Here is a 72,089-nt window from a genome sequence, read left to right on the forward strand (position 1 = left end):
ATCTACCACATCACCTAGACTCTAGTACAGCACAACTCAGCCTCTTCTATCAAATGTAACCTCCTTGAGGATAGGAGTTGTATTTTATTCATATTTTATTCATATTTATATTCATATTTGTACTTACAAAGTCTATCAATATGCCTGAAATCTAATAGTCATTTAATAAATGCTTGTTGGGGCGGCTAGGTGGCACAGTGGATAGAGCACCGGCCCTGGAGTCAGGAGTACCTGAGTTCAAATCCAGCCTCACACACATAATAATGACCTAGCTGTGTGGCCTTGGGCAAGCCACTTAACCCCCACTGCCTTGTAAAAACTAAAAAAACCCTAAAAATAAATGCTTGTCAATTGAATTAATTGATGTTAGCCAATAGCAACTGACAGAAATAAGGCATTTTTATAAAAATAAAATTTAAAAAACCATGTTGGGGGGGCAGCTAGGTGATACAGTGGATAGAGCACTGGCCCTGGAGTCAGGAGTACCTGAGTTCAAATCCAACCTCAGACACTTAATAATTACCTAGCTGTGTGGCCTTGGGCAAGCCACTTTAACTCCATTTGCCTTGCAAAAACCTAAAGAAAAAAAAACCCAAAAACAAAAACCATGTGGGGTTGTGGCTTTTTTGATCTAAGGTCTCTTGGGGTGGAGGTGGAAAGGGGGAGGGTTTTGAACAGCTGTGCAAAGAGGAACGGAAAGAACATTCTGTCCGTTAGAACAAAATGGCACCTTTGCTTCAGGAGTCAGGTTCATTTCCTCTAAATAAAACCAGGCAGGGACTAACCCAATGAGGCCCAGAACTTGGTTGCTCTTCCCGTTTTCATCTCTGGAGGAAGAAATGGAACCTTGGGGTGATTTTAACCAGAATTTCCCGACTTGGAGGAACAAAAAGTCAATTCACATTTGCTGCATTTTGGTGTCCAAAGGTTTTCCTTAAAACAGTACTATGAGTTAAGTAGTTGCTTGATGGAATAACTCAATTTTACAGGAGTGGAAGGAAAAGTTTTAGTGTAATGACACCTTGAGTCTTGTAATCCAAGTCAGATCTTCCTTCCAAACATAGAAATAAAGGGAACAATAAGCATAGGCTATGAGAAGGATCTGAGTCCATAATTAATATCTCTCCAGGCTGTTCTCTTCTCTGATTATTTAGATGGAGAAAGTCATAATCCCATTTTAATGCTCAAAGTTTTGGCTGACAGATGCAGAGTATTCAAAGAGAATGATTTCTGGTAAGGAGGTAGAAGAGAGTGGGAAATTTTCATGGCCTAGGGAAGTCAGTGCTAGTCCACCAGTAGAACCAGGTTGGCCATGCCTTATTCTTCAACTAAGGTAGAAAGAGAATGCTAAAATAAATTGTATAATTATTAGTGGGCAATGGGACACTGTCTTCTGGGTCAGAAAGTTATTGAGTGCAGATACTGTTCTGATGCAGAAACTCAACTGCCATTTAGAGTTGCCATCTTTCTTTATATCTGTATATTTTTTTCAGTTTCTGATTTCAGAATACGTACAGATTCAGATTTCAATACTTACCAGGCATTCTACAAAGTCAAGATTGATAACAAAGGGGTACTCAGGTGGAGCGGGACAATGAGGCATTGCAGTGGAGAGAACCCTGGACTGGGAATCAGGGAGATTTATCTTCAAATCTGACTTCAACACTTACTAGTTGGGTGACTCTGGGTAAGTCACTTTATCCTGACTGACTCAGTTTCCTCATCTGTAAAATGAGTTGGAGAAGGAAATGGCAAACCATTCTAGTATCTCTGCCAAGAAAAACCCAAAATGGGATCTTGGAGAATCAGACAAAACTGAACAACCACAAACTGTCGTTATTCTTAACCCATCACAAGAAGACCCATTACTGACTCAAAACCTACCCTCAGGGAGCCTACAATGAAATAGGGAAATAAAACTTATATATAAATCAAGACGTAGCCAGAACTCTCTCCCCCAAGTTGATCCTCTGAGAGTGCCATTCAGGCATGTGATTCCATAAGAATCCATCCTCTCTTCAGTTTCTCCACCCTGAGTTCAAATGAGTTCCTGCTAGATCTCACCACAGTGAAATTATATGAAATTATAGTAAACAGTACATTCAATCAAAACAAGCTTAAAAGATAAATCAAAAAAATTGAATTAAATTGCAATATTCTAGGCACTCATTCAAAATGTTTCCTGGGAGTTTTTTCTTGCTCTTCTTCAATTAATCCCTGCGGGGTGCCTAGCTAACAGAAGCAAGACCCACCTAGTCAAGGTCCTAGCTTGGGGACAGTTTACCAGGTACTTAAATTTCTCCTCCGGTGTTCAACTTCATTCCTCCTCTTTCCATCACTCATACCTCCAGTTTATAGATGTCTTTTCTTTCTACCTGCCTTTGTTATGATCATTGCCCCTTCTCTCTTGCTGTGGTTCTCAGCACTATAAACCAGGAATCTACTCTGTCAACTAGGGATTCTAGGGCATCTCTCCCCATCACTACCATATACCTCTCCCCAATCCCTGTCATTTTGCCCATTCACAAAACTTTCCTCAGAGTTTTTCAATACAGAGCCTATGTTCATAGGTTCATCCTTCAAACTTGGTTTTCTGTGACTGCATTTCCAAAAAGAATATGGGTTTCATATCGTTCCCTTACAAATAAAATAATATAAATTTAAATATGAGAGGCAAAGAAGGCTTTAAGAACTTAGAGGCGGAAAACATCACTTTCAGTTTCAGGAGAATAAAGGAAAGTGTCAGGAAGGAGAGGTGACATTTTACCAGGACTTAGAGGACCAAATAGAGGTTGGGAAAAGGGAGCAGGGAATGAGACTTTATTAAGTACATGTGATATGGCAGGAATTGATTCCTGATTGCTAGCTTCTTGAGAGCTTCTACCTCTTTTTGTAACCCCAGGGCTTAGCCAAGTGTCTGGAACATCATATGTGTACTTGGTAAATCCTTCTTGAAATAAATTAATTGGATAGGATTTCAAGAGGTAGAGATATGAGAAGGCATTCAAGGTTTGGAGAAAGCCTTAAGCAAAGACATACAGACTGTTCAGGTAGGTGAGTTGAAGTGGGATGAGACATGGCAAGAGAAGTATATTGGTCATGGAGAGATTGGAGGGGAAATTGAATGGAAGAGTTTGGAACACATGGGAAGGAATTTGAGTTGCTTTAAAAACACAATCATGGGCGGCTAGGTGGCATAGTAGATAAAGCACCAGCCTTGGAGTCAGGAGTACCTGGGTTCAAATCTGGTCTCAGACACTTAATAATTACCTAGCTGTGTGGCTTTGGGCAAGCCACAACCCCATTTGCCTTGCAAAAACCTAAAAACAACAACAACAAAAAACAATCAGAAGATTAGGAAGATTAATATGGCAGAAGGAAGGACTAGAAAGGAAAGACACTGGAATCTGGGAGGCTGGTTAGAAGTTTCAGTTTAGGTAAAAGCCAAAGTCAGAGAAAAATGGGAAGAAGTATATGAACTGATGCAGTTAAGAAAACAGAAGTCAGCCTTTAACTCCTAACTCCTAATAGAGGATCCTGTGATTTAGGAGAATAATATTCGCTGAGCCTTGAAGAATAGTGGCTAAGGTGAGATACTATTCTTATTCCCTTATCCACTAAGAGGTCACTCTGTTCTGGACCCATGCATGTGATCTGGATCAGGGTCAGTCTTGAGGAAATGAGAGTGTGACTGGGCTCCCTTTTCTCACAAACTTCAGGGCAAATTATCTAAGGTTCAGATTTAAACTTATTTCAAGGTTATCTCAAAAAGAGGAAGTTAAAAAGCTACTCAACATTTATAAAATGAATCAGATATGGGATAGGTAGTTTTCTCCTAAACACAAAAGGAGTGCTCAACACTGAACATTTATAAGCACACATTTGACAAAACCAATCTTAAAACAGAATTTGATAAATTAAGTTATAATTATTGCTACAATATGGCTGGGAGGTTATTGTTAGTTAAACCTCACCAGAACAAAATGGCAAAGCTCAAGTCAATCCTTTTCTTGGTGCAGGAGAGACCTTAGCCACCAGCTAGCATCACTCGTTGAACCCGGGATTTCTGGATCTCTTCAACTTACAAGGACTTGCCCAACCTGGATATATCCATCTCAGGAGAGGTACTCATTTACCCAAGATTGGGAAGAAATAAATAAAACAAAAATGGAAAAGCCATGGGCTCCAGGTATTGACTCATCAAGAGGAGACCCCCTTCACTGGCTGCCACATAGGCAGGGTTGCCATGATCTTGGGGAGAGATGAACCTACCCATCTCTCAACAGAAGTCTAATTATGTTATCACAAGGAAGAACTGATTGATCACTTGGGTGTTTCTTTGTCATACCAAAGCCACAGAGTGACAGTGAGGCATAAGGGGTAGAAAACTAACCTTGAAACCAAGAAAAAAATAGATTCAGGTCACATTTCTGGGACATGCAGGATATGTGACCCTAGGTGAAACACTGGCAACTAAGACTATAAGGCACAGAATAGCACCTAGGAAGTGCCAATCCTTATATTACTGAAATCATATGTCCTGTCTCTATCTCTACCAAAAGCAACTAGGGAGTTCACCATCTCCAAGAAATCCAGAGTCACCTTGTCTCTGGTGGGAAATTTCCAGGGGAAATCTGGACATATATTCCCTGGGATGGACCACTGGTTAATTCAACCTCTGCTACATATGCAGTCACTATACTAATATAAGCAAAAACAACACTGACTGGCAACTGATTTTTGATGAATTGTAAGACCAATTCTATTCCTGGAGACCAGATAATGAAATGTACTTGCCTTTTCTCATTGTGAAGGGAAAGAGAATACTTATGGGGGATGGTGCATATGTTGTTAGATGGAGTCACTGTGTGGGCTGGTTTTGTCTAACTGGTTTTTTCTCTGTTATAAGGAACCAATTCAGTGCTGGAGTATATAAAGACATAATTCAAGGTTGTTGTTTTTTTAAACAGCAAAAACAACTTTTTTTAAAGGTGAGATCTGGAAAGGATAAGGGGTAGCAATGGGAATAAAAAAGGAGAAATTTTTTTGAGACAAAAGCAGTAGGATTTATCAAGGAATTAGATAAGAAAGAGGGAAAATAGAAGGGGAAGGAGTGATTTCAAAGTTATGAACCTGAGTGACTGTCAATTAACAGAAATATAAAAGGCAGGAGGAATGGATTTTGGGGAAATAGGTAATAAGTTCAGATTTTGATACCTTGCCTTTGAGGCAGAACAGACAGGATATTCATCTTTGGCCTGCTTTGATCTTAAAATGGAAGAGAAAAGGTCATCTGCTGAGAATGAAAAGTGTGAAAATGTTGAAAAGAGTGGAAAAAGTTTTAATCAATGATGGGGAGATTGAAACAGGGAGTTAGAAATGCATGAAAGGATTATGAGGAGACATCAATTTCATTTATGTTTTATGAAATTGTAATGGAATCAATGAACTGCTTTGTGTCTTTCTTCAGGGAATACAGTGGAAAGTCAAGAGGGCAAGTAATTCTAGGGATGCCATTCATTTCGAAAATGTTTTTAAATGGCTGGTGAAGTCTCCGATGAATAGGGTAGCAATTGAATTTAGGAAAGAAAAGTTTAAGGCATTGGAAGTTCTGATAGAATCAACTTCAAGAAGAATGAGGGAGTGGTGTAAGTGAAGGAAATGGTTTGACAAATAAATGCTTTTCTATATCTGTTTCTTCCTTTTAGACATTTTCTTTTTTCCCCCTTATTTATGGTACATTGTAACCCTTACATTTCTTTTCAAAATTACTTTTCTATTTTCCACTTAGATTTTTTCCCTTTTCCTTTGTTTAGATCACTCTCAAGACATCTCTCTCCATTCTTTATCAGTAATCCACATTCTTCTCATTCAGCTTTCTTTGTTTTCTGAGTCCTGCACCCACTATCATGGTCTGCATTCGGTAGACCAAGGGTCCTTACACTGAGGTTAGTGGCTAGATTGAAGACTCCTGAAAGCATTGTTATTTTTATGAACCTCTAACTGAAGTTTAGTGTTTTTCTCAATGATTAATCATTTTAATTTCATATCTTATTCTGAGAAGAGATTCATAGATTTTCATCAGACTGCCACCAGTTTCTCCTGATAACAAAGAGATGAAAATGTCCTCAAGTAGATTCTTTGTTGTTATCCATGTAGACTGAATCGTACAGGTTCTTTTTTTTTTCAGGTTATTCCAGTTTCTAGGTGGTATTTGTCTGAACAGAGTTTCAGCAAGAAGTGATGTAAAGAATAATTGTTTTAATATTTGAAAGGATGAAACAAAAATTATGTTCAATTATGTTGCTTATAAATTAAATTGCTCATGGGAAATAAATGGACCTTTTATTTCTTTCCTTTTCTTTTTTGTACATCCAAACCCCTTTCAAAGGAGCAAGGGAGATGATGGAGGACAAGGACAGCCTTAGCTGCTGGCTCTTGACTCTCCCCTCCCCCAGTGGGCTTTGTTCACTAAGCCAGCCTTGGTTGTCTACTCAAGAGCTAAAGATACTGGAGAGCTAGTTCTAAAATTTTGTAATTAGATGAGGGAATGGCAAAGTTGCTCACTGCCTGAAGCCTATCTGTGTATAGACCCACAAATTCACATGTCCACTGGAATGTATGTAGTGTGTGTGTGTGTATATATATCCACATATTAAGCAAGATCAAAAAATTCATCAGAATATATAAGTGTATACACACACACACACACACACAGCAAAATATGTCCAGGAGAATATAAGTATGTGTATACATAGTGAGCAATTATCTGGTGGATATTCAGATAGACACTGGAATCTCTCTCTCTCTCTCTCTCTCTCTCTCTCTCTCTCTCCCTACCATCTATCTATATTTATATACCTATATCTATCTACCTTTCTATCCATCTATCTATATCTATGATAGATTGATAGACTGTATATACATACCCACAGATTTAGTAAAATATACATGCATATTTAGCACAATGTCAATAAGTCCAGTAGAACATATATATGTATATGTATACACACACACATATGGATGTATTTAGCAAAATATCTGGTGGATATTCAGAGATTCACTAGAACATAGATATAGATATAGATAGATATAATGTATGTATACATATTCACAGATATAGTAAGGTATAAAAATCCATCAGAATGTGTATATACACATATTTAGCAAAATGTAATCCTGCCAGAACATATATATTGACCATATTTAGCAAACTACCTGATGGATATTCAGATACCCACTAGAATATAGGTATGCATGTATATATACACATATTCATATATATATAAATTCCCTTGGGGTATATATGTATATACACACACATTTAGCAAAATGTAAGCAAAACACATATATAGAGATATCGTATATATATATATATATATATATATATATATATATATATATATATATATATATATATATATGTCCTCTGTTGATTATGTCATCAATGAGATGGTTAGAGTATCAAAGCATACAAAAACCGTCAAGTTACCAAAAATGTACAGGTGCAGAATGTATGTATTTGTGCCCATCTAGCAGAGTATCTGGTGGATATCCAGAGATCTGCCAACATGTAGATATGCAGGTATGTGCTAGAGAAATATAAAAGTCCACCAGAATGTATATCTACATCTACAAGGTTGTACACTGATAGCTAGCAAAATAATTCACCGGAACATTTGGATCTGTCAACTGTCTGGTAGAGATGGGAATATCCACACACCCACCAGGACGTGTGTGTCTAAGTATGCCGGCATGCATGCATGCACGTATCTATGTACCTATGTGTATAAACGCATGCACGCATCTATGTATCTGTGCATGTGTGCATGCATGCATCTGTGTCTGTGTGCATACATGCACCTATGTATCTGTGCATGTGTGCATGCATCTATGTGTCTGTGTATGTGTGCATGCATGCATCTGTGTGTCTGTGTGCGTGCCCATGTGTGTACGGATCTATGTGCATGTATAGGCTTCACACATTTGGCGCAGCATGCCTATCAGCAGACATGTACGTGTAGCTGTACACACAGGTCTCGAGGCGCGTGCGGGCAGACACGCCGCACAGGTAAAGGCCCCCGCGGATGCGCGCTTGGCGCCCCACCTTCAGCAGGGCGTCGCCGCCCGTGGCTGCTTCCCCGCGCGCACGGGCCTGCTCTGGCCTGGGGGGCTCTCGGTGGCCTCCGTCGGGAGCAAGGCTGTGGCTTGGCGTTTTGCTTCTCCTCGGGCCGGGCCGGGCCGGGCGGGGGCGGGGCAGCCCGGGCCAAGGGCCACGCGTGACGGAGGGACCCCGGGGCCTGGCGGGGAGGGGCGGCCCCGCCCGGTTGCTCGCGCTGCCGGAAGGAAAGAAAGCGGGATGGAATTCCCCCAGGAGGGGGGGAGGGGAGCATGGGGAACGCGAATGCTCGCGTCTGAGCATGCGTACTCAAACAAAAGAGTTGCTAAGGGCCGAAGGCAGACGAGAGAGGCCGGAGCACTCCGCTAGCGCAGAGAGCCAATCCGAGGGCCCGGACGCGTGTCTCCCCGCCAATCCGGGGTCAGGCCGCAGCAGGCAATCAGAGAGCCGTTTGCCCAGCTCTAGCCAATCGGCGAGCCTCCCACTTTGGGCGGACTTTTCAAAAACAGGGAAACAAAACAAATCTGGGCTCTTTAAAGGTCGTGATTCGTCAGGAAGCTCGTCTCCTTCCGCCGCCCCCCTTTTCCCTTCCCCGCCCCCGTCGGGCCTTGCGGCCCAGCGGCGAGAGAGTCCCGGGCTCCGAGGGTCCGGGCCGGCGCCCGCCCACCCCCCCGGAGGATGTTCTTCTCCGGGGCGGCTTCTGCGGAGCCGGTGCTCGAGGAGGGGCGAGAGAGTTCCGGGAGGGACTCTTTTTGCTGTCAGGCTGCCTGGATCCAGGCGCGGGTCACGTGCCCCTCCCCGGGGGCGTTGGGAGCTCAAAACAAAAACAAGGGGCGCGCTCGGGCTTCCTTCCGCGGCGGCGGAGGCCGGAGCTGGCGGGGCGGGCCCAGGGCGGCCGGCCGGCGGGGGGCGCGTCGGGACGGGCCGGGGCTGCGGCGATGCGGCTGGCGGCGTGAGGCCGGCGGCGGCGGCGGAGGAGGGGGCGCCGGGCCGCGGGTGGATGAGGGCCCCGGGGGGGCGCTGAGCCGCGGGGGCCCGCAGACGGAGCGGCCGGCCGCCGCGGGGACGCGGTGAGTGGGCGGCGGCCGGGGCCCCTTTGTCCCCCTGCCCCGGGCCCGGCGGGGGGCGGCAGCCCAGCCTCCCCCCCCCCCCCCCCCGGCTCACTTGCCCTTCTCCCGGCCGCAGATGAAGGACCCGGGGGCCGAGGAGGGGCTCCAGCTCTTCCGGCTGCTGAACCTCTACCTGGAGCGGGAGCAGCGGTGCCAGCCCCGGGAGCGGGGGCTCAGCCTCATCGAAGCCGCCGCCGAGGTGAGCGGGGAAGGGGCGGCGGGGACCGGGCTCGGGCCGGCACACAAAGGAGCCTCCGCTCCGGGGGCGGGGGCGGCCGCCGCAGCCCGCCCGGGCCCGCGGACACGACCCCGGGGCTCCCCGGCTCTGACCAGGGGGCCCGGCCCGGCCCGCGCTGCTTGTGAGCAAGCTCCCGGTGTGAACGGGCTCTCCCCCTCGTAGAGCGACAGCACCCTGTGTCCGAGGCTGAGGAACGGCAAGGCGGAAGACCTCAGGAGTTGGGCCAACTTCTTCGGGTCACGAACGGAAACCTTTGTCCTGGCTGTCAACATTCTGGATCGATTCTTGGCTCTTATGAAGGTACCGGGAGCGTCCCGTGTGTCTGCGCCTGTCCGCACGCCCTCCCTGAGCAGGAGTAGCTGCGTGTGTTTGTGAAGAGGATCGTGTGTGTGTGTGTGTGTGTGTGTGTGTGTGTGTGTGTGTGTGTGTTATTAAGAGGGTTTTATGTGTGTATTGGTTATCAATAGTTTTATGTGTGTATTTTTTTAGAAGATTTTGTCTATTTGTTATTAATTGGATTTTCTGCGTGTGTTATTGGTAATAGAATTTTATGTGTGTTGTATTTTTAAGAGGATTTTTATGTGTGTATTGGTTATTAATACGATTTTGTGTGTGTATTTGTTATTAATAGGATTTTATGTATGTACCGGTTATTAATAGGATTTTGTATGTGTGTGTTTGTTCTTAATACGATTTTATGTGTGTGTGTTGGTTAGTAATAGAATTTTATGTGCGTGTATTTTTAAGGGGATTTTTAATGTGTGTATTGGTTATTAATAGGATTTTGTGTGCGCATTTGTCAATAGGATTTTATGTGTGTGTTATTGGTTAGTAATAGAATTTTGTGTGTATTTTTAAGAGGATTTTTAATGTGTGTATTGGTTATTAATCGGATTTTGTGTGTGTATTTGTCATTAATAGGATTTTATGTGTGTGTTATTAGTAATAGAGTTTTGTGTGTATTTTTAAGAGGATTTTTAATGTGTGTATTGGTTATTAATAGGATTTTGTATGCGCATTTGTCATTAATAGGATTTTATGTGTGTTATTGGTTAGTAATAGAATTTTGTGTGTATTTTTAAGAGGATTTTTATGTGTGTATCGGTTATTAATACGATTTTGTGTGTGTATTTGTCATTAATAGGATTTTATGTATGTACTGGTTATTAATAGGATTTTGTATGTGTGTTCTTAATACGATTTTATGTGTGCGTGTTGGTTAGTAATAGAATTTTATGTGTGTATTTTTAAGGGGATTTTTAATGTGTGTATTGGTTATTAATAGGATTTTGTGTGCACATTTGTCATTAATAGGATTTTATGTGTGTGTTATTGGTTAGTAATAGAGTTTTGTGTGTATTTTTAAGAGGATTTTTAATGTGTGTATTGGTTATTAATAGGATTTTGTGTGCGTATTTGTCATTAATAGGATTTTATGTGTGTTATTAGTAATAGAATTTTGTGTGTATTTTTAAGAGGATTTTTAATGTGTGTATTGGTTATTAATACAATTTTTTGTGTGTATTGGTTATTAATAGGATTTTATGTATGTACTTGTTATTAATAGGATTTTGTATGTGTGTATTTGTTCTTAATACGATTTTATGTGTGTGTGTTGGTTAGTAATAGAATTTTATGTGTGTGTGTTTTTAAGAGGATTTTATGACTGTATGTGTGTATTGGTTATTGATAGCATTTTGTGGTGTTTTTTTAGCCAACACAAGTTGATTCAAACTTTTCTTCACACCATGAGGCACGCTAAGGTTGGCAACTTTATAGATAAATTGTTGAAGGTAATTTAGCAACTTGAGTGAGGGAGAGAGTAAGAAAAGAAAACTAAACAAGGCCACAGATTTTACTCATTTTGTAGCCATTGTAACTCTCCTTAGGGGGATGAAGAAAAGGAAAGACTACATAGATTAATTTTTTTAAATGTTTGGGGCTCATGGGGATCCTTTTCATTGCATTTTGTCCAATGATTAATTGGTATGATCTTCCTTCTCTGTTGATGATGTCACCAATGAGATGTACATTAAAAATGTACATGTGCAGAATTTTTTTAAAAAAAAATTCCTCTTTTTGAATTTAAAAAAATCTTTATATCCAGCACTTAGCATGCAAATACAATTAATAAAACAGTTCTGACAGTCAAACAGCTTTCATTCTGATGGGGAGACAGATACACATACAGGTAAATAGACCAGTTTTTATCCAAGGGTGTAGTTGGGGAGAAGGTTCTACTTAATTTAATCTTACATAAAAGGATTCTGTGTGACAGATGATGAGGAAGATGGACATGCTTGAGAAGCTGTGGAGCCAGTGCCGAGACACAGTTGTGTGTGAGGAATAGAGACAGGGTGGGTTTGACCGGATTACAGAGGGAGGATGAGAATAATGGTAGTGAATCTGGGAATAAGTTGGGAACAAACTGGGGCAGGCTGAACAAGAATTACTGTTTTTTTCCTAGAGGCCATCAGAGGTACTACAGTTTGAGTTGGAGAATGATATGGTCATATCTTTCAGATGATTACTTTGGTGCAGTGTGTAGGATTGCCTTAAGTAGGAAGAGACAGGAGAGCGGGTGGCCAATTAAGAGGCTGTTGCAACCATCTAGGCAAGAGGTAGCAAGGGCTTGAACTAGGTGGTGACTGAAATAATTCCTGTAATAATCCTGGGGTTTATCCTATGTAGGACAAGATCTGACAAATATAAATATAATAATGTCATATTGTAAGTTATGTAAAATTCGTGATGGTTTTTCAGTATATTCTGCTTCTGTAGGGATCATTCTTAAATCATTTGTGAATTTTGATTGAAGTGCGAGCTATTTCTCCAGTGATGAAAAAGTGGGACATAGAGCTGGGGGAGTTGAATTCCATCTGTATTACTATAAGGAGAAGAAGCAAGGCACTAAAGTTTATTGTTTGATTAAAATTGCAATTGAATCAAAGGATAGCTCCTTCACAATAGTATAGTAATAGCAAGGGAGAGAAGTGGCAGAAACCGTTTTATACATAGGAACAGAGGCTGCAGAAAATAGTTCATGGGACAGTTGATTGCTGTTATAATACTGGTGGTAAGTAATTACAAAAAGATCACCACAAAAAGAAAGGCAGCTTTTATATATACCAACAGTGGTTGCTGAGGACACAGTATAAGAACCTTTGTAAAGAACTTAATAAGATTTTCCAAATAAAATATCTGCATTCTTGAAACATGGAGACTTTGGTGTAGAAATGGAAAATGGTGGGGATGGCAAGAAATATTTGGGAGAATATGGTCCAGGAGGAAGACATGAAGAGGGCCAAAGATTCATGTCTTTGTGTTTTGAAGGACTTTCCTTAAAAAAGAGGGAGAGAATAGTAAGTTCAGGATGTGGAGAGCACCTAGTAATCACAAGTAATGAAACAAGCTATATTTTAAGAGAAAGAAAAAGGACACTATTGAAGTAGGAGTTATCCCTGAGGTAGCTGTTTGTGTGTAGTCAAACTGAATCCATTGGAGCTAAGATTTGGATTTCTTTTGAAAAAGAGAATAATGAGAAAAGGAGGGATGTGTGAATGTACACCAAACACACACATACATACAGATATACATATGTATATCCATCTATAAAATTTTAACTGACTTAATCTGAATGAGTTGTTGAAAACAAAAGGATAAAAGAAACAAATGACATGAACTGTTAAAACATGGAGACTAGAACATCTGAAAAAAACCAAACCACAAAATCTGACTCACCATGTATTTGCTATTACTTGCCAAAGGGAGAAAGAAGGCTGCTGAAAACAACATAGATTGATGAAGGGTGACAGACAGGAGCAGTATTATAAAGCAGGGAAACAGTAGAAGTAAAATCAGTTTAAAGAAAACTTGGTAAGACATCTAGCTAAGCAAAGTCATCTCAGTGGTTTTTAAGAATAAAATGATAGGACTCCAAACAAAAGACAAATGGAAAAGATTTGTAAAAATCATCTCAATAAACTTTCCTGTCAGGGATAAGTGACACAGCCACACCTGACTGTCTGTCATTGTCTCTGAGGTGGCTTATGAACAGTCAGGAAAGAAACACTGGATCTGAAGAACACTGAGTTCAAATCTCGACTCTACCATTTATCATATGTCTTTGGCAAGTCACAGTTAACCTCTCTAGGCCTCTGTTTTGTTTTTGTTTTGTTTTATTGCTAAAATAAGGATTCTGGATTAAAAGGTCTCTTCTATGGTCTTATAAAAATAGCACTTAAGAGAATAAAGATGGAGGGAGAATGGCAATAGGAGGAGGGGGGAAGAGGAGAGTTGTACTCCAGGTGTATAGTTCTGAAAGTCTGTGTATAGGGGGCAGGGAATTCAGGTCTTAACTAGTACTGGAAAAAAAAGATAAACAAGAGTATAGCACTACCTACCACTCTCCCATCTATGCAGTATCTTTGAGAGTAGTTTTCTTAGAAATTTGGAGCATTTTTGATAAGGGGCATTCATTAATATAAGGAAAGTGAACTTTTGTGAGCAATTATCAATAAAGGACCACATCTTTACCATTTGACAATTAACTGAAAAAAGATATAGGCATCCTTCAAGCTTATATTTCATTGCTTTTTAAAAAAATGACTTGATGGAGTAGAGAAAAATGCTTCTCTACAGGCTCCTTTACTCTAGCTATGTTTTAAGGTCATTGAGGATTCCTTAGAAGATGTAAAAGAAAATAACAGTGCCCTATGAATTGCTAATCATAAGCACCAGGAGTGGCATAAAACAATGAGATGTATATTTGTTAGGAGTATTTATCACTGTGGTGGAGGAGATGGAGCAAAAAGTCCAAGTTGGGATCTGCCTGTGGGGGCCTCTTAAGTATTCCTGTTTGTGGATGACATTATACTGCTTATAGCAAACCAGAGAATATTGTAGGCAGGGCTTCCTAATCCATCCCCACAAGAAAGAGTAACTGGTTGAAGAATTCTTAGTTCCTAAATTTCAACATGTATTTAGATAGGATATGACTTGACTACACTATAGCAAGAACCTATCCAACTACATGGGTCTTTTGGGAAAACCTAGAGTTAAAAGGGAAGAGAGCTAGAAGGCTGGCTTGCTTCCTAGAAATTGCCAACCTCTTTTACTGACCTCAAGCTTCCTATGAAATCAGAGGCCGTGTTGTTGTTGCTAATATTCTACTGGTGCAGCAGTATGGCAATGACATGTGGTGCACCACTGAAAGAAGAAGTCAAGGGTATTATTAGCACATATAGAGCCGCAGAGACCAGGGAGGGATGACAGAGAAGAACATGAGGAAGGGATGTTAATCCGTCTAGTAAGGCAGAAGATGGAGTGGTCCCATGGCAAAAGCAGGGGGCTCCAGGGGGACAGCCAAGGCTGCCTTCTGGTCTTGAGATGTCAGGAGATGTGGAGACAGGCCTCCCACAAGGAATGTTGGGTGAGCTCTTTGTGGCAAGCTCTTTGAGAAAATATAGACAAGAATCGAATGGACTGAGCGAGCAGGAAGGAATCACAGGACCATTGGAGTAACTAGAAAACTGAAGCTTGGACTTTGGCGAACTATTAAAGACCTTTTGATAGTTCTGACTTGAGATGTAAAGTGAGGAGCCTGCACGCTGTGTTCAGTGTTTGTTTGGAAAACATAGTGACCAAGTAGTCCAGGGTTGCCAAGGACTGAGAAGGAAAGGTCTCCCAAGTGTTCGATTCTCTCCTCTTCCTTCTGTCAGATATTTCCTTTGGGGTACAATGACTTAACCTGTGATTACATTGCTTCTCCTCCGTCCCCTGCATATGTACAGCTAGCTAAGCAGATAAAAACAGGGTAGTATTACTTTGAGCTCTGCAGTAATTGTGGTTTCAGTGTTGAAATACATGCTATATTGGGACATTGATATCAGTCTGATGCTACTGAAAGACTCATTTTTAGTGTCAGAAAAATGTTATCCAAGCAAGTTTTTTTTTTCAATTTTATCATTACTGACCATTGTTAAACAAAAAGTTAAAGTGGTACAACTATTTTTTAAAAATTTCATAATTTAATCTTATTGTTGCTAAAGGTGCTCATTCTCTGAGAGATTTAGAAGTTTTCTTTTTGGAAAAAAGTATGAGCAATAGGATCATTGTAACAAGTGTCTGTCTTTTGTATCTGGATCTTTTTATGGGTTTTCTTTTGTTTTGATTACTCTAGGTAAAAGTTTTTTTGGGGGGTAGGAATATCTAAATATGTTAAGTACAAAATCTGAGTTGGTAAGTGACCATCTATTCTTTATTTGATGCTTTTGAATGAAAAAGGAGCCCCAGTTTTTCCAGGAAGCCTTTTGGGGTCTCTCTGGTTAATAGTGTTCTGTGCATCAAGCTGAAACTTGCCTGTCTTAAGTGATAGAGTTGTGAAGGTTCTCTCTGGTGTTTGATCAGACTTCATATCAACTCTTAACACTTGACCTCTGTGACTTTCCATTTCATCCTCTGTAAAAATCTGCCTGCCTCTCCCTACTGAAAAACTCAAATTCAGTCATGTGTGTCGATTGCTTTATAAACCTTTAAAACATTTTGTCAGCTGTTAATCTTCTTGGAAAAATCTTTTGCCCTTTTGAGATTCTAAAGACATCTTTGTTCTTCAGGTGAAGCCTAAACATTTGTCTTGCATTGGAGTCTGTTGTTTTCTTCTGGCTGCTAGAATAATCGAAGAGGAATGCAATATTCCATCAACCCATGATGTCATCAGAATTAGTCAGTGTAAATGTACTGCTTCTGACATAAAACGGATGGAAAAAATTATCTCTGAAAAGTTGCACTATGAATTAGAAGCTACTACTGCCTTAAACTTTTTGCACTTATACTACACCATTGTACTTCGTCATACTTCAGAAAGGTGAGCACAAGTCAACGTCACATCCCATAGTTTGAGCATCCTTGGCTACTTGGGCGATAAAGCTCGATGCTTGCACTTGTAAAACTGGTTCCTTCTCTAAGTTCAGTTCTATTGCTTCACCTTATATAGCTCCACATTTTAAAATTAAGTCTTGAAAACATTTGAAATCTTAATCTGGGAAATTTTTATCGATCAGTGTAAAACTTTTTTCTTTGGATATGTTTTATAGGAAAGAAGTATTAAGCCTTGATAAATTGGAGGCTCAGCTAAAAGCTTGCAACTGCCGACTAACTTTTTCAAAAGCAAAAGTAAGTATCATTTATTTTTGTTGTGTAGTGACAGTATAATTATGAGCTTTTGACAAATATGTTGAGGAAATTTATACATACCTCTCTCCTTTCTTTCCCACAGCCGTCTGTATTAGCTTTGTGCCTTCTTAATCTAGAAGTGGAAACTTTGAAATCTATTGAATTATTGGAAATTCTTCTTCTTGTCCAGAAGCATTCCAAGGTAAATAGTTTTATATTTTAGGGAGTTTTACTTTTAAAAATCTCACATAGGAAACCAAACCTCGGGATGAGTGCTAATAGTTTTATATTTTAGGGAGTTTTACTTTTAAAAATCTCACATAGGAAACCAAACCTAGGGATGAGTGCTTGTAGAGTTCCCATGTTTACTGGGATGTTTTAGACTCTCCAGTGGCATCATGTCTGGAATAGGGAGACAAGGATCCTCTGCCCTACCTGGGTCAGACCTCATCTGGAATGTTGTTTGGTGTAGCTCTCGTATGGGAAGGAGGTGTAGATGGACTGGAGTGGGGCCAGACAGGTAGCCCGAGGGCTCCAGAACCGTGAGGGACAGATGGAGGAGCTTGGTAGGGGGCTGAGGCTGTCCTCCTGCGGGCTTTAAAAGCATTCTCATTGCCTCTCACCAACAACCTTAGGAGGTAGAGGGGCTATTATTATCCTCATTGTACAAATGAGGAAACTGAGGCAAACAGTGTGAGTGACTAGTGAGGCTGGGTTTGAATTCAGGCCTTCTGTTAGATGCTCTAGCTGTGTGACCCTGGGAAAGTCTCCTACTCTCTACCTGCCTGCTGGGCAAAGTGGAGATAATAAAAGCACCTCTCTCCTGGGGTAGTTATATGGTTCAAAAGAGATAAATAATTGTAAAGTACAAGCCCTGCTTCCAGTCTCAGTGAGCCCTGAGCAAATGTTGACTGTCATCATTATCATCATTATTGCTAAATGAGATAATATAAATGGGAACTATTATGATTCTTTTCTAGGTCTTTTTCTGATAACTGAAAGTCTTCATGTTAACTGAATCAAGAATTAAATTCTTCCTTAAAAGCAAGTGGTATTCCTTACTGTTTTGGGAAATAACTTCTTTCTGGAAAAAAACTCTTAAGTCCTTAAAGGAATTTAAGAAATATGTTCACCAAATTTTAAGCTTCTACCATATTTGAACCACATGCACACACATACTACTGTACACACTGTCAAATTCAGTGAACATTTACCCAGTTCCTACTACATACTAAGTACTGGGAATACAAAAAAGGCAAGAAACAGTGGAATGGGGAGCCCACATGCACACAAGCATATAGCTGAAAAAGCTGTATGGTGTGGTCTTGACTTGGATCTGCGCAGCCAGGCTAAGTATTGTTTGAAGACTGTCTGGCATCCTTTCTCATCTTCTGAAATGACTAAATTGTGTTTTAGATTAATGATGCCGATTTCTCTTACTGGAGGGACCTAGTCTCCAAATGCTTAGCAGAGTACTCTTCTCCGGAGTGCTGCAAGCCCGATCACAAGAAGCTTGTGTGGATCGTCTCCCGGCGCACAGCGCAGAATCTTCACAACAGCTACTACAGTGTCCCCGAGCTACCCACCATTCCAGAGGGGGGCTGCTTTGAGGAGAGTCAGAGGTGAGCTGCCAGCACCTCTTACCCTTGTCCTTGTGGTGTTCTAGCTGGCTGAAGAACACCGGACTGGGCTGGGGTCTTTTTTTTTTTTAATTTAAATTTATTTTTATTAAAGCTATTATTTGAGTTTTACATTTTCCCCCCATCTTGCTTCCCTCCCCCTCCCCCCCCACAGAAAGCACTCTGTCAGTCTTTACTTTGTTTCCATGTTGTACCTTGATCCAAATTGGGTGTGATGAGAGAGAAATCATATCCCCCAAAGAGAACAGAATTCTCAGAGGTAACAATATCAGACAATAAGCTGTTTTTTTTTTTTTCTAAATTAAAGGGAATAGTCCTTGCACTTTGTTCAAACTCCACAGCTCCTTATCTGGATACAGATGGCACTCTCCTTTACAGACAGCCCAAAATTGTTCCCGATTGTTGCACTGATGGAATGAGCAAATCCTTCAAGGTTGAACATCACTCCCATGTTGCTGTTAGGGTGTACAGTGCTTTTTCTGGTTCTGCTCATCTCACTCAGCATCAGTTCATGCAAATCCCTCCAGGTTTCCCTGAAATCCCGTCCCTCCTGGTTTCTAATAGAACAATAGTGTTCCATGACATACATATACCACAGTTTGCTAAACTATTCCCCAATTGAAGGACATTTACTGGATTTCCAATTCTTTGCCACACAAACAGGGCGGCTATAAATATTTTTGTACAAGTAATGTTTTTACCCTTTTTCCTCATCTCTTCAAGGGTATAGACCCAGTAGTGGCATTGCTGGGTCAAAGGGTATGCACATTTTTGTTGCCCTTTGGGCATAGTTCCAAATAGCTCTCCAGAAGGGTTAGATGAGTTCACAGCTCCACCAACAGTGTAATAGTGTCCCAGATTTCCCACATCCCTTCCAACAATGATCATTATCCTTCCTGGTCATACTGGCCAATCTGAGAGGTGTGAGGTGGTACCTCAGAGAAGCTTTAATTTGCATTTCTCTAATAATTAATGATTTAGAGCATTTTTTCATATGGCTATGGATTACTTTGATCTCCTCATCTATAAATTGCCTTTGCATATCCTTTGACTATTTGTCAATCGGGGAATGGCTTTTTGTTTTAAAAATATGACTCAGTTCTCTGTATATTTTAGAAATGAGTCCTTTGTCAGAATCATTAGTTGTAAAGATTGTTTCCCAATTTACTACATTTCTTTTGATCTTGGTTACATTGGTTTTATCTGTGCAAAAGCTTTTCAATTTAATGTAATCGAAATCATCTAATTGGTTTTTGGTGATGTTTTCCAACTCTTCCTTGGTCATAAACTGTTCCCCTTTCCATAGATCTGACAGGTAGACTAGTCCTTGATCTTCTAATTTGCTTATAGTATTGTTTTTTATGTCTATGTCCTGTAACCATTTGGATCTTATCTTGGTAAAGGGTGTGAGGTGTTGGTCTAATCTAAGTTTCTTCCATACTAACTTCCAATTTTCCCCTGGGCTGGGGTCTTGCGGGTTGAGTCTGGTTTCTTTATCTGACAGATGGGGAAACAGGCTCAGCCGCAGGAGGAGAAAGAGCTGAGCGTGTCATCTATTCGTGTTCGTGTTTTTTTCTTAGGAGTGCAGACAGGAAAGAAAAGTTAAATTATTCTGTCCAGGAAATTATGTTGTTTACACACCTTTGTAATAAACATTTTATTTGAAACAAATTTTTTGAGGCAGATTTAGAGGGAAAAGCAGGCATTTATGGTGGATGCACACTTGTGTGACTAGGCATTCTTCTCATGGACTTTCTAGCTTAATATTTTCCCCAGAACTTTTGATAGGATCACATTGTTGAGTGTTTGGAGAAATGCCAGGCCAGCTGATTGTCTGCTAAAAAACATAGATAGTAGAATTTATTCTGTTTGGAAGGGCTGGTTAACTGTAGTTTAACTGTGTGATAATTGGGTCTATGCTTTTTTTAAAATGTAAAGTTTTGATTATTTACTAAAACAACTACTGTATTTGTTGTGAAGACCCTCATCAGGGTAAACAAAAATTCACACATGCTTCAGAACCTAGGGACTCTGTAGCTAGACTTCCACATGTGTAGAATTTCTCTTAGCAAAATCAAAAAGAGAATAGCCATTTTTCTTTTAATTATTTTGTAGCAATACTTTAGAGATTTTTATCCTCAAAATATTTTATAGCTAATAGAAGCAATTTGAAATATACAGGAAGATTTTTTTTTAAAAGTGATTTACCAGGGGGCGGCTAGGTGGTGCAGTGGATAGAGCACTGGCCTTGGAGTCAGGAGTACCTGAGTTCAAATCTGGCCTCAGACACTTAATAATTACCTAGCTGTGTGGCCTTGGGCAAGTCACTTAACAACTTAGCCACTTAATTTCAAAAACTTTAAAAAAAAAGTGATTTACCAAACAGATATCTTATTGTCTGATCTTGTTACCTCTTAGACTTCTTGTCTCTTCCTTAAGGATATGATTTCTCTCTCATCACACTCAATTTGGATCGATGTACAACATGGAAACAAAGTAAAGACCCGACAAAATGCTTTCTTGGGGGGGGGAGTAAGATTGGGGGGAAAATTGTAAAACTCAAATAATACCTTTAATAAAAAAATTTTTTTAAAGCTTTTATTGAAACAATTAAAAAAAGTGATTTTCCATTAAGTATCTAGCTTAGCATTTTGTAGCTCTGAAGTATAGAGTCTTTTGTATGATGGCCAAAAATCCAAATTTGTGGACAGTATTTATTTTGCATATTTGAGTCTTTAGTTGCTATTTTTTGTGTAAAATGAGGGGGTTGATCTGAGATGAGATCCAGTTATAAGCATTTTATGAGACTAAATATTCATTTCAAGGATGATGTATTTCATATGTATATATATATATATATATATGTATATATATATATAAAAGAAATGAAATACATTGTATCAGAAAATGATCTTTTTACCTTGATTATAATTAATAATCCAGATGCCAAACCATATAGTTTCCTGTTTGTCCAGAGTTGTGAAAAGAGTACTAGCCTTAAAAGTTCAGAAGTCTTGAGTCTAGTGCTTGTCTTGGGTCCATCCCAGGTCTGTGACCTGAGCAAATGATTCAGACTGTCTTGGCCTCATTCTCCATCAATAAGATGGAGTCTTGTCATGCTCTAGAAAGCAATCTCTACTGGTTTTGTCTTTTGATTGTAGGGAAGGGGCTTGGGAGCGTCCTTGGTCTCCGCTATCTCAGGAGTTGGCAACATGTTCACCAGGGAAAGTGAAGAGGAACTCTACATTGGGAACTCGCAGGATTTCAAGAATACATTGAAATCGGTTTCCCAGAAGTTTTCAAGTGTATCGACAATAAGATCTGTTTTTTTTGTCCCTTTTCAGTGAGGACTCTTGTGAAGATATGAGTTGTGGAGAAGAAAGTCTGAGCAGCTCTCCTCCCAGTGATCGAGAATGCACCTTCTACTTTGATTTCAAGGTGGCACAAGCCCTGTGCTTCCAATCTTAGAAATCTCATCGTATGAAGTACAAGTTTGGAGTCTGCCTACAGGTTTCTAAGCAATAAATAGGGGATAATCTTCCCCTCCCCTTTATCTTTCAGGAAGGAGTTGCATGGACTGGATCCACCTACTTTCTGTTTATTATTCAGATCAGATCTGGTCTATTTTCATATTTAATTCTAAGCCATTTAATGGGTTTATGCTTCTTAGACAAGTAGTGAAAATTCTTAGGGTGGCACTTTTTTTCCTTCTGATAGTCATGCATTTTTAGCTGGGGGTTGGGTTGGGGGATTGGGGAGGGATAATTAAAACCTTGAATTTACTACTTTTCAGAGGGTTGTTGGTTTTTTTTTTTTAGATAAACGCAGTCTAAATATATATGGGTCTTTTACAACTTCACGTAAAGTCTTCAGGTATTGTCATTTAAACCTATTTGGGAGTGTGCCTATGCTCTCTTGGCAGGGACAGTGGATAGCCCTCTTAACAGTTTCATAAATGTGTCTTCATGATGGAGGATATATTTAAACATGTCAGGATATGCTTTTTAAAAATTGAATGTAATATCCGATACAGACCCAGCAAAACATAAAATGTAGTTGTCTTGCTTTTGTGCATTTTAATATTTGGTGTCTTAGTTGAAGTTGACACACTAGCTACAGAAAGAATTAACAAGCTAGTAAGCTGGCAATACTTGCATTTTTTTTAAGTCTAAGTGTTTTAGCCCTTTAGTTTATCTTAGTGTAATAAAACCCATAATCAAAACTAGTTTTGCATGCATATAGAAAAGCTCTTAGTGCTGGATAAGGTTATAATGTAGAACTGGGTTAACAGTGGGATTGCTAAATGTGGATGTGACAACAAACACCTGGTTTTGTTGCATTAAAAAAAATCACATGTTAGTAATAATTACATTGTACATTGAGGATACAGGAAGTCAATAGAATGTAATTCACATTTCAAGAATAACGGTGTTAGTTGGGGTGGGGGGATGAAGCTGAAATATGAAGTGAAAAGATGTCTGTGGTAGTGTGTGTCTCTCTGTGTGTGTGTGTGTGTGTGTGTGTGTGTGTAAGTCAGTGTCTGGCTGTGGTACAGATGTCAGAATGGTGATGTGCGAACCGATCAACTTTGTACTCTCTGGTTTGGTAAAATGAAATGTATTTTTAAAAGTTTACAAAATGTACATAAAAATGTAAATCTTAAAAAATGTACAGAAAAAAAGGACTGTATTTTTTTACATTGTGTAACTGTAGACATTGCGTGTAGATATAATTTATTGTGTATTCTGTATCATAGAAAATGTATATTGATGACTTGCTTTGTTTCTTTTCTACTTTAAGTCAGCATTTGATAGGTGTTTTTCCAAAGTAGAGTTAGAGGGGATCTGACAGATTACTGTTCAGAATAAAGGAAAAGTTAATGAAGCATTACCAATTGTCTTTGTCTCATTTATGAATCTCGTTACTAAATAAGGATCCATTCATTCCTCCTCCTATCCCCAGTTTTGAAAAGCTTATCATGAATTAGTTTATTGATTTAAAAATTTCTAACTTGAACTTCTCTTCACCATCTGATCTCATGTGTCTTTCTAGCTTGTCAGTATGCTTTTCTTGATTACATGGTTTTTGTTTTACTAACCCCTGTCTCCTACCTCCAAGCCTTTCCATGTGGGAGCACCACAGTGCAGAAGTGGGACCTGGAAGCCTCCCACTCCAAATCTAGCCTCAGAATCCCAACTGTTGATCCTGGGCAGGTCACTTGACCTCTGCCTTCGGTTCCTTAATTTTCAAGTGAGAATGGTAATTCCACCCACCTCCCTGAACGTGGATCCAACTGCAAGTTTGATGCATCGGGCTTCAGAAAGATGAGTTCCCTCAGAGAGCTGTTTCCCTGATCTGAGAAGGCACAACAGGATGATACCATTTTTTAAAGGGATGGGTTTGGTAGACAGATTTAGGGCCCCCTGACTCTCTCTGACCAGTCTGCTATGGCTCGAACTCCTCCAAGCCTGTGCTGGAGTCAGCTCTAACCACAGCTTTCAAGAGCTGATTCACATTTTAAGGTTGAGTGTTTACAACATAGAAATCAGCAATGGCTAAAAGTCTGGCTTGTTTTATTGTTTTGTTGATTGTGTGTGTCCAGATCAGCACCCCCTCTGTGTTGCTCAATCACTGCCTTGTAGAAGTCTGAGGGAGTAAGTCACCAGACTGGGGGCAGGTGACTGACTGCAGGCTAATGATGATGATGATGATGATGATGATGATGATGATGATGATGATGATGATGAGAGATGGCATTATTTAGCACTTTCAGGTTTGTAAAATTGTGCATTCATCATATTTGAGTCTTAAAACACCCCTAGCCACACATTTGGTTATTTCCTATAGATCTTTCTTGCCAGACCGTCACACGGGGGGTCTGGGAAAATTATCTGGTGAAATTGAAACAGAAATTGGGGTAATGCCAAGCAGCTCTCAGGATGGATTCATTCATTCAAAAATGCAGGGGGGATGAAGTGAGGAGACCCAGGATCCTCTTAGTGTTCAGTGTGGGGAAGAGGAAAATATTCTTTTTTCATGAAGCATGGAGTTGAGAGGAAGGTGACTGATGGTCAATCTGAGTACTGACATCTAAGACTAAGGCAAATAAACTTTGGGATATTTCTGAAATTCTCCACTTTGTCCCCCCCACCCCCATCTTTGTATTGGATTTGATGGACTAATGGGTGAGTCCCCCTAGAGCAGGGTCGGGACCTTTTTTTCTGCCGAGGCCCATCAGGATATTTATAATATCATTCACAAACTATAGTTAGTCAAACACTTCACCTCTAAAAAGTACCTAGATTGATTGAATTTGGAATTAAGCCTGTGATCAGATCAATAAGGCCTGCAAGCTGGAGGTCCCCCATCCCCCCACCCTAGGGATGGGCTGAAATTCCCTCAAGGCTCACAGGCTTTCCAAACTAGGAATGCAGGGGGACTGGAGTAGTTCTGTGAGTCACTATGGTTTGAAAAGTGAGGGAGGCACCAAATAGATAATGCACTGGAGTGCCAGATCTGGAGATGGGCAGATCTGAATTCAAATGTGGCCTCAGACATTTACTGTGTTACCCTGGGTAAGTCTATTTGCCCCTCAGTTCCCTCATCTGTAAAATGAATTGGAGAAGGAAATGGCAATCTTTGCCAAAAAAAAACCCAAATAGGTCACAAAGAGTTTGATATGACTAAACCACTAAGAAATATATCAGTAGTGGGGTTACTATTATGTTAATAGTTTTTATGTATGTATGAATGGTGATTTAGGCCATAATAATCTACTAACATCCAAAAGGGAACCTGAGAGGCTTATTGGACTTTTGATTTTCATGATTTTGCTCTATCTTGGTTTTCCTCCTATTTGTCAAATTACTCAGTTTTCTATGCTGGATCTTCATTTAAGCCCTACCTGCTAACAGTGGGTGTCAAACTTTAAGTCTCTGTCCTGAGCCCTTTATCCTATTTGACTTGATGATCTCATCAGCTCCCATGAATTCGATTATTTCTAGACTGATGATTCTCAGATCTACATGCCAGTCCTAACCTTTCTCCCAACTCCTGGACCTGCATCACCCGTTGCATAGTGTATATCTCAAAATCGTGTCCCAGAGCCATCTTAAACTTAACATAAACAAAACTGGACTTACTATCTTACCCTCTTTTTGGGGGTATTTTTTCCAATTGCATGTTAAGATAGTTTTCAGCATTCATTTTTTGTAAGATTTTGAGTTCTACTTATTTCTCCTTCCCTTCCTTCATCCCAAGCAAATAATCTGATATAGGTTATATATGTATAGTCATATTAATTGTATTTCTATATTATTTGTGTTGTGAAAGAAGAATCAGAACAAAAGGAAAAACCCTGAGAAAGAAAAAGCAAAAAACAAATTTAAAAAAGTGAAAATAGGGGGTGGCTAGGTGGCACAGTGAATAGAGCACAAGTCCTGTAGTCAGGAGGACCTGAGTTCAAATGTGGCCTCAGACACTTAATAATTACCTAGCTGTGTGGCCTTGGGCAAGCCACTCAACTCCATTGCCTTGAAAAAATCTAAAAAACAACAAAAAGTGAAAATAGAAAGTTTGGGTCTCCTTCAGACTCCATAATTCTTTCTCCGGATGTGGATGGCATTTTCCATCACAGGTCTTTTAGAATTGTCTTGGATCACTGTATTGCTGGGAAGAGTTAAATATCATAATTGATCATCACACAATGTTGCTGTTACTGTGTACTATGTCATCTTGGTTCTGCTTGGCATCATTTCAAAGGTACAAATTGTTCTCCAGAATGGTTGGATCAGTTCACAACTCTACCAACAATGCATTAGTGTATCAGATCTCCCACATTGTTTACAACATTTCCTTTTTTTGGCCAATCTGATAGATGGGAGGAGGTACCTCAGGGTTCCTTAATTTGTATGTTTCTAGTCAATAATGATTTTTTTTTAGGTTTTTTTGAAAGGCAAATGGGGTTAAGTGGCTTGCCCAAGGCCACACAGCTAGGTAATTATTAAGTGTCTGAGACTGGATTTGAACCCAGGTACTCCTGACTCCAGGGCTGGTGCTTTATCCACTACCCCACCTAGCCTCCCTGTGTCAATAATGATTTAAGGCATTTTTCTTATAACTATAGATAGCTTTAACTTTTTCATCTGAAAACTTTTCAAGGGGAAGATAGCCCAAGAAATTTTTTGGTCTTTTTATCTCCAGCACTTAAGAAAATCAATAGTCCCCCATTTGTGTCCCCCCCCCCCCCCATAACTTTCATTTTTACCAAGTAGGAGTGTCAATTTTTCCTTCTGGGTGGGTCAGGTTTTGTTTTGTTTTGTTTTGAAGTTTCTGTTCTTAGGACCAGGTAGCTTTTGGCAGGTGCCATTGGGGTGGTCTGACATGACTTCTGGAGCAGCACGCTCCCTAAGTGACCTCTTTCCATGAAACTTTTGAAAATCAAATGCTTCTCTGTTATCTTTCCTTAGTTGTTTCTAGAGGAAGGTGAAGGGGAGTTTTCAGGAAGAATTGCCCATTATTAGATGATACAAGATATAAGTTTCCATTGTGGAATGGAAATAGATACTCAGGATTCCACTCATGGATCCTCCTTGGGTGTTGGCATTCTTCAAGAACAGGTTGTGATTTGCTGGGGGCTGAGACTTAAGCTCTTTGTCTCCTCTGTGGGCCCAACAGATTCCTGCCTGCAAGGATCAGGGCTTGGGAACATTGTCTTGCTTAATTCACTGATAGCGTTTGGATTAGAAAAGAGGTATTTCAGCAGACAGTGGTCTACCCTCGGGGAGGGAGATCCTGGCAGGTTTCCCCAGTGAACTGAGCTGCATGGATGTTCAGGAAAGCCTTCAGGAAAACTAAGACAGGTGATTTATCTAGTGACCGGGTGTTGGCCACTGTTTGGTTGAGTAGTCTGGGGAGTGAGGACAACAGAAATGGACTTTCCACTTTGTGGTCAAGAGTAATAGAGGAATACTGCTGGTATCTCCCACCACATACAGTTTATGGAGCAGTGAGTACTCATCAGAGACTTCACACCCACTTGCATGAAGTTCATAAATCAGGTTGATGATTTAACAAGATCATCTGAGACTGGGGACTGGGTCAATCATCAACTAGGACATGAGAGTATCAGCTAGTATCTAAAGATAATACTGCTATCTCTATTCAACAATGCCCTTTTTAAAAGGATTTTTATTTTGTTTCCAATTACAAGCAAAAGTAGTTTTCAACAATCATTCATTTGCAAGTTAGAGTTCCACATTCTCCCTCAATGGTATTCTGGAACATTCTAACAGTATGCTAGAAATGTTAGGAAGGCATTCTTGACCAGCTTCTGACTGGCAAATCGATCATCCTTTCTCTAGCTCACGGCAAGAGATTTGAGACATAGTCAGCTACTTACGGTAGACATCTCCTTCCATTTTGGGGATGGGCCCATGCCCATTCATTCGGATCCTAGTTCTGCTTCTGACTCTCAGGACTTTGCCACCGACCCTGAGCCCCAGGGTGTTCAGAAGACCCTGAATACTGCCTCAACCCTCTCTCACTCCCTTCTTCCATTGGCAGAAGGCATCCCAAGGTCTTCATTTTGGGGAGGAACCCAACCTGTTCATCCTTCATTATTCTTTTCTATATTGTCACCTCCATTTTTTGCATGGTTTCTCCCATTTGAATGTAATCTCCTTGAGGGAAGGAATAGATTTTCTTTTTGCTTTTGTTTGTATTCCTAACACTTAAAACAGTAAATATTAAAAACATTTTTTTAGGATTTTGTTGGGGAGGCAATCAGGGTTAAGTGACTTGCCCAAAGTCACATTATTTTTCTTTGCTGAACTTGTTAATTTTTTTTAATTTAATATTCTCATTTTGTAAAAATGTTTTTTTACACATTAATAAAATATTCTTTAAGAGTAAATGAAATACCTCCTCCCTCCCATAAATACAGACTCTGTTGAGCGATAAAGTAAAGGGGAGAGAAAAAATTAAAATAAAAAAATAATAGTAATAATTGTAGGTATGGCCAGGTGGTACAATGGACAGAGTACCAGCCCTGGACCCATGAGCACTGGAGCCCACATCCGGCCCCGTATACCCAACAATCACCCAGCTGTGTGATATGCAAGCCACCCCAACCCCGCTGCCCTGCAAACCCCCCCCCCCAAAAAGGACCCAAAATAAAATAAAATAGTAATAATAGGGGTGGCTGGGTGGCAGACAGAGCATTGGCCCTTGAGCCTGGAGCACCCAGGTCCAAATCCGGCCTCAGACACCCAACAATCACCCTGCTATGCAGCCCCAGGCAGGCCACCGAGCCCCATTTGCCCTGAACCCCCCAAAATAATAATAAAAAATGTGCTTCGGTCTTTGTTCCAACACCAACAACTCTGTCATGGGTGGATCACATTCTTTAGGATAAGTCCATCACAAAAGTTACTTCCATGTTTTTCCACTGTTGCCATTGCTGATCACAACTCCCTCCTTTCGTATTTCTCCACTACCATGTACTATATTTTCTCTCTCCTTTCACTCTGACTCTGCTGTAGAGTAGCTGAGTGGCTCAGCAGACAGATCCCTGGTCCTGGGGCCAAGAGGTCCTGAGCCCCCATACCACCCCATAGGCCCAGCATCCACCTGGCCCTATGGTCCCGGACAGGCCTTCCAATCCCAGCCCCTTGCAAGAAGTAAAAAAGACAATGTGTTATATCTGACCACTCTCTCCCCATGGTCCATCCTCTCTTTTATTCACATTCCCACCCCTTCCCACTGCTCCCCCCTCCTTCTTACTCCAGATGTCTATACCCCATTGAGTATATATGCTGTTTCCTCTCCTAGCCACCTCTGATGAGAGCAAAGGTTCCCTCATTCCTCCCCACTTCCATATCATTGCAATAGCTCATTGTAATAAAGAAAAATCTTATTATATGAAATATCTTGGCCTATTCCCCCCTCCTTTTTCTTTCTCCCATTACATTTCCCTTTTTCTATTGACTCCATTTTTACACCATATTTTATCTTCGAATTCAGCTTTCTCCTGTGCTTCATCTATAAAAGCTCCTTCTACCTGCTCTATTAACTGAGAAGGTTCATATGAGTATTATCAGTGTCATTTTTCTATGCAGGAATACATGCAGTTCATCATCATTAAGTCCCTCATATTTCCCCCCTCTCCTCCAATCTCCATGCTTCACCTGAGTCCTGTATCTGAAGATCAAACCTTCTGTTCAGCTCTGGCCATTCCAATAGGAACGTTTGAAATTCCCCTGGTTCATTGAAAGTCCATCTTTTTCCCTGGAAGAGTACATTCATCCTTGCTGGGTAGTTGGTTCTTGGTTGCATTCTAAGCTCTTTTGCCTTCTGGCATATTATATTCCAAGCCCTATGAGCTTTTAATGTAGCTGCTGCTAAGTCCTATGAGATCCTGATTGCAGCTCCACGATATTTGAACTGTGTTCTTCTAGCTGCTTCTAATATTTTCTCTTTGACTTGGGAGTTCTTCAACTTGGCTATAACATTCCTGAGGGTTGGATTTTTGGGATCTCTTTCTCAGGGGGATCTGTGGATTCTCTCCATTTCTATTTTGCCCTCTGCTTCTAGGATATCAGGGCAATTTTCCTGTAGTAATTCTTTGAAAGTGATGTCAAGGCTTTTTTCCTGATCATGACTTTCAGGTATTCCAATAATTTTTAAAATTTTTAAATTATCTTTCCTAAGTCTGTTTTCCATATCAGTTGTTTTTTCAATGAGACGTTTCACATTTTCTTCTAATTTTTCATTTTTTTGGTTTTGAAGTATTGAGTCCTGATTTCTCATAAATTCAGCAATCTCCCTGCGTTCCGTTCTTTGTCTGAAGGATTTGTTCTCCTCAGAGAGCTTTCTTATCTCTTTTTCCATCTGGCCAATTCTGCTTTTTAAAGCATTCTTCTCCTCAATAACTTTTTGAACTGTTTTATCCATTTGACCTAAGCTTGTTTTTAGCATGCTATTTTCTTCAGCATTTTTTTGGATTCCCTTGACTAAGCTGCTGACTTCGTTTTCATGTTTTTCCTGTGTCTCTCTCATTTCTTTTCCCAGTTTTTCTTCTAACTCCCTCATTTGGTTTTCAAAGTCATAGTCTGAGCCCAATTTCTGTTTTCCTGGAGTCTTTAGATGCAGGAGCTTGTGCTTCCTCATCTTCAGACTGAGTATTTAAATCCTTCTTGGACTCATATGCAAATTATTTCTCAATGGCGTTCCTCTTGTTTCTCTGCTTGCTCATTTTCCCAGCCTGGGCCTGGTTTTGGGGTGCTTCCTGAGCTTTTGGGACACTCCCACAAGGGTCTCAGTGTGTGGGGCTCTGTCCTCCCTCCTGGTCTGTGAATGACCATATGTGCCCCACCCTGCCACAGGGCTGGGGGAGGTCCCTGCTGTTCTATGGGGGGGGGGGCCTAGACTGCAATCAGTGTCTGAATGTGGGCAGAGCCCCAGAGTCCTGTTCCAGGGGCAGAGGACAGAGCTCAGCAGTCTCTGTCTCTTCACTCCCCTCCCTCAGCTCAATGGGTTCATGCCCTGGGGGCTCCTGCTTACGGGCTCCACCTGCTTCTGTTCCTAGATCTGGGCAGCAGTGGCCACACTGCTGTGTGTGCCCTGAGGGCAGGGCTCCCCGTGCACGCTCAGGCAGAGGTCCCCTGCTGTTCCCCCAATTTGTGCCCGGTGCTCCCTGGGGCTTAGCTCAGGAAACTCCCCTGCTGTGAGCCCCGGCTCCCAGCGCCCTGGGGCTGCCTCCAGGAGCCTGAAGTTCTTTCCCTCTGGCGGGCCCCCCTCTGGCAGGCCTTCCCCCCGACCCCAGGCAGCAGAGCCTTCCTGCTCTTTTCCAGGTTACCTTGAGTAGGAGAACTGCCTCCCTGGGTCCCTCTGTGGGTTCTGTCTCTCCAAAATTTAGTTAAGAGTCCTTAGCTTATGAGTTTTATGAGAGAGCACCTAAGACAGGATCCATTCTTGTTGCCATCTTGGCTCCACCCCCAAAGTCACATTTCTATAAGGTCTGAGATTGGATTTGAACATGTCTTCCTGACTCCAGAGTCTATCCATTTCTCCACTTTGGTGCCCCACAGTAAACATTTTTATATTCTTGTTGCCTCTTCTTCCTTGCCTTACCATATGTGCCTCATTCCCATGCTCTTGACGTTGGTCAGACAACCTGTTTTACTCTGAAGGTGCAAGATCAGTCTTGTGTCTACATTTTCTGAGTCTTCCATCTTCCAAACATTTTCACATTTGTTTTTCCTATCAGCTTAGGCAGCTGATACTGCAAAACTTCAGAATATATATTTAAAACAATGGCTTTTTCATCATACCACCATATCAAGTTGGTTGTCCCATCTCCTAGAGGATTCATTTTTCAGAAATCAATACTGCCCCAAGAAGGGGCAGCTTCCCAGACTAGCACTTTTTTGGATCTTGTTTTCAGGAAGGCTCACCTGATGAGGAGCTAAATTTTAAATCTCTCTCTGTTGTTTCACTCCTGCTGAGTCTTCATGATCCTGTTTTCTTAGCAAGGATTCTAGCCTGGCTTACCATTTCCTCTTCTAACTCCTTCTATCAGTGAAGAAATGGAGGCAAATATAGGGCTTAAATGACTTACCCAGGGTCACACAGCTAAATTGAGGCAAAATTTGAACTTAAGAAGATGAGTTCTTGACTTCAGGCCTAGCTCTCTCTATCTCCTGTACCGCCTGTCTCCTTATTTTATTCTTTGGGCAAAGTACTTTTAGTCCCTGAGTTTTCCAACCCATTAGAAGTTTCTATAAAGCTAGAAGAAATGGTTCAGGTTTCCTTTAATGGGGCAGGTTTCTTTTCCTTTAGGGTGGTTTACCATTGGTATCCAACTCAAATAGAAATGAGAGCCATTAAATCAAACATTAGGATCTCCACTGGCAGCATATTGATTTGGAAAAACATTAAAATTGTTTTCTATTGTGTTTTAATTTGTATTGTTAAATATTTCCCAATTACATTTTAATCTACTTTCAGCAATACTAAAAATGCTACGAAATTCAGTAGGCCCTCTAGGATGGACAATTTCCAAAAAAGGGTGTGGATTTGGGGTAGGGACAACAAAGGATAGGGATTATTGGGAGGCATTTCAATTTTTAATGACAGAGGCTATAATTACATATAATTATGGTATAGGAATTCCTTGGAAGAAAGGGAATTCTTTTTTTTTTAGGTTTTTTTTTGCAAGGCAATGGGGTTAAGTGGCTTGCCCAAGGCCACACAGCTAGGTAATTGTTAAGTGTCTGAGGTTGGATTTGAACCCAGGTACTCCTGACTCCAAGGCCCGTGCTTTATCCACTACGCCACCTAGCTGCCCCTAAGAAAGGGAATTCTTTAGTTTATTTGGGAGTACTCTTAAATTCCTAGATTAAGGTAAAGGGGAGTCTTCATCCAACTCCCACAGAAAAAAGGCATTAGTTTCTTAGTTTTTGTTATTAATGATAATCAGTCCTGACTGATTCTTTGTAAGGGTCAATAGTTGGTATTATTCACCTGATAGGACTCCCAGAAAGTGGCAAGTTTTTGGATGGTGGAATAGAAAACATAGTGGCAGTATGGGGTGACCAAAGGCTTCAGGAAGGTTTATATACAAGAGTCCTATGGCCTATGACTATTTTGACATGGGTGACCCATGTCTATGTGGCAGACTTGATACCTGGTCTTTTTCTTTTTCTTTTTCTTTTTCTTTGTTTTGGTTTTGTTTTGTCTTTGAACTATCCCTAATATGACTTCCCTACTGTATGAACTTTATTTTCAAGAAGAGTAGTGAAGTGGATAGAGAGCTGGCTACAAAGCCAAAATGACCCACCCCTGAAACACTTTGACTGATTGACCTTGGATGGTTCTCCACAAACATGAGGTTATCCCATGTGTAGCAATTGGGAAATATTTAACAAAAGAAATAAAGCTATAATAAAACACAGATAATATTAATTTGTGACTTTCTAAGTCAATATAAAATCAGCAGGAATATATGGTTTAGTGGCCCCTGTTTCTGCATCTAGGCAATTAAGATGAATTAACTGGCCTTCTTTGGTAGGAATTCCCCACCCAGATGAGGAAGTTCCTTATATTAGTGAAATCATAGGTCACTATTATTTAATCCTTATTATTTGGAGTTACTTTTTCAGTACTATTCAAGTTAGAATTGTTTGGTGGAAGTTTCCTAGAAAATTTGGGGGGATTTATCACTGAGAATTAGGATGTGATAGCCATGGATCTTATTTTATATAGACTAGGCTATTTAGGGAACTGGATAGGTCATTATTGGTTATCAACCATAGTTTTGCTTCCTAGCTGCCTGAAGCAGAGAAATCGAAGTCTAGGGTCAGCTAGGTGGCAGAGTGGATAGAGCACCGGCCCTGGAGTCAGGAGGACCTGAGTTCAAATCCAGTCTCAGACACTTAATAATTGCCTAGCTGTGTGGCCTCGGACAATTCACTCAACCCCATTGCCTTAAATAAAATAAAAAAGAAATCCAAATCTTTGGGCTGTTATCAGAAGTCTTGGTAGAACCCCCACAGCCCTGTGTTTCTGACCAAGATGGATAGATGCTAGGGGTGAAGATAGGCAGAGGCACCGTTTTCTCTGAATCATTATCTTTGTTAAGCTTTAGGCGTTACATTATTTTTATCTTTTATCACCAACAAAGTTTTTATTGCATTTTATAGTCCACGAGTTTCTAAGATTGCGGTCTAACGCAGGTCTGAATCATGGGACAGATGTGAGTTTGTTCTGGCCCCAAGTGTGTGATGTAGGCAAGCTTTCAGAGGTGTTACCATTGGGAGGGGTATGGAATCCTCCAGGAGCAGAAAGTGAGTTTGTCCACACCCAGGGACCAGGAAGTTTCGTTCAGAGAGAAGACAGACTTGAAAAGGAGGGTACTCGTTGCTTGTTACTTATCTATAGTGTCTCTCCTCCCTGCTCCGCATTCTTTATTCTACAGAGTTTGGCATCCAATTGGAGACAAGCAGTATTTCTTAACCAAATATCATGAAAGAAAACTCTAGAAAAAACAACAATAACACACTTCCATACTATTTTTTTCTCTTGAAGATAAGGATTTCTACCTTTTTAAAAGAGTTCTTAAAAAAAAAACCTATGACTACTCTTTCCTTGATGAAGAGATGAGCCAAGAATTTCAACTGAGCCAGTGGTTGGAGGCAGGGAGAAAGGGAACAAGAATTTATTAAACATTTTTTTTTACAACTTTTACAACTTTCCTTTTACAGATGAGGATCCTGAGGCAGGCGAGGTTAGCTACACAGCTAGTGAGATCAGATTTGAATCTAGGGTCTTCTTAACTCTGGGCCCAATGTTCTGTCCCCTATGGTAGAAGGTCCCTAGAAAATTTGGGGGGGCAGTTAAGTGGCACAGTAGATAGAGCACTGGCCCTGGAGTCAGGAGGACTTGAGTTCAAATTTGGAATCAGACACTTAATAATTGTCTAGCTGTGTGACCTTGGGCAAGTCACTTAACCCCATTGCCTTGCAAAAAAAGGAAAAAAAGAAAATTTGGGGGGATTCATCACTGAGAAGTAGGATGTGGCGACAGTGGGCCTTATTTTATATAGCCTGAGCTAGTTTACCTTTAGGCAGCTGGGTAGGTCATTAGTGGCTATCAATAGTATTTGTTGGGGATTTTGTGCTCAGCAGATGAATATCAGACAAGAATAGAGTCTGGGAGACCAGTTTGACAGCATTCAGCTGAGCAGTGATGAATGGAGGCTCCAGATCCAGCTGGTTCCTAGCATGACTGTTTTCTGGGGGGGGGGGATCCCTCCCCTGAGTTGAGAGGTTGCCAGCTTGGCCTCAGGGAGAGATTCCTTTTCTGACTGCAGGAGCTCTCAAAGGTAATATATTAACTCATTAAAGTGTTTCTTTATGAGTTAGTAGGGAGAAATTACTTACACTGATAAAAATCAAGCGTTTTTGAAGTATTTGAATTTCATGTTATCACTGAATCTGATTCCTAAAGTGTCAGATATATGGAGTAGAAAGGGAGCTGGCCTCAAGGCATGGGTCCTGCCCCTGGCATGTGTGGATGGCATGACCCTGGGCATGTCCATCAACTTTTTAGCACCCCAGGCAACTTCTTAAGATGAAGTTGGAGAAAAGATACTGATGTGGAGGGAATTCAGTCATCAGCTGGAAGAATGATCCCCCTTTTCTCTATCCCCCAGAAGATTCCTAGAATTTGAAAAATCCTTCCTAGATCATCAAGTCCAAATTTTTTTGTCTAATGCAAGAATACTCTCTATAATAGCCTTGAGAAGAAATCACAGAGTCTCTGTTGGAACACCTGGGTTACCTCCTAAAGTAGGATAACAAACTTTGGGAGAACAACCTCCATCAGAACGGTACCAGCCAATGCTAGAGCAGAAGGGGCTGTGGGAAAAATTGGGATGAACCCTCTTTATTTTTTAGGCACCCATTTAGAAAACCATTTTTGTTTTCTTATGCTTTACTCTCCACCCAGGAAATTCAAAAAAATTCTTGCTCAAATGGTAGAACCCCAAATTCCAAAGTTCCAGTTCAGGGAGTTGACTGCAAGTAGGTTGATATGGCAGCCAAGAATACTTATGTCATCTTAAGCTGCATGAATTGGGTCCTAGCTTCCAGAAGCCAGGAGATGATGGTCCTGACTGTATTCTTCCCTTATCAGACCTCCCTTGGAAGATTGTATTAAGTTCTGGGTGACGTTCATCAATCGGAGAGGAAGCAACCAAGATGGTGGAGTCTTGAAACTGTGCCAGTTGAAGGAATTGGCCATGCTTTGATTGGAGAAGGGAAGAACACCATAGCTGTAGGTGGAGGGCTTGTTCCATTTGTCTCTACTCAGAGGAAAGAAGTAGGAGTTGAAAAGGGGCTGTGATAGAAGAAACTTTCTAACAATTAGAAGTGTTTGAAAGGGAGTTGGAGAGGGGGCTCCCCTTCCTTGGAAGTGTTCAAGAAGAGACTAGATGACCATTTGTTGAGTATCTTAGAAATGGAGAATTCCTGCTTTATATATTGAGTACACTGGATGATTCCTAATGCTTAAATTCTGTGATTCTCTGAGGACTTTTTCCTCATAGTACCCTGCCTCATTGAATATTGAATTTATGTGTACTCAGATCTCTTATTTCTACTTTCCCGATTTAATGGAGGACAGGCCAATGAGGTGCCATCCTTAGGGCATGTTCAGTTTTGATTTTTTTATTCTTATCCAGATAAGACTGGATTTGAGTCTTGAAGGAAAGACAGGAGGTGTATATGGTGAATCAGTCAGTTTTTTCATTTACTAGGTACTTTCTATATACCAATCACTGGGGAGAGAGAGAAAAGTGAAAACACCATCCCTACTCTCAAGTCTCAATCTAATGAGAACCTATTAATTTAATAGATCATATCAAAGCATAACATAACATCATCACAACTTAACATAGCATAATATGTGCAATATTTCTTTTTTTAAAGTTCATTGATGCCACCAGATTGATTGGCAATGATAAGAATACACTAGAGGTGATCGTAAATGATAGTATTGGAATTCTCAATCCTAACATCTGAGAATCCAACCCACCAGTGAGAGTCAGTTAGGCAAGAAACCCACATAGCCATTCTGTGATTTCCAATTCTACACTTAATTTCTATTTGTATGACCAACTTCAAAGTCAATAAGAGACATAAAACAGGAATTGTCATTTGCCCATTCTTTTAAATGTCATCATCTAGCCAAGAGGCAAATTCAGGAATGAGGAAATGGTCAGATTGACCTCTCAAGTGAATTGGACTTCCCAGATTGGGGGTGGAGAGGAGCTTGGATTCTGGACATTAAAAGTAACCTAAGCAAGTGTTTGCCATTTCAAACCTTTGAAGTCTAACCCCCTTCTACCATTTTGGTTTTCTTATGTTTTACTCCCCAGCCAGGCAGTCCCCTGTCAAAATGCCTCTGTGATATGAGAAAGACCTAACTCTAGATGGCCAAGGTCTCTTATTGATGGGAGTCCTGATCTTACCACATCAGGTCACTGGATTCACATTATTTTTAAAATGTCATGATATGCTTTAATATGCCAGGGGATCTGTGCTCACATTGATGAAGATATATCCTCCAGTGAAGCAACTCAAAACCCATCTACCCGAAGTCATCCATATTCTTCCATACATTCACCTTTGGGGAGATGGGACACCATGTCCTATGAGGTCTTGATATATACCCCCCCCAGAAGTTGTTTCTGATTTGTTGATCTTTCAAATAAAATAATTGAATATTTTTATACAGAAAGGCCCTATTTTTCCTTTTTTAATGATATTTTTAGGATAAAACCCTAGTGTTGGAATCACTGGGTCAAAGATAAGACCAGTTATGAGATTGTTTTTGTGAATTGTCAAATTGCTCTGAAAAAAGAGTAGCATTAGTTTCCAGTTTTCAGTGGTGACAAATAGATTATCTGTTTCCTAACAGATCTGCGATGTTGAATATTACCTTTTTTTTTTTAGTATTTTCGCCATTTCAATGAGTGTAAGGCAATATGCTGAAGTTTCTTTGATTTGCATTTCTCTGATCATCAGGAGTTTTGAGTATCTTTTCCTGTGGTTATTCATAATTTTAATTCTTCCTTTGAAAATTCATTTGATTTAATCCGGGAATTTGTATTAATATTAACCCATGTATCAGTTTCTAATAGATTCTGTTTGCCAGTCTTTTTCTAATCTTTCTACTTTGGGTATTTCCTTCTCAATCTACTTTTTTGTTATGATTTTGGAGATCCTGCTTTTTTTGTTGTATATTTTTAAATACATAAAAACATCCAGCTTTTATATTTATTTAGTTATATATGGTCATGCATAGATAACTTTTATTGTATATATATATATATATATATTTATATTTGTGTAGTTGTATAGAATTGTGTCACCAAGTTTATAGATTTTTATCTTCATGTTTGATAAAAATTCCCATTCTCTTTTTTTTGTTTTTTTAGATGTGAAAATAATTTTAATGAACTTTTTTCCATCAACAAACATGTTAGAATTTAGCATTCATTTTTTTCTTTTTTTTATAGTTTTTTAATTTATTTTTTATTCTCATTTTTGTACAAATGTTTTTCTTTACATTAATAAACTATACTTGTTTGCAAGTAAACAAAATACCCCTCCCCCCATGAATATAGATAGACTTGCTTGGGCAAAAAAGTAAAGGGGGGAGAAAAAAATTAAAATTAAAAAAATAATAGTAATAATTGTAGGTATGGCCAGGTGGTGCAATGGACGAAGCACCAGCCCTGGAGCCATGAGCACCCGAGTCCATATCCAGCCTCGTAAACCCAATAATCACCCAGCCATGTGACATGCAAGCCACCTGATCCCCACTGCCCTGCAAAAACCAAAAAGAAGAAAAAAAAAAGACCCAAAATAAAATAAAATAGTAATAGTAGTAGGGGTGGCTGGGTGGCAGACAGAGCATTGGCCCTTGAGCCAGGCACCCAAAGATCACCCTGCTATGTGGCCCCAGGCATGCCACCCGGCTCCACTTACCCTGCACCCTCCCCCAAATAATAATAACAAAAAATGTGCTTCAGTCTTTGTTCCAACACCATCAACTCTGTCGTGGGTGGATCACATTCTTTATGATAAGTTCATCACAAAAGTTACTTTTCCAACGTTGCCATTGCTGATCGCAACTCCCTCCTTTCTTATTTCTCCACTACCATGTACTATATTTTCTCTCTCCTTTCACTCTGACTCTGCTGTAGGGTCGCTGAGTGGCGCAGCAGACAGATCCCTGGTCCTGAGGCCAAGAAGCCCTGAGCCCCCATACCACCCCTTAGGCCCAGAATCCACCTGGCCCTATGGTCCTGGACAGGCCTTCCAATCCCAGCCCCTTGCAAGAAGTAAAAAAAGAAAATGTGTTCTATCTGACCACTGTCCCGCCATGGTCCATCCTCTCCTCCTTTATTCACATCTCCACCCCTTCCCCCTGCTCCCCCCTCCTTCTTACTCCAGTTGTCTATACCCCATTGAGTATATTTGCTGTTTCCTCTCCTAGACATCTCTGATGAGAGCAAAGGTTCCCTCATTCCCCCTTGCCTCCCCCCTTCCATATCATTGCAATAACTCATTGTAATAAAAAAAATCTTATTATATGAAATAGCTTGGACTATTCCCCCTCTCCTTTTTCTTTCTCCCATTCCATTTCCCTTTTTTTTCTTATTGACTCCATTTTTTACACCATATTTTATCTTCGAATTCAGCTTTCTCCTGTGCTTCAACTATAAAAGCTCCCTCTACCTGCTCTATTAACTGAGATGGTTCATATGAATATCATCAGTATCATTTTTCTATACATGCAGTTCATCCTCATTATGTCCCTCATATTTCCCCCCTCTCCTCCAATCTCCATGCTTCACCTGAGTCCTGTATCTGAAGATCAAACCTTCTGTTCAGCTCTGGCCATTCCAAAAGGAACCTTTGAAATTCCCCTGGTTCATTGAAAGTCCATCTTTTTTCCTGGAAGAGGACATTCAGCCTTGCTGGGTAGTTCATTCTTGGCTGCATTCTAAGCTCTTTTGCCTTCCGGTATATTGTATTCCAAGCCCTACGAGCTTCCAATGTAGCTGCTGCTAAGTCCTGTGTGATCCTGACTGCAGCTCCACGATATTTGAACTGTGTCCTTCTGGCTGCTTATAATATATTCTCTTTGACTTGGGAGTTCTGGAACTTGGCTATAATATTCCTGGGGGTTGGTTTTTTGGGATCTCTTTCTCGGGGGGATCAGTGGATTCTCTCCATTTCTATTTTGCCCTCTGCTTCTAGAATATCAGGGCAATTTTCCTGTAGTAATTCTTTGAAAATGATGTCAAGGCTCTTTTCCTGATCATGACTTTCAGGTATTCCAATAATTTTCAAATTATCTTTCCTAAGTCTGTTTTCCATATCAGTTGTTTTTTCAGTGAGATATTTCACATTTTCTTCTAATTTTTTCATTTTTTTGGTTTTGAAGTATTGATTCCTGATTTCTGGTAATTTCATCAATCTCCCTGAATTCTATTCTTTGTCTGAAGGATTTATTCTCCTCAGAGAGTTTTCTTATCTCTTTTTCCATCTGGCCAATTTTGCTTTTTAAAGCCTTCTTCTCCTCAATAACTTTTTGAACTGTTTTATCCATTTGACCTAAGCTGGTTTTTAGCATGCTATTTTCTTCAGCATTTTTTTGGATTTCCTTGACTAAGCTGCTGACTTCATTTTCATGTTTTTCCTGCATCTCTCTCCTTTCTTTTCCCAGTTTTTCTTCTAACTCCCTCATTTGATTTTCAAAGTCTTTTTTGAGCTCTATCATAGCCTGAGCCCAATTTCTGTTTTTCTTGGAGTCTTTAGATGCAGGAGCTTGTGCTTCCTCATCTTCAGACTGAGTATTTTGATCCTTCTTGGGCTCATTTGTAAAATATTTCTCAATGGTCTTCCTCTTGTTTCTTTGTTCATTTTCCCAGCCTAAGCCTGTTTTTTGGGGGTGCTTCCTGAGCTTTTGGGGCACTCCCTCAAGGGTCTCAGTGTGTGAGGTTCTGTCCTCCCTCCTGGTCTGTGAATGACCTTATATAAGCGCCCCCCTCTGCCACGGGGCTGAGGAGGGGGGGGGGGGCTGCTGTTCTATGGGGAGGCCTAGACTGCGATCAGGATCTCAATGTGGTCAGAGCTCCAGAGTCCTGTTCCAGGGGTAGAGGACAGAGCTCTGCAGTCTCTCTTCACTCCCCTCACTCAGCTCAATGGGCTCATGCCCTGGGGGCTCCTGCTTACCGGCTCCACCTGCTTCTGTTTCAGGGTCTAGGCTGCTGGCTGTGTGCCTTGAGGGCTGGGCTCCAGGTGCTCGCTCTGGCAGAGGTCCCCCCGCTGTTCCCCCACTTTGTGCCGGTGCTCCCCGGGGGATGCAGCTCAGGAAACTCCCCCGCTGCTGTGAGCTGAGGCTCCCAGCACCCTGGGGCTGCCTCCGGGAGGCTGAAGTTCTTTGGCTCTGGCATGCCATCCCTCTGGCGGCCGCCTCTCCGACCCCGGGGAGCAGAGCCTTTCTGCTCTTTTCCAGGTTACCTTGAATAGGAGAACTGCCTCACTGGGTCCCTTTATGGGTTCTGTCTCTCGAAAGTTTAGTTAGAGTCCTTAGTTTATGAGTTTTTAAGTCCTAAGACTTGATCCCTTCATGTCGCCATCTTGGCTTCACCTCCCCAGCATTCCCATTCTCTTTTTTAAAAATGATTTGTCAATTATAAATTTCTTCCTGTCGACAAAACCCTTTATTTCTAAGTATTTGATCTTAGGGTTCAGCATGAATAAACTTCATTTAAGATAGGGATGATGTCTTCTAATGAAAAAGGTAAAGGCAGATTTTGTTCTCCTCTGCCTCATTTGATAGTCAGGAATGTAATTACAAGTGTTAATGTGGTGCTAAAGCATATTAGCACCTGGTGATGCCTTTCTAGAAGAGTAAACATCTTGTCTCTGATTGAGTCAGAAGGGAGCAGTTTAACCAAGATGGGCCACTCCTCCAGGGCAGCCCTAGTAAATGGGAGAGGGAGACACTACTGGGGGCGGGGGGGGGGGGGGGGGGGGGGGGGGGAGGGGACCTTCTTGGTGGGAGAAGAGGATTGTCCCTCCTCTCCTCAACCTGCTCATGGGATCTAAAGTTGCTCATCAGGAGATCCTCCATCTATCCTGGTTCCAGAGTTAACAATGTCCAATATCTGTGATGATGCTGGGATGAATGGTCATCCAGGATCATCAAGATGAGGTATGATCCACAAGACATGTAAAGCGGCAGGGGGCTGACCTCCAGGGGGGTCTTTGCTTTTCCTAGCCATGTGGTCCTGGGAAAGTCTTTTAATCACTGCCCTTCAGTTTCCTTATGGAAAATGGGAATAATAATCGCTGAAGGTATTACTGCTTCACAGGGCTGTCACAAGGCTCGGAGAGGAGCATATGTCAGCATAGAAGGGTTATATGGGTTGGTAGCTTGCAGGGTCTGGAATCAGGAGATCTGAGTTCCAATCCTGCCATAGATGCATCCCAGCTGCCTGACCCTGGGCAAATCATAGAACTTCTGTCCCTTCCAAGGGTGGTTGGGAATGATCAAATGAAATATTTTTTAATAATTGTTTCTTCCCTCCCTTCCCTCTGCCTTGGGAGCAGAGTCTGGGGGAACAACATCCTCCCTTTGTTCTATAATTACTCATCAGCACAAATTTGTTAACTGCAACTTGGAAAGCAAAGAACGAGTTCTGAGAGAAGGGGTCATAGGGAGTCAGTTTTTTCATTTATTAGGCACTTTCTATGTACCAATCACTGGGGAGAGAAAGAAAAGTGACAATGCCATTCCTGCTCTCAAGGGTCTCAGTCTAATGAGAACCTATTAATTTATCATATCAAATCATAACATAATACCATCACAACATAACATAACAAATATATAACACAATACAATAATATAATAAACATAATATAACATTTTATCACAATGTATGATATAATATATTTCATTATTTATTATTAATAAAATAAATATGTTATATATAATAATATATCTTGATATATTATGATATATGTGATATGTTATTTTATATATGTTTATATTATATATCATTTATTTTATTAATATATTTATTATATTTATATAATATAAATTATATAGTATACAATGATACAGTATTTAATGTAATATATTTATAATATATTTATTAATATATTAATATCAACCAGTAATTGACCAATAAAATAAAATTATAATGTATGAATAATGTAACTTTTATATAGTTCTATTATGGATAATTATAATAAATAATACTAATATATTTTACACAATGAATTTATAAAATATTTAATAATAAAATAATATGTAAACTCATAAATAATAAATGTTCATCTGAGCCATATACAGAGATGGGAAATAATTCAGAGGGAAGGAAACAGCAATTGGGGAAATGGGAAAGATCTAAAGAAGGTAAGACTGGAATTGAGCCTTGAAGGAAAGACAGAAGGTGTATATGAGAAGGGATCGAATTCAAGGCTTGGGAGACAGGCTGTGAAAAGGCTTAGTCAGATAAATTTGGAAGGTGAGTAATGAGAAAAAATTGGGATATGGAATGCAGTTGGACATAACAAAAACCAACTGAATGACAGCGCAAGGACACTGAGTACCTGAGGAACGTGAAGGTGATAATTAAAAGCAGGGTGTGGGGTGGGGTGGGGTGAGTGTACGTACATTTTGGCAAAGATGCTAAAAGGAACAAAATGGACTGTTTGATTTTTTTTTAATTATCCTTTCATCTGCTAAGTTCCCAAAGGAATACTGAAATTACCAGATAAAGGAAGGAGAGAGAAGAGGACTCAGGGGTCTAGGTGGTCCACTAGTACTGTATTCTAAAGAATAGAGAAAGAGGGACTGAATGATAAGAGGAGGATGTTTGCTGGTGTTCTGGTCATTGTAAGGAAAAAAAAAACTGATGAAGGAAATGTCCCAGCATTTCTATTTGCCTCCTAGAATATGAGTACTTTGGTACAGGAAGAGACTGTTATTTTGAGAGATGGCAGGGTTGGAGGTGTATGAGGGGAATAGGGATACTTGTTCAATTATAGGCATGAGTGTTTCCAAAGGAGTCAGAGATACTGGAAGACCTGGGGGGTTCTTGGATCTCCTCCCCTGGCTGAGCCATTTCGGGGAGCAGAAAAAATTTTAAGGTGTTCCCATCAGACTTGGCCAATAGTTCTGTAACTGAGCTCTGAGACACCTTGAGAAGAGGACTGGTCCAGCCCTGCCTAACTGAACTAGACCCAAGGACCCACTCCTGGTCGCTGTCCCCCAAGCCTGATGTCACTGGCAGCAGGAGCTTGGGACTGCAGTGATGTGGGCAGTTGATAAATTATAATAGGTAATTATAAATCAGTTGATACCTAAATAATGGAGAGTTAGTTGTTTTCCAAGACTCCACTTACAGAGGATACAAATGACCTCCTTCTTTCCAATAAGACTTGAGTTGCGTGAGATCACTGGGAATTCTTTTTCTTTGGAAGGTGCTGAGGTGGTTACTGGACCATACTCATAGAATGATGGATCTGTGACTGGAAAGGACCAGTTGCCTCATTTCCAGCTGAATAGACCGAGGTCTGGAGAGTAAGGCATGGAAGTAGGATTTGAATCCAGGACCTCTGATTTCAGAGCCAGAGCTCTTTCTATCGTTTAACACTAATAATGATCACTAGCATTTGTGCGGTGCTTTAAGGTTTGCACAGATATTATTTTAATTGCTCCTTGTAACAATCCTGAGATGTATTATTTTTAAAAATTGTATTTATTCAAGGCAAAGGGGTTAAATAACTTGCCCAAGGTCACACAGCTAGGCAATTATTAAATGTCTGAGGCCAGATTTGAATTCAGGTTCTCCTGATTCCTGGGCAGGTGCTCTATCCACCTAGCTGCCCCAACCCTGAGATGTATTACCACCTCCATTTTACAGATGAAAAAATGGAGGCAGATGATGATTAGGTGACTTGCCCAGGGTCACACAGCTGAAAAGTGTCTCAACTAAGGTCAGGTCCAGAGCTCTATCCGCTGAGCCACCTAGCAATGTCCCTGTCATCTTTTTTTTGTCTTTTGTTTTTTTTTACAAGGCAATGGGGTTAAGCGGCTTGTCCAAGGCCACACAGCTAGGTCATCATTAAGTGTGTGAGGTCAGATTTGAATTCAGGTACTCCTGACTCCAGGGCCAGTGCTCTATCCACTGTGCCACCTAGCCACCCCTGTCCCTGTCATCTTAACAAAAAAGGGAACTGACTTAGAAATGGAAGAATTGGCTCCCATTCTGCTAGATACCATGAGCTACTGAGCAAGAAAATGACAGATCAGACCTGCAGAGGGACAGGAGATAATCAGCCTATTTGGTGCTCAATTTCTTTATCAAGGGACACAATGGACTAAGTAACTTCTTTCTCAAGCTCTTAGGAATCTTGGTGGCATGATAGGATAATTTATTTAATATTTATTCTTCCATTCAAGTTGGTTATTTTTTTTTTCAGAAAAGAAGTATGGGAGTGGCTAGGTGGCGCAGTGGATAGAGCACCGGCCTTGGAGTCAGGAGTACCTGAACTCAAATCTGGCCTCAGACACTTAATAATGACCTAGCTGTGTGGCCTTGGGCAAGCCACTGAACCCCATTGCCTTGCAAAAACAAAAAAAAGGAAAAAAAAGTATAGTAGCCAAATGAGGTATAATAGCAATGTGTGTAAATACACATGTATGTGTAAATGTGAATATACTCAGATATACAAATGTATGTGTTTATATACTAAACACAAAAATCTTTGGCTATATGTTTGTGCATGGAATTTAAAGGAAAATTCATTGAGAAATGACTGTAATTGAAAGTAAATCTTGAGACATTTCTGAACTCTTCCTAATGAGCTTTTGATATTATTCTTCAAGGTTTACAGTTCATTAGTCACTGAATTCTTTCTGTCTTCTAGTCACTTTGGAGGACATGACAAGACATATATAATGGAATTTATAATTTACTCAGGAAATGAAGATGTCCAAATGCAAAAGGATCATTTATAGAAGACAAGGCAGCCTGAGGATGCTGCCCATGCAGGCTAGGGACTTGGTCTAGGCAGGCATCAGATGGGGAAGAGCTAGGAAGAGTAATCCAGGCAGAGGAAACAGTGAGCAAAGGTGGGAATGTTGAGGGAATAGTTGGAGGATGGTGGGAAGACCAGACTAGTTGGTTTTTAGGAACTGTGGAAAAAAATATTCTTGTGCTTGGAACCGGGGAGGCTTGAGGTTCAAAAGAGATGTGGAGAGCGTTTGTAAAAAGTCTGGACTTGATCCTATAGATCAGTATCCATTCACCAAAGTTTGGCATTTGGCATTCCAGAGAGTTCTGCATCTGGAAGACTTCCTAAGTTCAGTTCTGACTTCAGATCCTTACTAGTTGTGACTCTATTTGCCTCAGTTTCCTCATTTGTAAAATGAACTGGTGAAGGAAATAACAAACCACTCCAGTATGTCTGCAAAAGAAACCCCCAAATGAGAGCATGGAGTCAGGAACTAAAAAGTCTAATGTTTATTTTTTAATGTAAAAGAAAAAAAGCTAAATTTTACTGATATTGAATATATGGACTAACCTCAATGCTCTCACTTGATCTGATTGTAAGGTGGCCATGCCATGTCTCACATGGTAGGTAAGGCTTGCTATGGCCACAACATGAAGGGACCAACAAGGGCACCTTTGCTTGGTTATTCACTTTCAGTATATTTTGATGTATTGTAGGTTATATTTTTCTGATTAAATGAACTCATGGTTTATATCAAGTTAACCAAACTTACTCTCACAAAAGGACATTTAGCTTAAAGATTCCTGTAGAGACCTCAGATCAAAGATAATGCTAGTAATGAAGGTCCAAAGGAATGAGAATATGGCAGAGCTCTTGTTTGTCCTCCTCTTCATCAGCCACGTGACAAGCTAAAGACAAGGTAAATCCCATGAGGTCTGACAAAGAGACATCCAAAAAAATTAGATGATTTAAAAAAATGAAGTTATGTTCATTCTCATTCATGATGAAACTTATCCTATGTATTTGTCAGACCTTGAGATATTTTTAACTAATGAGAGGATGAAGTCATCTCAATTAATAAGACATTGCTAATGTTTTGTTTTTTAAAAAAGTCAAAAGCAAAAAGCTAATATTGTCCAAAATAGTGTAAATGTGTGCTAGAAGAAAATGTCAAATGCTAGCACACATTTCCACTATTTTAGACAATATTACACTGTTATGTCCCAAATACTATAAATGTGTCATCTATATAAGAGAGGATGCATGAGTGAATTAGGGAATCCTCCCAGAATCAGAGAGACCCAAGCTCAAGGTTGTTCTCTGACATTTTTGACTGTGGTTGTGAGCAAATCCCTTAACTTCTCAGTATTCTAGGTAATTCTCTAAGATTATATAATGTAGATAATAACCACAACCTTTTTTATTAAAGATTTTATTTATTTTGTGTTTTACAATTTTTCCCCTAATCACTTCCCTCCCTCCCCCCCACCTCTCACAGAAGGCAATTTGCCGGTCTATACATTGTTTCCATGTATACATTGATCCAAATTGAATGTGATGAGAGAGAAATCATATCCTTAAGGAAGAAACATAAAGTATAAGAGATAACAAGATCAGACAATAAGATATCAGGTTCCCCCCCCCTAAATTTAAGGTAATAGTCCTTGGTCTTTGTTCAAACTCCACAGTTCTTTCTCTGGATACAGATGATATTCTCCATCACAGAGAGCCCCAAATTGTCCTTGATTGTTGCACTGATGGAATGAGTGAGTCCATCAAGGTTGAACATCACTCCCATGTTACTGTTAGGGTGTACAGTGTTGTTCTGGTTCTGCTCATCTCACTCAGCATCAGTTCATGCAAATCCCTCCAGACTTCCCTGAATCCCCATCCCTCCTGGTTTCTCATAGAACAATAGTGTTCTGTGACATACATATACCACAGTTTGTTAAGCTATTCCCCAATTGAAGGACATTCACTTAATTTCCAATTCTTTGTCACCATAAACAGGGCTGCTATGAATATTTTCATACAAGTGATGTTTTTACCCTTTTTCTTCATTTCTTTAGGGTATAGACCCAGTAGTGGTATTATTGCTGGATCAAAGGGTATGCACATTTTTGTTGCCCTTTGGGTGTAGTTCCAAATTTCTCTCCAGAAAGGTTGGGTGAGTTTACAGCTCCACCAACAATGTAATAGTGTCTCAGATTTCCCACAACCCTTTCAACAATGATCATATTGTCCAGTCTGAGAGGTGTGAGGTGGTACCTCAGAGAAGCTTTAATTTGCATTTCTCTAATAAGTAATGATTTAGAGCAATTTTTCATATGACTCTGAATCGCTTTGATCTCCTCATCTGCAAATTGCCTTTGCATATCCTTTGACCATTTAATCACAACTTTCTTGAAGAGAAGTTGGTTAGGTGACACAGTGATTAGAGAACTAACTAGACCTGGAGTGACTTGAGTTCAAATCTAGTGTCAGACACTTAGTATTTGAATGATCCTGGACAAGTCATTTAAAACTGTCTACCTCAGTTTCCTCATTTGTAAAAAGAAAATAATAATAATACCACCGACCTCTAGGGATTGTTGTGAGGATCAAATGAGATAATATTTGTAAAGGATTTTGCAAACTTTAAAGCACTATATAAATGCTAGCTATTATTATTATTATTATTATTATTGTTATTGGGATGTTTCATTATATCAATGAAATCACAGATCTAGTCTTTATTCACCTATTAAAAACTTTTATGTCTGTACTTTAAAAAAATTAACTCATTTAAAAAAAATTTAAAATTTGTTTTAAGGCAATGGGGTTAAATGACTTGCCCAAAGTCACACAGCTAGGTAATTGTTAAGTGTCTGAGGTCAGATTTGAACTCAAGTCCTCTTGACTCTGGAGCCGGTGCTCTATCCACTGCACCACCTTACTCACTGCTCCTCATGCCTGGACTTTTAAAACAATTTGGAAATGGGATTTTCTAACCTAAGTTTTCCAAATAAAGAACTTCAATGTGTTTTTAACTCTGTAAATTTATAAAAAAAAATGTCATCAGAAAAGATAGAAATTTACTAGCCACACTTGAACAAAAACCTTTGCATTTTGGTCAGTGTGTTTAGAAAAAAGAATTTTCGTGATTTAGTGAGCATAGATAATAACATCTTTATGAGATTTATGAATTTTTCAGCTATGTTGTTCAGTTAGTTGTTTCAGTTGTAACTGACTCTTCATGACCCTGTTTGGGGTTTTCTTGTTGGATATACTAGTGGTTTGTCATTTCCTTCTCCAGCATTTTACAGAAAGAGAAACTGAGGTAAACAGGACTAAGTGACTTGCTCAGGGTCACTCAACTAATAAGTGTCTGAGGACACTTAGGAAGATGAATCTTCCTGACTCCAGGATCTTGTTGGTTCTGTCCACTGATCCACCAAGATGGTTCAGCTTCTTTGAGTTGACAGCCTTAAAACCTAGTTACAGAACTTTAAACCAGACCTTTGAATCACTTTATCACAAAGTATTAAACATTTAAAAAGCAAATTCAGTCATATTTCTCTCATTAAAATAACTATTAATAATTTCAATGAGACCAAGAGGTTTTTTGTATTACTAATAAATAATTTTGAAAGTAATTATTTCATCTTTATGTTATTACTATAAAATATCCATTTTAGTGGGTTTTGATATAATGTAGAAATGGACTAGTGCATGCTTACAATTTATAAATAAATAAAAGAAATAACTGAATGAACATAAATCTATAGTTGCGACTGTCCCATGGAGCATTCAGGAAGAGAGGGGAAAGGGCCCTGGTCCCTTCCCTCTGCATGCTCCTATTTCATTCATACTGGGGTGAATGAGCAAACATTTTCCTCTAGTAGAGTGGTATGATCAGAAAAGTTTGTAGTCCATTTCTACGGATGATCAGGGAGAAAGGCAAGGAATGTCCCCAGGTAATTAGAGAATTGCATCTGGAATCCTAATTCCTGGGTCTTGGTTCCTGTTTTTGCTTTCACTCTTAGATAAGTAATTTTCTTTCTTCCTTATACATTTTATTTTTATCTTTAAATTGCATAAATTAGTTAATGCTTGTCTTTTCTCATAATAATGTGAAAATCAATGATTATAATAACACATCCTTTAAAACCTGTGAATAAATTAAGCATAAGAAAAAGCATAGATGCCATTACTATTTTCATAGCCTTTCAGTTCCCCAAATTAAGACATGTTTAGGGGTTCCATGAAGTTAAAACTATTTTCATAATAATATTAAAACATTATTTGCCTATTAAGACTCACCACTTTTTAAATTGTGTGTGTTGCCAGATTTTCTTCATAGCTTCAACCAAAAAAGTATCAAAATCTTTTGTGATACTGAAGCAAATATGAGACTCCAATTGTCTTCAGTTAAGTCAGACATTTTAAAAGATTTGTAAAAATATGTGAAATAATACCATCCTTTTCACTAAATTATTTTTGTTCTGGAAAATGGTGATTTTTTTTAAATAAAAGGGCTATTTATGTTATCAGTAGTGGATTTATTATTTTTATGAATTAATAAATATTTAAATATAAATTTTAATTTCTATTATAGATAGGTAAAATTCACATTAAAAATCATTTTGAGTGGTATTTAATTTTTAAGAGTGTCAAGAGATCTTATGACTAAAAAAAAAGGTTGAGAATTATAGGGATAAATCACAGGCTTCAACAAAAGCACCTAGGACAGAGAGAACAAGATCCTCCCAAAATGGCAATAATGTGAGAAAACCCAGTGAGGACAAAACAATTCAAAATCCATTCTCAGTGACTGAAGACCTTCTTGTTAAGAAAAATGTCTCTAGAGAAAAAAAAATATTTTTCTCCCTCTCATTTAAGAATCATTTTTCTTTTGTGAGACTTCTGGATTGGAAAGCCCCACCTGCAGAGAGATTGAGTCAATATGACCTACTGCCAGCCGAGCAGCATGGAACCTGATTACACATATGGGCTACTCAGGAAGGGCTGCAGGTTTTCAAAACTGTTCCTCTGGCTGTCATTCAGAGGAGAAAATGTAAAAAAAAATAGATTTATAGAGAGATCGAGACAGTTCAGAATGGCGGTTAAAATTCAGAGATTGTAAGGATTTTAGAATATGAGAAACATGACATTTTATTGATGATAAAATCAAAACTAATGAATTATAGAGTGACTTGGTATGGAGGAAAAAGAGAACAGAATTTGGGTTTTTGAATAATGAAGATAATACCATTTATAAGGTATTATAAAGTTTATTAATTGATTGTCTCATTTCATCTCACAATAACCCAGAATTGTGCTTTATAACTCTCATTTTACAGATAAAGAAACTGAAGGAGAGTGGTTAAGTGACTTGTCCAGGGTCACCCAAATCATGACTCCAAATCCAGGACTTTATCCACCATACCACTTACCTGTCTGAAAAATGAAGTTTATATTTGTGTCCTGTTCAAAATACCATAACTTCAAAAAAGTCATGATATTGGAGATTTCTGAGGTAACAAGGGGTATTAGCCTGGGCTCTGTGAACTTGTCTTTTAAAATATTTGCTACAAGTATTTCAATATAATTGGTTTCCTTTGTAATTCTATTTTATTATATATGTTTCTATATTTTATATATAGTTAATGTATTAATATTTTATATTTAGTTATATGTATAATATAATTATATGTCATATATTTTTATTGTATTCTTTCTATATTTTAAAATAGTTATATAGTATATGTGTTCTATTTTATCGTGTATTCTACATTATATTTATTTATATTTTGTTATATGTGTATATATTTATATATGTTGCTACAATTATTTATAGTATATATTACGTGCATTTTGTATATATTCTATTTTATCGTATTTTTTAAAAAAACTTTCTGAGATCCATACTCTAGATTACCAAAGGGATTCATGACACAAAAAGTTTAAGAAATCGTAGTTTTTTGTTTTCCAGGATAGTCATTGTTAATGGATGTGACATTGTCACCAAAGGAGACAAAAGAAGGGTCTGACAGGTGGGAGGAGGATTCAAGGAGAGCAGAGTCATCTAAACACAAAAGAAAAACTGAGAAAATGGCTTTCAGAGAAGTTGATGGATTATGTGTCCAATGCTGAATAGAAGTCAGGAAAGACAGCAAAAAGACCATTTAGAACTCCCAATTCAGAAATCATTGGGAGCTTTGGAGACATCAGTTTCAACTGAATGGTGAGGTCCCAAACTGATTTCAGGAAGTTTAGTAGAGAGTGAGAAGAGGGAAAGCAGAGGCATAGACTTTTTTTTTTTGGTAAGGCAACAGGGTTAAGTGACTTGCTCAAGGTCACACAGCTAGACAATTATTAAGTGTCTGAGGCTGGATTTGAACTAATATCCTCCTGACTCCAGGGCTGGTTCTCTATCCACTGCACCACCTAGCTGCTCCTGGCAGTGACTTTTTAAAGTTTACCTGATGGTTATAGAATAGTAGCTCATGAACATTATAGGTTCTAAGGAGGGTTTATTTTGGGGGCAGAGAGATAAAGGGAGAACCTTGGGCATATTTGTAGGTAGGAGGGAAGGAGCCAGGAGAAAGAGAAAGACTGAAGATTAGATAGTGGGAAGGATATTGATGACAATCTACTGGGAGAGGACAGGAGGGGATGGGATAAGGTTGCACCCTTTGGCAAGAAGGGTGACCTCGGGGTTGCTAGGTGGCATAGTGGATAAAGCACTGGCCTTGGAGTCAGGAGTACCTGGGTTCAAATCCGGTGTCAGACACTTAATAATTACCTAGCTGTGTGGCCTTGGGCAAGCCACTTAACCCCATTTGCCTTGCACAAACCAAAAAAAAAAAAAAAAAAGAAGGGTGACTTCTACTACCTCATACCTATTGGATTTGCCAATAGGCATGACAAATGTCAGAGGGAATGTGGGGAAAATGAGTCATAAATCCATTGTTGGTGGAGTTGTGAACTGATGCCACCATTCTGAAGAACAGTATGGAAGTATGCCCAAAAGGCTGTGAAACATGTATAATGCCCTAAGCCCGAGCAATACCATTAGATCTGTATCCCAAAAGAGATTTAAAAAATATAGAAAAGGGAAAGGGACCTATATCCACCAAGCTGTTTATAGCATCTCTTTTCTGGTGGTAGAAAATTGGAAATTGAGAGAATTTCCATCAGTTGAACAAACTGTGATATGTGATTATAGTGGAATGCTATTGTGCTATAGGAAATAATGAACAGCAAGCACATTTCCAGGGCAGAGGGGAGTGCTTGTGGGTCACCCACACACCAGAGCATAGTAGTCATAACCTCCTCATAAGATCTTGGAAGAATTGAAAACATGTAGGTCCCTAGAAGCATCTCTGAAAACAGCTGCAAAAGCTCTCAAAAGCTTAGGACAGTGTGCCCTCCATCCTGGAAGCAGAGCCCCAAAGAGTTAAAAATGAAGTCATAGACTGTCAAAAGGAACAAACAACAGAAACAAAAAAATCTGAGTATGGTCACATGGAAAAACAAAATACACACTCAGAAGTTAACAAAAATCAGAACTTCTAGATCCAAAACCTTCAAGAAAAATATGAATTGGGCCCAGACTATGGAAGAGCTCAAAAAGGAAATGATGAGCAATGATGAACTGATGAACTGATGCACCGTGAAATGTGCTGTGCACAAAATAATAGCAGTTTGTAAAATGGTCAGCTGTGAATGCCTTAGCCAACTCTAAAGGGCTTATGATGAAGAATGCTGTCCTTTCCCAGAGAAAGAGCCTATGGTGTCTGAAGACAGATTGAAGTATACATATTTTTAAACTTACTGAATTTTTCCTGAGAGTCTTTTTTTTAAGTCTCTATTTTCTTTCACAACATGACTGTTATGGAAATGTTTTGCATGCCTGAACATTTATAACCTATATCAAACTGTTTGCCTTCTCAATGGAATAGGGATTAGGGGAGGTGGGGAAGAGAGAGAATTTGGAACTCAAAGTTTTAAAAATGAAAGTTAAAATTGTTTTACATTATATGGGGAAAAATAACTAAATAAACTGAAAAGAAAAGACCCATCTCTTCATCAGAAATTAGAGAAAAGGAGCTAGAGAGCAATGATGACAGAGGGAAATGAGATGAGAAAAAGGGGGGAAAGAGGGAGTTCTTGGCCATTAATAATGATAATAATAATAATAATAATAATAATAACAATAATAATGATAAGTTTGCAAAGTGCTTTGCCTATTTCATCTCTCACAAACACTCTGTGAGATGGATGCAATTGTCAGTATTCCTGCTTTACAGATCAGGAAAGGGAGCCTGAGAGAGAGATTAGGTTATTTGTTAGTAAATATACAAGATAGCGAATCTTCCTAGCTTTTAAGGTCCATCACCCTATCTACTGATCTGCCTAACTGTCTCAACATCTTTTTTTTTAATGAAGTAAACCAAGTTTCTCAACTGACAGGGGAGAGGAGAAGGTGGGATGGGGAGAGTGCCAGGGGAGGCTTCAGAAAAGGATAGTTTTGGATTTGTTGAGGAGGTAAAATGGCAGAGGTAAACTGATTGAGGAGGGATGGAAGGCTTAGCATGGCGCAGCATGGACCCACTTGAGGCATGATAGCACCAATCTTTAGTGGACTCAGCACAGTTTAGTGATGTTTCTCCTATTTTGTTTAGCAGCATTTGAAATAGTTTAAAATGAACTAATAAACTAATAAAAATTCAATACATAGTTACTGACAAATATGGTTTTGGGGAAGGTTTTGTTTTTATGGTGTTTCATCTGTAGCATATGCCCATGTTGAGAGAGACAAATATTTAGTAGTTGCCTCAGCCTTCCTGTGAATTTTGCTGATTCCTGATACAATGGAAAAAACCTGGATTCCCATTTCAGATCTGCTAGGCTTTGCCTCCTATCTGGGCTTCTCTTCTTCTAAACGTTGAAATAGTTGGCTCCAAACTGTCTTACATTGCTAAATCAAATTGGGCTGACTTTCCCAAGCTTTTGACTGTGATCAAAACAAGCCTCCTCTGACTTCAGCACAGCCCTTGGATATAGGATTAACCCTGAAAGTCTGCTTTGACTCCTGGGGCTCCTATTCTCTCAAACAGGAGCAGAGAGAATATCACAAGGACCTGCTAATTGATTCCCAATCACCCAAAAGCCCCCGAAACTTCCTGGGAATGAGACTTTGACATTTTCCTTCATTGATATTATAAAGGTTAACTCCAGGGGACATAAGAATAAAGTATAAAGCCACCATTTGGGAGATCTGTCTGCCTGGTTATGTTTTTTTTTAGTTGCCACTTTTATATTTCTTTTCATTTTCTCAAAAAAAAAAAACCAGTGCAGAAATTAAAAATTCCACACTTGGTTGGGATGTTGAAGGCCCTACTCATCAGTATATATATATATATATATACATATATATATATATATATATATATATATGTATATATATATATATATTTTTTTTTAGTTTTTTTTCCCAAGGCAAATGGGGTTAAGTGGCTTGCCCAAGGCCACACTGCTAGGTAATTATGAAGTGTCTGAGACTGGATTTGAACCCAGGTACTCCTGACTCCAGGGCCGGTGCTTTATCCACTGCGTCACCTAGCCGCCCTTCATCAGTATATTTTAAATAATACTTTTTTTTAAGGTTTTTGCAAGGCAATGGGGTTAAGTGACTTGCCCAAGGCCACACAGCTAGGTCATTATTAAGTGTCTGAGGCTGGATTTGAACTCAGGTACTCCTGACTCCAGGGCCAGTGTTCTATCCACTACACCACCTGGCTGCCCCTATTTTAAATAATTCTTGTGAGTCATTAAGACTACTATCATAAGATGTATTTTGAAACAAATGAAATAAAGTCACTAATATGAATTTGTGTTGAAATATTAATCAACTAGGGCAGCTAGGTGACTCAATGGATAGAGCATTGACTTTGGAGACAGGAGGATGGGAGTTTGAATTTGGGCCATTTCCAGTCATCCTGATTCATATCAGACCACTGGACCCACATGGCTTCAGAGGAAGCAGCACCTCCTCACTCAAATCCAGTTCTCGTGCTTGTCATGGCATCACTTCCCTGATGTCATGGTCTTCGAGAATGAAGGACAAATATCCTCATTAGTCAACTAGTGCCTACTATGTGCTAGAAAATGTTGCCATAGTACATAGAATGTTAGACCCAGAGTCAGGAAGACTCATCTTTATGATGACACTTATGAACTGTATGACCCTGGTCAAGTCATTTAACTCTCTGTAAAATGAGTTGGAGAAGGAAATGGCTAAACCACTTCACTAAACCATTTGCCAAGAAAACCCTGAACTGGGGTCATGAAAGTCATATGTGACTGAAAAACAATTGAACAACAACACTCTGGGCTAGGCTTTGTGCCAAATCCTGGGTCTAAGTGCTGGGCAGAGTTCACATTGCCTTTCTTATCATTACATATTTGCAATGATATAGGAATATGTATGAGACTAATTCAAATATATATTGTAATAGTAGCAGCATCCAAGCTCTGGGAGCCACCCACCAACTCAGAGCAATTCGTTGGATTTGTTAGGTTACCAGATGATTTTCACCATCTGTTCTTCTAGTTAATGTTGTATTTTTAAACTCTGGTAGTCTCAGGGAATTCTACCAATGGAAATATCAAGCAGGGAAAGAATAATTATTCTTTTGAATTTGTCTGAGGTGGGGCTTGAGTTGGGGGAAAGAGGAATGGTCCAGGTTCTTATCAATTCTGGTAATATCCTACCTTATTTTCTCTAACCCACAATTTGAGAGGAGGGAAAGGGAAGGGGAGGTCAAAAGAAGAAAGAAGAGTGAGCCCTAGGGTGAAGCTCTTTTCTTTGAGAGAAGAATTGAAGCTATAGAAGTGTCTTCCTGACTCTGGACCCAATGTCTGTCCACCATTCCTTCTTTGCTCCTTATTAGGGATCTGGTCACTGAGAGCAACTGGAGGAAAAACTAGGGACAGTAGACAAATCATCAAGTCAGTGAATGAGCCTAGTACAAACTCTTACAGCCTCTATTGCCTAACCATTACATTATTGTTTACCTCCTTGATCCTTATACTTAGCCCCAAGAGGTAGGCATTACAGGCTCTATTATCCCTTATGAGTTGAGGAAATAGACTTCTGCAGAAGTAAAATAACTTGCCCATGGGCGAGCAAATGACTGGAATGGATACTTGGTCACACCACCAATAAATGACAGGTGGGGTTTTTTGGTATTGCTTTTGGGTCCTTGCACAACCTTTCAGTCTACTTCAGCTTTAATGTTCTTATCTTGACAATGGTTGTTGACAAAAGATCAGAAGAGATATTTGAAAGTAGCTATGATGACATCCATTTCTAGTTTACAGTTGAACAAATCACAGCAAAATATTCCCAAATTTACACTGTTCAGAATTAAAAACAAATCTCCCCAGTGTATGTTTCTTTGTTAGGGAATCAATACTGAAGAATGATGGCAAGCTTCCTTCTGTGGGGCTCACTCATGCCTCTGTATGGTGACTCTTCCCTTGGTTTGCCTGGATAGTCCTTGTTCTGGAAGAAGTTTCTTCAGGTCAACACAATCCACTTTCTAAGAAGCCTAAGTGATAATGCTGCCTCTGATGAAATGACAAATGGTTGAACCTGCTACAGTCCTTGGCTTCTCCAAATGAAAGAATTTAATAAGCTATTTTTCCTCTGCCCGATTGTTTGACATGTTTCCCTAGGAGTTTGGCAAGTTAGACGTCCTAGAAGGATTTGGTGTCTTTTGAGGATTCATGCCTCTGGAATTGGGAAGTTTGTAACCCACATCAAGTAAATATGGCTATGTGGGATCCACTACAAAAAATTACCAAACTGACCCCAAACATGAGTAGATAGACACTTGCATATTAAAACTTCAATATTAGAACTAGAATTAACCTTAAAGGTATTATAGTCTAATCACACCCCATATTTTATAGATGAGAAAACAAACCCCACCCCCAAATATTAAGGGATTTTTATAAGGTCTTAGATCACTCTCAAAAGTCACTTAAAAAAACTTGTGTTTTTCATCACTTTCATTTCTAAAAATAGTCTTTACTCTCCCACCTCCCCAAAGTTTCCCTTGTAACAATTATCTTTAAAACATGGGGGGGGGAAGCAATTCATATTCTAAATCAATCAACATATCACCCTTGTCTGATAAGTGAATGCTATCTTTCATACCCAGAGTTCTTCACATCTGCTAGAAGCAGAAATAGATTTTCTTTATCCAGTCCAACCATGGGCACAGGGTAACACTTTGTACATAATTAATGCTCATGGGTTGATTGAGCATTTTAACTGCACAGTGTTCAGTTTGGGTTTTGTTGCTGTTGCTAACCTTTATGTTGTTGTTATCTCTGCCTTATCGATTTTTTTCTCATTCTGCTTACTTCCTTTTGGATCACTCTATGTGGAGAATTTTCTGGATTCTTCATGTTCATTATTTCCTTTTTTTAAAAATATAAATATTTTATTTGTTTACCAATTATATACAATTGTAGTTTCCATATCTATCATTTTTGTCATGTTTTCTCCAACCTTCCTTCCTTCCCCCTCCCCCATACAGAAGACAGTCTGATAATTTTTATATTGTTTCCATGCTATACATTGATCAAAATTGAATGTATTGAGAGAAAAATCATCTCCTTGAGGAAAAAATAAAATATAAGAGATAACAAAATTACGTAGTTCGTAAGATAACTTTTTTTTTTTTTAAATTGAAGGTAATAGTCTTTGGTCTTTGTTTAAACTCCATAGTTCTTTGAATACATATGGTATTCTCCATCATAGATAGGCTAAAATTTTCCCTGATTATCATGCTGCTGGAACGCATGCTCATTATTTCTTACAGGGAAGTAATAATTCCATTATATTCATGTACCATCATTCAATTAGATATTTCCTAATTAATTTAAAAATAAAAATGTTAAGGCAAAGAGTAGACCCCCATTTTGGGGACTTGGAAACTTTCCCTTTTCTGCATCTTTTTAGACTTCTCAACAACAACAAAGATGACGACAACAACAACTATGACAACAGTAGCAACATAAGAAGATCATAACTGTTGATATGGAGGGGACCATCTACTCCAGTCTCTTCATTTTATAGGTGAGGAAACTGAGGACTGTGGAGATTACATGGTTTTTCCCAAGGTATTAGTAATAATATAGTAAGCCTCAAAGGCAGAATTTGAACCCAGATTCTCCTAGATTTATTTCTCTCTTTCCATTGTATCATCCTATGTCAAAAGATGGATTGAAATTTCCTATGGTAGGATTCAAACTGGGGCCACTCAGGTGAAAACTAGGAATCTTAACCCCTAGACTACATGAGACACTTGACCCATGTTCTTTTTAGAGTCATGTGCACATCCCCAGACCTGCGTGTGGAGCACAAAGGATTTGACAGAGCCCAGAAGACAGAGCCAAGGTCAGTGTTGAAGGGAATGAGAGAGCAGTGCATGCAACCCTTAGCTAGGGCTAGCATTCAATCCAGCAGCCCTCTACCATGATAACTATGGTCCGACTAAGCTAAGGTTGCTAAAAAGGCAATCAAAACTGGTGATATACCCCAGCCTGAACTGAGATTGCCTGGATCCAGGGGTCTGCTGAAGGCAGTTTGAATTTCTTCTAAGAGCTGATTGTTAAATTTTTAGTGTGAACACATACTACAAACCAAGGCTTGATTTTTTTTTTAAATTTTGTTGATTGTTGAGACTTAAAGGAAGCAATGGAGAAAATACTAATGATACAAATTTAACCTGAAAGTGCACAGTACATATAATTACCCCCCACCCTGATCAGAGAACAGGTTGTTAAACATTTACCAGTATACCCACTCCCTGGATCCCAAGTCCAAATTCCTTTGTCATGAGTTCCTGTTCTAGAATTCTGTCTGTTTGTCTGGGTAGTCAAGATTTACTCCTTTGTTTGCTGAATTTGGCAATCTGGGATTTCATGATGAGTAATTCAAGACTCAGAGAAGTTAGGTGATATAGCCAAGGTCACACAGCCAGTAAACATCTGAGGCTGAATTTGAATTCATGGGTTCTTTGACTTTCTGAGTCTGTTTTAGCAGCCAGAACTACTGAAGACCCAGAAAATTGTTGAATGATTGAGCATCAGAAATAGATATGATATTATCATTGAAAATTCACTGACATCTTCTTGGGCCCCAAAGCTGAGGTCCCCTACAGGTGTTATAAGGGAATTCCCAAGAGAATGTGAACGCTTTGAGAGCCTAGATTATCACTGTTCTGCCATGCTTGGTAGATGGTGTTGTTTTTGAAGAGGACCAATGATATCACAGGGGATGTCTTCACTCATGCGTGAATTAGGTTTAAATGAGGCAGAGTTGCCCAGAGTTGTCAGCCTCACTTTCTCTTCCAGTCATCCAAATCCAGTGGCAGGACAAAAGTCAGTTTTCCTGGATGCTGTGGATGACCTTGGCATCTTCCATGTCCGACCAAGCTCTGAGGACTCCATGATACCTGTTTCAGTCCAAATTATCCTCATTCATTCATTCTATTGGGGAAAGTCTTCCCATACTTGCGGTAGACGTCCCCCCCCCCCCCCACTCACCAAAAGGTCTGAGGCCTGTCAGTTACCTTCAACCTAATTTAGCCCATCTGCCCAGACCAATTTACTAGAGTGTGGTCATTTCTCATATAACAACTTCTTGGAACCACAGGTGGACACCAAAGGCAGTTGAGCAACCCTGAAAAGGATATGGCAAACCCTCACACCAGAGGTGCTAGACCTCCTGTAACACTCACACACCCCTAGGTCATAGGAGACATTTAATAAAAGCATTTTTATTCATCAGCATTGCTCTGAAGGCCATTTCCAAAAACAGTTTATCTCTAAGGAAAAGCCTTTTTTGAGTCAAAGAGATCCTGCTGGGTTAGTAAGCAGAAAAATACCTCTTCAAATCCACTCCAGTGACCCACAACTTCTTGTTTCTTCTGGAACCAAGAAGGGAAGTGAGTGGGTGGGTTACTTTTACCCTTGTTCCCAAAAGCCACAAGATCTGTGGGTATCAGATGACAACTAATGATAAAGGCAGAGATTCCAGTACAGTCAGGTTAGTGCCTGACTTACAGTCAGGATATGGATCAGCAGGGGAGAGAGGGAGGAGAAAGGGGAGTGAGATTAAAGGCAAATAAAACCATCCAGGTGTCCTGAATAAACATGAATTTTTACACTTTACAAAGAATTTGCCTCTTGACTTTGTATGGAAATGAGTCAATCTGCCCCTTGGAAGGTGGTAGCATTTAAATAGTCAAAATATTAACCCAACAAACTCAGCACACTGTAGCAAATGATAAGTAGATTTAGACATGGTTGGCCATGTGTTGAATGGCAAGGACATGAAGCTGGTGCCAATGATTTGTTCACACAAGCCAACATTGTAGTAAATCATATTTGGAAATGACTTAGCCTCTAGGTCAAAGGTAAATTATCTGGAGTTCAGGTTAAATTGACTTCTAGGGACTATGCAGGGAGCATGGCCCCATAGCTATCTGGGAACTCCTGAAGATTCACCTGTAATATTCAATGCCTGGTGATAAGATAGGAAAGACACTTTCTGGATGCTTCTATGACTGTGGTAACCCAGTGTTGAAAGCACATATTTTTAGAATTATTTGGAACACCCTGATGCATCCCTTGGTCTTCTCCTTGCCCCTTGACAATGACATTGGAATAGAGTGCTCTGTTTAAGAGACAGTTTCTGGCAAGCCCTCTCTTCAGGTGGTATTATGCGATTGTAAGACTTTCATTGAGGAGTATACTCTACCCAGGTATCATGGCTACCTTGCCGATGAGGTAGCTGGTGCAAGGGGATTTAGTTAGGTGAGCATGTTGCTGAGCCATTGCCTGCCTTTTTGACCTTTGGGTTTGTTCTTTTATGATTTGGGGGTGAATGAGATGGACTTGACCAGGTGTGGAGGTGGCCTTGTGAATTCAGGAGATCTGGAAGTCCTGGGTTCTTCTGGCAGAGCTAAATGACAGTGAGAGGAGGATCGTAACAATCACTGCAGCAATCTGACTAGAGGAGTGGTGCAAACCTTCCTGTTTTACTAACAGATGTATACCAGGCTTGTTTGCACAGTGCAGAGCCAAGGTGAAATGTCAATGCATACTCAGCAGACCTACAAACTTATTTTATTTTGTAGGTATCATCTTGGGATTGTTTATAAAAGTGATTAGCACTGCTGCTTGTTTAATTTGTGGAAATGTCAATTCATACTCCTGAAAATATTCTGTTTTATGTGTGTAAGAAATAATTTTTTTTCTTAGACCTGATTCATACTATGCATTGGGTACTTTCTACTCTCTTTTTTTTTGGATATCTAAAGCTAATTTACATCATCTCTAGAGTATTACAGTCAGGATTTAATGAGCCAAAGAGAATGAGAAAAGGGAGTTTGGACCCTCTTTCATCTGCCTCCCCCAGATTGGAATGCAATTTGGCTCACATGTCTGAGTTCTCAGTTTTTGTGGACCTAGCTGAAGTTCTTTCATGGCTAGCTGTATAACAGAGCTCTTCTTGGTAATTATTATGAAACTGGATCTACTTGAGGGAGGCAGTGGAAAGAACATTGGATTTGGACCTGGATTTGAATTTTAGCTTTGCCATTTACTATCTGGGCACTTACTACCTCACTACCTACTCTTTCTTAGTTTTGTTATCTCTAAAATGAACATAACAATAACTCCTAGTTATTGTGAGGATCCATTGGGCCTGTATATGTAAAATACTTTGAAAATCTTAACCCTATTATGATTGTTGTTATTGTTTCTATTATTAGTGTTTTCATCATCATCATCATTATTGTTACCTGTGTGGTCTTGAAAAAATTACTTTGGGCCAAGGTTTCCTCATCTGTAAAATGAGGATACTGGAGGAGGTAACCTTTGATCTCTCATCCAGCTATTAATCCTATTATTATATGTCATTAATATTAATTATCATAGCCTCTGGGGTCTGGTTAAGCATTTGTGGTTCTGGTAGTCCAGTGAACATCTACCGAGTCCACTTCCAACACCAAAATTCTGAACTCTTGTGAAATGTAGGAGAGGAGACATTGGAAATTCAGGGAAGCTTGCCTATTTGGCGGAAGTTAGATTGACCTTTGAGAAACAGGTATTATTACCTCATAGTTGATCATGTCTACAAGGTGGATTATCAAGGTAAGGGAGAGGCTGGTCCTGTGACTCTTGTCTGAAAATTTATGTCAATATTAGTCACACTGCTTACTTAGCCCCTTGGAAACCTTAGGAAATTGCTGTCTCCCAAAGTTCAGCTGTAGAATGTCTAGGGAAGCTGACTAAGGAATTAGGAAGTATTCTTCTGAATGACGAAAGGTTGAGAGGGCTTGTCATTTCCTTTTTATTGGAATAAAACCATTTTGTAAGTAACAGCAACTAAAGTTCCTCTAGTATTTCCTCCCCATTGACTCTCAGGTGAGTGGGTGGTGCCAATATATTCCTGGTTTCATAATTAAACAAAGAGAGTTTTAGTCCTAGGTGTTATGATGCCCTCTGTGGGGGAGATGGGTCATTTGCTAGCTTGTATATGAAGAATTTTGAATTTAACATTTCAGTCTAGCAAGGTGAATAATGCTAAATATAAATGTCTTTGCCTCATATTTAGAACTGCAGACAAACATTTCCTTTGTAGGGAAGAGAGCAATTGAACTGAGACATTTTAATGACTGGCGTGCATTTCTTGGCTGTTTAGATTTGTGATCTCTTGTTATTCTTTGTGTTGAGGATTGATATCAGGAGTAAAGTTTGAATTCCCAAACTTCCCAGTCTTCTAGTGGGATATAATTGGTTTCAGGGAGGCAACGAAGTTGGAGGGCCATCGCCTGTTGTCCTGATCTACGCCTTACCACTGGACTCTGATGACTCTGGGAGAGAGAGAGAGTGAGGGTTATGGCCTTGCACAACCTTGCCTCACCTAAATCCAATTTCCTTGCAAGTCAAGACATTACCCTCCTGATGTCATTGGTCCCCTTCTAGAGCCACAACAAGTTACCACTAATTAAATACCTTCTACAAGACCAGGACTGGGCTAAGTGCTTAGGATACAAAGAAAGGCAAAAAACCCCATCCAAGTCCTCGAGAAGTTTACAGTCTAATGGAAGAGACAAGAAGAAAACAATTTTGTACAAACAAGATTTATACAGGGTAAATTGGAGATAATCAACAGAGGGAAGGCTTAGAACTGGGTGGTATCATGGGGAAAGCATCTTGTAGAAGATGAGATTTTTAGTTGGAACTTGCAGCAAGTCTAGGAGATAGAGATGAAGAGGGAAAGAATTTCAGGTATAGGGGAATCTAGTGGAAATGCAGAGAACTGGGAGATGGGGTATCCTGTCTGAGAAATTTATTTATTATGTTTACATATTTTAAATGGAGTCAGTAGTTCATGTAAAGGCCTTTGTCCCTGGATCAGAGAGTTCATGGAGGGTTGTAAGTTATATGCCTCGAAAGACAGGAAGGGGTTGGGTTTTGAAGCCAAATAGAAGGTTTTAGATTTGGTCCTTGAAGTAATAGGGATAGGGAGTCACTGGAATTTATTGAATAGATGTGAGAGTGGTTTACCATGGAGATATGCCTAGTTCTCTCACAAGATGGCATTTTAGTTGCTGAAAGAACTTATTTTTTATAAAGAAGATTGATTTAAAAAAAACCCCAAGGTGACAAGAAAGACAGCCTCTCAGATAAAATGTTGGGGTGGGACCCAAACTATCCTGAGCACCAAGTAAAGAAATGCCCCTCCTTGTGATGAGTGTATGAGACTTGTTTGGAGGCACAGTAAAAACTGAGGTATGGATGACTGAAAAAAGTGTCATTGGACAGCTTGTTTGCATATGACTTTTTCCATATACACAACAAAAGACACAAGAGGATGGGTATAAAACTGTGAATCTCCATTTTCTACTGATTGTTCTTATAAGCATTTATTTATAAATTCAGAACACCACCCTCAAAAGACTACAGCTTGTCTGGGCTTCCTCCTGAACTTTCTTCTCTTCATTTAAAAAAATGATATTATGACTATCTCTTTTTCTCCATCATTATCACTATCCTTTCTCTCTCCTCCAAATTCTCCCTTCATTGGAAATAGGGCAGGCCATATCCTTTTCTTTTGAGTGAATATCTAGACTAGAACATCTGGAGAAGCAGGCTGCCCAGAGGTAAAATACCAGGGTTGTGAGTATGTAGAAGCAGATCAAGCAGGTGCTATCTCAAAGTTGGTGATGGGACTCTCTCTCTCTCTCTCTCTCTCTCTCTCTCTCTCTCTCTCTCTCTCTCTCTGTGTGTGTGTGTGTGTGTGTGTGTGAGAGAGAGAGAGAGAGAGAGAGAGAGAGAGACAGAGACAGAGACAGAGACAGACAGAGAAACAGACAGAGACTAACAGAGACAGATAGAAAGAGACAGAGAACAATAGAATTTTTATCATTCTCCATTTTGGAGCCATAGGGGTAAGTAGGGTGGAGAAGTACATATGGTCATTTTCTTGTTACTTTTTTCTGAGACTTTAATAGGTTCCTGGTATTCTTGGACAGTAATCAAATTTCTTAAATATCAAGAAAATGTAGAGCTAAGAGCAACAGTTAGTAAGACAGTGCAGAACCTCATGCAGATATCTCTCTTTCTCTCTTTACCTTGCCTCCAAGTTGGGAAAGAAAGTTGCTATAATTAACTACCCAACTCTTTCAAGATGTTCCTTCTTTGTCCTTCTCAGGGTAAGTTAAAGGGCAGAAAAGCTGATTCTTTATGGAACCTTACTAAATATGAGGCATTTTAAAAATCACAATCAAATGTCCCCAAAATAATCAAATACAAGAAAGTAACCATTAATAAAAATATGGTTAAATAGAGAAATACATGGAAAAAAATATGCTTCCCAGGCATATTTTTAAAATATTTTGAGTATAGTCCAATGTTTCAAAAATGTTAAAACAATTTTCATCATACATATTTTTAAAAGTTTTTATTTATTATGTTTACATATTTTAAATAGTCAGTAGTTCATGTAAAGAAAAAAAATCTATGCCTATGATGAAGACAGTTTTCCCCCCTTTAACTCAAAGATGCTTTAGACTGTATATTCAAAATGAAGAAATTCTATTCTAAAAACAGGAAGGCGAAACAACATTTTTATTAGCATTTCAGCATGTGCTTATGTGTTTCTCTAAGGTCATTTTTATTGATGATTACCATTTCCTGGATTTGGTATTTTTGTACACTTGATGATTTTTAAGTATCTAATTTTTTTTCTATTGTGAAGAATACCATGGCATAGGAATCATATCACGCATAGGAAAAACTATTGAACCAGAAGGCAAGAGACCTGCTTTCAATTTTGAACTTTCCTTCCTTCCCTGAGCCTCAATTTCTTCATCAGTAAAAATGGGGACAATATTTATATTTTAAAGGCTTTGACCTAATAATATACATAAAAAATACCAAGTATGAAGAATGATCACCTCAACCTATGCTCCATAGCTGAATAGGCATTGAGTTGATCTATTGCACACTGATGTTGGACAGACTTTTCAGATGGACAGTGAACTGACTCAGGCTTGAGCAGGAAGAAGAAAGTAGACAGGAACATTTTTCAGAAATTACAAAGCATTTCCAATAATGCAGAGCTGGGAGCTGGATTAGAAACCCAACTTTTTTTTTTTTTTTAACAATTATAGTCTTCCAGTGGAAAAATATGCCTTTGAATTGCAGAATACCATAGTCTCTAATGTATCAAAGTTGTAGGTGATCCAAAAGACAAAAAGGAGTATATAATGGACACATGTAAAACATTACTAACAATAATGAGAACACAAGAAGGGCCATAGAATATACTAATCAGGAAATACATCATCAGAAAATGGATTGGGCAAAAATGTAAGAAAAGTTTGGAACAGCAGATAACCTGAGTATTGTCCTGGTGCCCACATAGTGATAAAAGATCTCAAGTCTCTAGCTTGTTGATGGGATCCTTGATGAAGGCTCTATGAATGATGAGAGTCAAGGAGATGGATCCATGGATACAATGGGATCTCTGTTGTGGGAGGGAATCCAATATTGGTGTCATTGGTGACATTATGGAACCACTACACTACTTACAAGTAATATTTGTACTTTCTTTCCCCATGTCCATTTTGAGGAATGCTATTTGTAGACTTTTGAGCTTTGTGGAACTCTGTATTATTTTAATTCAAAGTTTCTTAGTCATAAATAAAATTAACTTATTATTAAAGATAAAGTACAAGTGTAGAAATTTAGCAAGCCCAAATCGACTCATGAACAAGATTAATCAAATACTATCCAAAGTCAAAATTAAATATTTTCTTTTGTAAAACAGAATAAATATATTTATAATGAAGTACAGTTTTAAAGTTCAAAGTGTTGAACTCTTAGAAATAGTCTTTAATATGGATGGGGACAAATACAATATGAGGGAAAAAGTTGTTCAGTCAGGTACTGTGTTAATTGCAAAATTATACATAAAATAATTCTGCTTTCAGTTTCCTAAAGTCGTCATTAATTCAACATTTGGTTCAACATCAGTTGTCATATTTCAGGGGACAGCCTTCTCTCATTAAACTAAAATGTATATTTTTGGTAAATTTAAATGCAAATTTTTTTTTTCATTTGAATTGATAGAGTAGATGTGGCCTCGAAATTTAATTAATGAGAATGCTGCATCATTAATCTGCATTTCATCTTCCTTCAGGCAGACCATGGGCAGCTGACGACGATTCTTTAAAAATTTTTTTTTCATTTTTTAGATGCTAAACTTGACAACTATGAAGAAATATGAATATTTCTATATGTAAAGAATAACAGAAGGGCATTGTATCTGAAACTGTGAATCTAATGCATCCTTTAAAAGATTCATTTAATGTGGTAGTACTAACTGTATACTTGTGTCCCCTTTTGAACTTCCTTCTGTGTATGTTAATGTTTCATTGATTTTTTTTTGATTTTTTTTCCAATTATGATCAATACTCTTCCTGGTTCTTCCTTGTAACTCATATTCCTCCTCTTACCCCCTCTCACTTCCAAATAAAGGGCTGTCCAGTGAATCCTAAATCTCTCTTCCCAACTGGTTTTACAGATTAGCTGCTTATGATAGAGGATACACTATACTTTATCCTAATTTTTTCCATCTTTTGACTTTGTTTTATTATTTCTTGTTTTATGGAATCATTCTTTTTTTTTAAAGATTTTATTTATTTTGAGTTTTACAATATTTTCTCTAATCTTACTTCCCTCCCCCTCAGAAGGCAATTTGCCAGTCTTTACATTGTTTCCATGGTATACATTGATCCTGAATGTGATAAGAGAGAAATCATATCCTTAAGGAAGAAACATAAAGTATAAGATATAGCAAACAATAAGATATGTTTTGGAATCATTCTTAATGTTTGGGGAGTTCATTATTTTGCTAAAGCTTTCTACCTTTTGTCCTAAGCTTTATCTTTCTTATAATTTATATTTATGTAATTATATAGAGATAATAATTACATATTTATAGAATTTATTCTTAATTTTTTCCCTCGAGTTCTAATTTAAATTCCAATTTGATTTTTAAAATATTTTGTTTCATTTCTTCTATGCACTTTTACAGTCCTATGGCCAATTCACTCTTTTTCCTCTATGACTGTGTTTCTCATACGCAGTTAACTTCTTGCATTTGTCTTAACACATGGATAAGTACATTTTTGTTATTTCTTCTATTTGTTTTTCTCTCTTGCCTCAGTTTCTAGATCAGGACTTTGTGCTAGGGTTGGGCATTGTCCCTTCTTGAAAGGAGTGGGAAGACCTTATTTGATCCTCCTTCATTTGTGGCCTGGATGCTTTTGCCATTGCACCTCTGGACGAGATGACTGGGGCCAGGTCTTACCCATTGCCACAATCTCTGGCTTCTTCTTCCTGGTGCTTCATTGTGGGTATTGGTCTTAGTTTATCTCTACTTCTTCCTTCTTACGAAAATCCCCAAACAAGAGGAGGTTCTATCCCCTGCTGAGACATGACAAAAGGAATTCATGTCTTCGGTATGACCCCACCATGCATGGTTGATGAATTGACTTTTCCTCCTACTGTGGTTCCAAATGCTTCCAGGTAGGTCTGTTTACCTGGGACAGTGACCTATAGTGGGGGTGGGGAGGGAGTTGCCTCTTTCCCACAGCACCGATTGACAAGTTAATGATATCCTATTGACTTCCATCATGAATTACTAGTGCTTCCCAAGGAGTCCCCTACTGAGAGCAAATGTTTCAGTTCCTATGAGATGTGGATGACTTCTAGGTGGACACTATAATGACCCCAGTAGCCTCCTCACCTTCTTAAAGGAAGAAGGCCCCAGGAACCTTAAAAAAATAAAACAATTCTATCAGGATAAGACTAGCAGTAGCAGCCCAGAGTCTCCTTGAATATTATTTCTTTGCCCACTCCTGAGGAGTCTTCTCTCTTTCCCACAAGCAGGAGTCAGCTCTAGTCCTCAGGTTCTAGTCGTTCATTCCCTTCCCCAATAGCTGGTCTTGCTTGGCCCAGAAAAGAGCTCTATAAAAAATCCACCACCATATTTGATTGGAGACATATTCCATTTCCTAGTAGGATTCATCTGGACCTCCAGTCAAGAGATCTAACCTGTTTCTCCCATTCTCCCTGCTTTTCCTTCTTTTGGAAATGTATCCCCAAAATGCCAATTGTTTTTCCTGCCTTCTTGTTGTGAGAGTGTGATGTGATAATATTTATACATGCCTGGACTATAATAGGTTCTAGATAAATGCTTATTATCTTATTATTTTCTTGCATTGGACCCTAGGGCTTCAAATCTTCCTAGGTCTGAATTGAGACACTAGCAAAGTAGAAGCTGACAGTGTGACAATAAATATTATGAGTGCATGTGCAATTTGTATTTCTAAAACCCTAAACTGAAGTGGGGGGCACCTGAACCAAACAAAGCAGGGGCAGATTCTACTATATCAGTTCAGGGCAAAGGTTCCTGTAACTGTCCAAATCACTAAACTTTCTATACATAAGGATGAAAATTTGCAGTTTTATACCCCAAACTAAAAGCAGTTTCTAAATAGGGAAGAGAAAAAAAATTAATATCTCCTTATCAAAACATGTTCCCAGGCTCAGTTTGGAGCCACAAAATGACTGTTATTATTAGTTGTTTTTTTTTTTTTAAATTGGAGCGAGAAAAAAGAAAATGGACCGAATGTTTATGGTCCCTGTATTTTCTGGGAGTTGATGAACATTCTACAGAAAAAAAATTCCTTAATGATTGAAAGTCAAACAGTGCAAAATCTCTGTCTCTGTCTCAAGAAAACCCCAAATGGAGTCATAAAGATTCAGCTATGACTGAAGAAAGAAATGTCTTTCAAATATTGTTCTGAAAGGGCAAAGACAGTCTCATCTGCCTGTAAACTCCTTGGCTTTTACCCTTTTGGTAACCTTAAGCGCTTAGCAGAGAGCCAATCCCTAGTAGGCAGCTTAATAAATGTGGGGCTTTTTTTTTAGGTTTTTTCAAGGCAGTGGGGTTAAGTGGCTTGCCCAAGGTCACACAGCTAGGCAATTATGAAGTGTCTGAGGCCGGATTTGGACGCAGGCCCTCCTGACTCCAGGGGCAATGCTTTTCCAGTTTCATCTATGAATTACCCCCCCCCCCTTCTTGCCCCAGTAATAAAATTCATTTGAAATGCACAAGGCTGCTTTTGATCCGAAGTGTCCACGGGAAGTTTCTGCACCCCCCTCCCAGTGCCCCTGCCCCTGCCCCTGCCCTTGCCCCTGCCCCGGGACGTGGGGAGGCGAAGATGACCGACACAGGGCGCTCTAGCCAAGCTCACAAGAAGCGGCCGGGCTCGCTGCGGGAGAGGCTGCGGCGGCGGCAGGAGTCGGGGCATCTCGTTATTCCGGTTGGAAACTTTGGAGTCAGTTTTGATACTCCGTTCATCGGGGCGCATCTCCGACCAGGGTAACGGCCCAAAACAGCCTCTTCTTTGCCACCGGACTTTAGTGCCTCGGGAAGGAAGAGGGAGACTGAGTATTCTGCCCCACTCTGCCCACTGAAACTCAGTTCCTTGCCCCGACATCACCTATGATGACCTTCTTCAAAAACAGACGGCTAACCACGGTGATCACCATAGTTCAGTGCTTTTACCCGGACCATCACAATAGCTTGCTAATTGCTTCTGTTTCCAGTCTCTTCATCCTCCATGTAGCTACCAAATTGTTATATCGAAAACATAGATGGGATCTTATCAGTCCCCTACTCAAAATCTTTATTCATTAAAACATGTTTCCCATTCAGGCATTTAAAGCCTTTTACAATATAACTCTTACCCCCTTTTCTAGACTTATTTCCCGTTGCTCTTTTCCATATTCTCTTCATTCCAGTCAAACTAGTCTACAAACTGCCCTATAGACATGAAAGATTATATTCTAACACCTTGCTTTTGTACAGTTGGTCCTCTGTGTCTAGAAGGTGGTTCCTCCTCCTCTCTGCCTTAAAGAAACCCCCAGCTTTCTTCAGAGCACAGTCAAATGCTCTCTCCTTCATGAGCCCTCTCCTGATTCTCTCTTCCTCCCTGAAATGACTTGGTTTATATCTTCTATTTACTTATTGTGTATACATATTTACTTATTGTGTATACATATTTTCCCCCTTTTTGTCTTTCTGTTTCCAGCACCTAACCTTGTGCCTTATATATAGATTTTGATAAGTATTTGTTGAATTGGCTTTTTCATATTTCTTTGAATTCTTTAGTTGTTTTTTTTTTTGCAAGGCAATGGTGTTAAGTGGCTTGCCCAAGGTCACACAGCTAGGTAATTATTAAGTGTCTGAGACCGGATCCGAACCCAGGTTCTCCTGACTCCAGGGCCAGTGCTCTATCCACTGTGCCACCCTGCTTTGAATTCTTTATATTCATTGTTCCTTATGGTACAGTCCCCTATTCATGTTATATGTAATTTACTTCATTCTCCCATCACACTTTTCTAGGATAATTTCTTTTTAAGCCATTTCTTGCGCTCAAACTATGATTGGTAATGGATTTTAGTTTGCTTTTGCCATGAGCTGTCTCTCCATTGCCAGTTGAGTGCTAATGCCATTTCAAGTATATAGCATCAATGGAAAATTGTTTGGGT

General features: G+C 39.5%; 1 protein-coding gene across 1 annotated transcript; it reads left to right on the top strand.

Moving 5' to 3' along the window:
• Nucleotides 1-9,085: 9,085 nt before the first annotated feature.
• On the top strand, nt 9,086-25,456 carry CCNG2 (cyclin G2). Its single transcript, XM_074228549.1, has 8 exons — nt 9,086-9,189; nt 9,305-9,427; nt 9,629-9,766; nt 16,081-16,331; nt 16,561-16,639; nt 16,743-16,841; nt 18,056-18,261; nt 21,624-25,456. The coding sequence occupies exons 2-8, from the start codon at nt 9,305-9,307 to the stop codon at nt 21,745-21,747; spliced, it is 1,020 nt and encodes a 339-aa protein (XP_074084650.1). The 5' UTR covers nt 9,086-9,189; the 3' UTR covers nt 21,748-25,456.
• Nucleotides 25,457-72,089: the final 46,633 nt, after the last annotated feature.

This window comes from Macrotis lagotis, chromosome 3 (genome assembly GCF_037893015.1).
Source record: "Macrotis lagotis isolate mMagLag1 chromosome 3, bilby.v1.9.chrom.fasta, whole genome shotgun sequence".
NCBI lineage: Eukaryota > Metazoa > Chordata > Mammalia > Peramelemorphia > Peramelidae > Macrotis > Macrotis lagotis.

Coding starts and splice junctions, on each gene's coding strand:
- CCNG2 (XM_074228549.1), top strand. CDS start 9,305: ATGAAGGACCCGGGGGCCGAGGAGGGGCTCCAGCTCTTCCGGCTGCTG. Junction 9,767..16,080: donor GATTCTTGGCTCTTATGAAG/GTACCGGGAGCG, acceptor TTTGTTCTTCAG/GTGAAGCCTAAACATTTGTC. Junction 16,332..16,560: donor CTTCGTCATACTTCAGAAAG/GTGAGCACAAGT, acceptor TATGTTTTATAG/GAAAGAAGTATTAAGCCTTG.